Raw genomic sequence first — 72,089 nt, 5'->3', positions numbered from 1 at the left:
ACAGTATGAAACATTGTTTTTTTTTTTACTTACAACGACCATTCCAACCACAATGTGTTAAATACCACACATGTTAAAATACATAAACCAAATAGTATAATAGAATTTCGTCAGGTATACATATATTATATAGGTACCTGTATATTTAGAGAATAAGTAAGTCAATACAATCCAATAATTTTACATACTATAAGGGGAAAAGTAGTTTAAAACTTGGGTTCTCCTACAACAATTTCGCTAAAACCAGTAACGCTGTCTTTTTGCTAAGCAGGCCAGAGTGGCGGTTGTGGGGATTTACGGTGTTCGTATTCTCCGTTTTTAACGTCGTATAGCTGATTGAATATTAACTTACTACTACTTAAAACTACCATTTTAAAATACGTATTTGGTGGACTACTAGTTCACCAAAAATTTAGTATTCATCACTCTTGCGCCGATCGTTTTTTCTGTCTTTAAATGCAGATTTCACTATTGTGAATACATCATCACTGATAGGTATTTTTATCTCAACGTACGTATGGATATTCAGCTGTCCTTACCTTATCGCTGAGCAGCAGTTGCATATCATTCATCAGTGGCTCTGGGTGAGGCCGATTCAGAAGAGGATTCTCATCAGGAAATCCCTCAGGAGGATCTTTTCTGGTCTGTTGAATGTTTGATTTTCTTGTCAAATCCTTACCCTTCATCGAAATATCATCACTTGTACTGCCTGAGCTACGACCCTAAAACAAATACATTTTGGTTTCAATAATATATTATTAATCAAAATAAATTTGGTGTCATAATAATATATTCTATACGGAGACTGCAATGTCAATATTTTCTATAAATTACGATTGTTAACGTATCGTCTCACTAGGTGGATTTTAAAACCGGAAGGGTGAATAAAAAAATGTATGATTTATTTATTTATAGTGCGAGCTTGACATAGTTAAGTGCCCCACGTTTGTCATGTACATAATATCGAGAGGAATGGGATCAAGAATCAAAATCGACCCAACTTATTACGTTTTGAAATAAACTATGTGTACCCGAATGTGTACTTACCCCACCATCGTATTTTCCATAGTACTCGTACCTACTGGCAGATAGATACATTATTTGACTCAACGAAACAAGGAACAGACACTGTACTGTGGTTGGAAAGCAGCTGCTATTATAATTAGGATTTTATCCGTGACTGTCCGACTGGCTTCCTCTTATATTGTATCAGTAGCCTGAAGTTTAGAAGGGATCTTTATTTAGCTACATATTTTTCCCGACTTATACGTGGCGTAACTGGAAACTCTGCTAATGTGCAGAACTAACCTGCCATTAGTAATGCCAATTGAGATGAAAGTTCAAATCGCTTTGGATATTGATGTATTCCACTTATGTAAGAGTGAGTTAGGTGGATGTTGTTTTATAAGTTTTTAAGATAGGGTATATCAACCTAGTTCACTCGGTGTGCTTTCATGTACTTGCTTTTGTTTTTTATTATTTTATTATTCACTCACATTTGCTTATACTTCAATATTGTTAACACTTATTTCTTATGCCATGGCGTGAATGCTTTGAATTTTTAATTTCTGATGTTCATTATAATATGTAAAATAAATAAATTTAAATGTGAATAAAAACGTTTAAAATTTTCCAATATGCCTCGATGCAACGGCAATGTGGATGAAAACCACTTCGTGCCATAATCTCCAAAGTTCAGTGAAACTGAATAATTCAATAATTATTTACAAGAGTACAATGATATTATATGCAAGCTATAATTATATCTCTGTACATGTCGGATACTCAAAAGTCAAGATTCAGATTCAGATGGGGGTTTTTTGAAAAGCATGGGATTCGCGAAAGAGTTCGAAAGGCCAATGCTTAATTAACCTGCAAATTCTCATGTACTAAAATCGTTTGCAGGACACCATGAACGTAAGTGAAGACAAAGAGTATCCAAGAGCGAAAAAACGGGGCTAATAAAATCTACCAGGTGCCATTATTCACTTAGACATTTACTCCGCCTGACCTAGGTACTACTTATAGATTCTCGACGCTTCTACCGTAGACTCCCGCACTTTTCCAGGTGCATTCATCATACTCAGAGACCACACTTTCAGTCTAGTGATAAACACCTGGCCTGCAGGTATAACTAATGGTGTTCACCTACGTGTTATTGCGAACGGTCGCATCTACAAGTAGCTATCGAATGTGCATAGCATAACAGTCGGTAATGTCCATTTGTATCATCCATGTTGTGGTGTCTTTTAGAGATACCGCATCAGAATATTAAAGCAAGCATCGGATGTCCCAGATATTTGCACCACTTTATGAGTGCCACGGGTTTTCAATTCCAATGTAAAACACACGTTAGAGTGAATTTAAACATAATCACACCTGCACAAGTCTAAAACTCTATAGGGTTATAGGTGGAATGTCTTCTAGACATTTGCCATAATTTTGTATAAATCATTACCAACCAAACAAAATAAAAAAGGTATTAATCAAAAGGTGAATTAACCACCTTCCTTCCATTTATGAGCACAAAGTCCTCGATGGTTTCCGCCGCTATAAGCTTCCCTTGGAGGCGGTACAGAACCCCCAGGTTCCTGAGGATTGCCATGATGGTGGAATCCACTTCCGCCTCGTGCCGTCCGCCGTACTCGCTGCCCTTCTGCCGGTGCCTGTTTTCTTTCCGCTCCTCCGCCACTTGCCATATCGGCTTGTTGTCACCTGTCACATCAATGTTATAATATTATAATACTGTATCAAATATGGGTACATGTTACAGCCATCTATTTCTGATACAACAGTTCACAGTGAACTGTGATATGATCAAATGTATAATAATATGTTCGCATTTCCGGGGACGAACAATTATTATAATTTGAAAGATGACTCATCAAATTCAACTTGATTTATGTTATTTACCTGAAAGCGTTCCATGACCTTCGAAAAACTATATCAGTAATAAAAAATCATTAACCGATTGGCTCAATATGATTTCATAATATATAGATCCGATCCTCTTTTTGCACGGTTTAAAAAAAGTAACGATTATTTTTTTATTTACACTGATTTTTTTGCTTTAACACGGTTTAAAAAAACTAAAAAGAATAAAAATACGTATGTATGCACATATCTATCAAAATATTGCGTTGCAATTGACCGCACGCCACTGGTGCATACATATTATGTTGTCATCGGATGCCGCCCCAGACATACGTACGTACATACATGGCGCCACTAGTCAGTCACTTCGGGTTCGATACGAGGGACGCGCCGCGTGCTTCGGCGTTAGCGTCATTAAATATTTCCAGCGATGAGACTGATCTTTCGCCATCGAAAAACAACAGTGAACTGGCACGTTTATTTTCAAAAGTAGCGACACTGAATGAATATATTTCTCTATGCTAAATTTAATTTAAATCGAAAACAATGTATTTTTATGTATAAATAATAAATAAATTCGATTTATTTTTGAGTTCAAGAATTTCGTATTGATGGTTGATTTTAAGTAGTGGAACCTATCAACCATTTTTGTATGGGCACCTTATATATCTTATGTAGTCGGTTCACGGTAGTCTTTGGAACGTATCCCCCGCAAAAAGAGGATCGGGTGTATACACTGCCAATTTTATAAAATTAAATCAATCTAAAATACGTTTTGGTTTACTATATTTTGGTTGGATAAGTAAAAAACCGAAAAAATTCCAACGTTACAAGAGGGCAAAATGAAATAATAATTTTATTGGTTTCGTATACTCAATTAAAAGTCAAAATATATTTGTTTGTATGTTTGCTTGATTTCCATTCCCCACTTCATATGAGCCCGTTAAAGTCATAGTGGTGTAAGTCACATTTTTTAAATTTTTGACCTAAGTGCTGAATTAATATCTGCTTATGTCAAACTGTTTAAAGTAAACCTGAAGCAAGTCATAATATCACAATACTATCAATAGATGGCAGTACAAGTTTGACTGATCAACGAAATAGCCGTTTGGTTGACAGGACAGGACAGTGGTGTAAGTCAGACTTGCACCACTGTGTTTGTTATCGTTTCCAGTCAATCACATCTTACGCGTGTTTGTAGCAGTGTTATCACTATTATTTACGCTGTTGTTAAAGTTATTTTTTCTGCATTACATCTATTTGTAATATGGATTTGGAGAGAAATGAGCCAGATGCTTTGGAAAATATAGAATTTACCGATGAATGGGATCCTACTGAAGGGGACTCGGATTTCGGGTCGATTGAAATCTACACAAAATGAAAACCATTTACGTACTTGATGATAAGATTGGTATGATGCCATAACTAAATGCAGAAAAAAAGTCATTCCAACTCGCCAAAATGACTAAAGAAGACTTTAAATCAGTTGCTAGCCTGAATCAATGCATCACTAAAAGGGAAAAAAATGATTATAATTATCCAGTCAACTGGTTTAAAATCCAATGTATAAGGTTTATAAAAGGCCGGCCATACACAATGTTTTACAAAGAAGCTCTGAATGAAGATTTTCCATTTTATATGCTAGATTTAATGCCGGCGAGGACAGGAAGACGATGCTCTCTTGGACATGTCACTCAAGGAAATTTGTACCACCAGCCAAGAAGTGTAACCCAGGAGGAAAAAAAAGACATGTTAGATCAGTGTTTCCCAACCTTATTTGTGCCATGCCCCACTTCAATGCATCAAAAATCTCCATGCCCCCTATCAAAATTTAACAAGTATTGATGATTTGCGCATTGCCGCCCAAAACATTCAAATTGCCCCCCGTTGGGAATGTTGGGAAACACTGTGTTAGATCTTATTCAATTCATATCATCGATCCATCATACATTCTTTCAATCACTACAAGCATCTGGAGTCGTAGAGGAAGATGTTGGTCCATTGGAAATCGTAGCTTCAGAAGATACATGAAGAGGACAGTCATTTTTTTTTTTAATTTACTTCATGAATATTTTTCGAGTCAGTTTTTCAATATTATATGTTGGTTTTTACTTTATTCATCTTTATTAAAGGTTTTAAACAAACCAAATGCATTTTTTAAAATTTCAATTACCTAACTAAAAAAACAAAATGGTGTAAGTTTTTTCGGAATGCGACAAATGGTACTTTTGTAGAAAAAATACACAAAATTTCAGTTTCTCTAACTTCGGACATGCCTCTAGATAATATTTACATCCTTAAAATAACGAGTTTAATGCTCCGTAATTTAATTCAGCGTTTCTAATAAAACTCTTTGTTTCTCAAAATGACAACAACCTTTCTTGCCTGTTCCGATTTTGAATTTTCATGACAAATCAAGATAAATTTTGCATATTTTGGATACACTGTCATAAGCGGTGAAGTGAATCGGTTATCGACCCGGGATTTTTTTCCAAAACGGTACTCGCTCCGGTCTTCTCATTATACATAAACGTCATCAATAGGCGCGTACTGACTGAGCAAGCAGCCTCGGGCATTTGCCTCGAGGCAGCTCGAAAAAAAACGAACGTCATGCGAGGCAGCGGCGCGCAGCACCTTTGAGCATCAATAAACCGAGAACGATTGGATCGGGTCGCGGCAATGCTCGGGCGAGGCAGCGCGTACGTTTGCTTCGGGCGAGTCGCGTACTGACTGTTAGCTGCCTCGCCATCACGCGAGGCTGCTCGCTCAGTCAGTACGCACATAATCACGTAAATGTAAAAAATTACGTCGTTGTTGTTTGCAGCGGCGCGTTTGTTTGACGCAAATGATTTAACCGATTCGTCAGAACACTCGAACGTCGGCGCTGACGTCGCAAGCTGTAACAACAATGGAAGTTTATATAGGTATTATGTAGACTGCGAAAATTATAACTTGAAGTGTCATGGGCTCCGTCGTGGCGCAGCGATATAATATTATGAAAGAATTGTCAGTATAAGGAAATTTTTTCCCCTATTTTGGTTCAGAATGTTCTACCTGACCAGAGTTGCCAGACGTCCCTATTTGAGCGGGATTGTCCCGAGCTCAACAGACAAATCCCGACTTGGATGCGGATGATTCCGCGCAAGCGCACACGCCACGTATTCGCACTGCGCCTCTGAGTACTGTCATAATAGGTAGATAAACTTACTGTCATTTTGAAAATTGAAAACAAACCGGTTAAATAGATGTTCTGCGGTCCACATCATATTTTATAGTACATACTGATTGTAATAAACAAAGTGTTGTTTTGTGGTTCTTGGTTTTTTCTTGTTTCTGAGATTTTTGTGTTCGCTATTTTACTTGACGCCATTTTGGAATGAATCGAGTATTTCACTTTCGGTGACACGTGTAAACAAAAATTGAATGCCTGTATCCAATTCCCTGCGGAAGATCATCCGCAGTGACTCATGTGAATGAGCCTTAACCTACTATTTCATCATTTTTTCTTATTTAAACACAAAACAAAAATCACCATTTCCAATAATTATTATCGATCTACTAATTCATTGTCATGTAATTAAGTAAATATGTCAGAATGAAATTTATTTGACAGAAAATAAAAGAACACTAAATTGAATCCAGAAATCAACAAACATATTTTGACTTGTATTTATTCAGATTCCTTGTTGCAACACAAATTTCAACTCCCGAGTGAAACGTCGCTACTTCAATAATACATTATTTTGTATTTTTTCTCATTCTCATAGAATCCCGGGAGTGGGATCACTGTCTTATACACTGGATATCTATTCATTGACCCATTCCATTGAGACATTGAATGAATGGATTTCGGTATTTTTCTATACAGCTGTGATGTATTCATAAGTCATAGATCGGACATTCTAAGCTTTCGAATAGGATTATTACTACGTACTTTTAATTATTATATAATTAAGATTACTTCTTCGTTTTGCCACTTTTTGGTAAGTGTCGCCTTTCGTTGATACGCAACATACGTACCTACTTCATAATATAATTAACCAAACATAAGATTCGGATTGTGCAATTGAGTGAAAACGAGTATTTATGTTATGATACTATTTTGAAAAAAAATCCGGGATTTTGAGGACCCTTTCGCTTGGCCTTGGTACGTCCTGAGCCAGACAATATTATCTCCAAGTCATATTTGTTTTACTTTCTGTTTGAGTAGAATCTTCTCAGTGTGTATCAGTGGCGAAGACTCCATACTAGGCGATTATTTACATTACATACTAGGCGACTTAAGATTTTTTTTTATTTTCATGTTGACGTATTTATATAATCACAAATAATAATATTATATTCAATATGCCCAAAGACATCTATCGTAAAATTGTCATAATTTTACGATCTTTTCTCATATTTCAATAAGCACCATCTATGGCATCTCTCGAAAGTTTAAAAAAATAGAACACACCGTATTTCACTTCACATATTGTATAGGATTATTTTCGCGTGAAACGACGGGTTTTTCAATATGAAGTTTTTTTCTCATTATTTTAAAATGTCTGGCGTCCCGCATACAAATGTACAAGCTGGTTTGATAGCGCTTACGTCGCGAGAGCGCATTTATTCAAAATAATTAATAAGAAGATAATTTAAAAAAATATTTCTATGGGATTAAATCACATAAATATGTATTGATTGTTGTTAAAAATATAAAATAATTTATCTCGTGATTTTTGTTTTTTTAATAGTTCACTCGTTAGACAATTAAGATATCTGATATTGTACCTACCTAAGTCTGTGTTTTAAATATAGAAGTATTTTAAAATGTCCAGTTTTACGGGTTAAATTATAAATTGTTATTGAACATAATACAATACAGCAACGGATATTTTCATATATGATAGGTAATATATTTTGAGCGTAAATGTTACGTTTATAAATGTTTAGGAAAATACATAAGTAATTCAAGCTAATTGCTTATTTTTATGAACTAATTATAACAAACCAATTAAGCTTTTGAAATTTCTTCGTTTTAGCGTACCTATTCATCAGTAGTAATATTGGGTTATCTTCTTATTTCCCGCAAATATATCTGATATGTATGGTTACTCCCACAGCCTACCTCTTTCAAAAAGTCACCCTTCGACACTGGTGTGTATAAAGTTAATCCATTTGTCTGTCCGAAATATTATGTTAAATATATTTTTTTTCGGTGGTCATTATTTGGTTTTTTCGTTTTGTTGTAAGATGAATTTTCTGAATTTCTCAAATATCCCAACGTACTACTTTCTTTGAAGCAAAAGTTGCACATAATACAATGACACATAATTTTGGTGTAAGAAATATCGGTATTACCTCAAACAATAGAATGGTTCATTCGCTCCGCGGGCGTGTCTTCAATGTAATAATGTAATATAGAATTTAACTGTATAAAATTATTTAAAAATGGGTCCCATGGACACGGACCCACTGCATTCCGTGGTCATAATCAATATAGTTCCGCCACTGACTACTTTCAGGCCCTTGCTCCCATATCATAATAATAAATGTATTTGATTTGTTTTCCTTACCGTCGATTGTACCGCAGTCCTGTTCGTGAGCTCTGGTCAAGACTTGTTTGTATAGGATTTCCGCAGCCTTGAATTTGCCCTATTGAATGAACAAATTGCATAGATATAATTAAAATTGAACACAGATTTTTATCGTTATTTTAAATTATTACTTGCAGGAATTGATTTTGAGTTGTTAAATTTAATACAAACTTGTACCTAAAGCTTATAAATTTAACAGCTTATTAAAAAAAAGTGTTGAATATAAGGGTACCGGCTAACGTTCCCTGTAATGTGTGCGCGTGTACGCGCGCACACCTACCAAAATGTGTCCGCACCCATGTTTTCACCCCCCGCACAGTCCTCACACAAAATATTGTAAAAGAAAGTTTCCTTTGCCTGCTTTTAGTTTTGCTCGAATGCACGAAACCATCACATGCACAATTCTTCGACTCATTTCTCGAAATGCGAACGTCAAGTACGACTAACGCGAGCACGCAAGTGAAATTTTACGTCGAGCGGGATCACTATATTCGTCCTATTCTATCGCGTACCAAAATATACGAAAAGAAGACACGTATTTTAGTGCTTATCCTATGTGCCAGGTCCTGTGCATTTCTTTGTCTTTGATAGGTTTCAACTTGCAAGAAACATTGTCATATTAGTCCTTATTGTAAAAACATCATATTACCTCAAAAATTATCGTTGTTAGTGTTATTATTATATTATAAAATCACTGAAATTAATAAATACCTTGAAAATATAAGTTTTAATGAAAAATTGTATGTGTGTGTTTGTGGAGGGGGTGTAAATTTACCGCACCGGGTGACCGCCCGTCATTGACGGGTGACACACCAACGCTAGTTACGCCACTGCTCAGACGCGTTGATGATCCACACGCACAACAGAAAAATTAGAGGGAACGTTGGCACTGAGATGAATCGAAGGATGGCATTTCAATTTTTTTCTCGGAAAGTCGGTTATCCGATGGAAAACCAGTGTTTCGCCGAGAAGGTCTCCGGTATTGATATTAACTTTTCATTTAGGAAATTAGGGGGTCAATTAAAACTATTGTTATTTTAAATTATTAGGCGTATATGTCCATACTTGATGACTGCCTGTCACACTCACGATCTCAGCATAAAAAGTTACGGAAGTGATTAATATGGGCCACGACCACTTCCAAGCCTAACATCATGACTTTTAGTGTAAACCACTGTCTCAGGTAGACGAATCATAAAAAAACTGCGTGCCTCAGTTTCATACCCACCTCCACGTACCACCCAGTCTATCTATTCCTCATGCATGCACCGCAAGAAATATCCAAAGAAATGCAAAATGCATATTAAAGATAATGTTAAATGACCATTTAATGACAATTAACGTAGACGACACAACCTCAGATGTGTTCGCCAGAGAACTTTGTTGACTTTTGTTTCACCTCAAATAACGTTAATTAAACATTCGAGTGTCTCTTTTAGATTCAAAATACCATAGTTGTTCGCGATAAAGTATTTCAGTGTTCCGCGGACCTGTTGAGAATTACTGGTAGGTACCTATATGCTACGTTGCTAAGTATGTGCAAGGGATTTAATCTACATACGTGTTGGATTAACTAAAATCATGAATAATATAAAGAAGTTAATATTACGCTTAAAAGATCACGCAAATTGTAAGTAGAGTTCTAAATAAAACGCTATACGTGATAGTCCTTTCGATACTACCTTCCACAGACAGTGGCCAAAATGTCGACCGTAACACTTTATGACATTTACCTGAAACTCTCACACAGACATGAAAAGTGGATTTTAAGATTGTGGGAAAATCACAAAATACTGGAACACAGATAGTGTCATCATATTATATAACCGCAAATATTGAGAACTAATTATTCGAGTTACTGAGATTAAAAGTTTTCTTAATATCTCCATTTAATTTTACGACAATCTCAGATCAATGAAAATTTGTTTGTACCTGTCTAAAACAAGAATGGCCCAAATTTGTTTTAGTGTCGGTGACTTTTGGATCGTCTGGTCCCAATTTCACTTCGTAAATCTCTAGGGCTCGTCGAAAGTAGCTTTCCGACTCTTCATATTTACCCTGAAAGATGTTTAAAATATTTGTATTATATCAGGTAATAATTGTAGATTTTTTTGAATACCTACTTTAAATGAGAAAGAATGGACATTGAGACAATAATATATTAAACCATTTTAAAATACACATATCATGGCAGATATAGAATAATAAAAAAAATATATTATTTAAAGAATAATAAATTTCACCAAAATTGATAAAGTAACATTCTGACACAACGAACATAATTTGAAGAGAAATCAAATAGTATTATCTTCTTCGGCCACATCAGTCCCGTATCTGGAGCAGGGGTGCCGGACGAAATCCCAAAGGCGGAAATCCCGAATGGCCGAAATCCCGAAAGCCTACATCCCGAAAGCCGAAATCCCGAATACCAAAATCCTGAACGATGAAATCCCGAATGGCCAGAATCCCGAAGGCCGAAATCCCGAAAAATAAAAAAATACAAACACCAATAATTGCGCAATTTTTACAAGGAGACAAAAGCCCATTTTTTATGGAAAATGGGCTTTGCAGATTGCGCATTTTTTTGCAGGAGAGACAATTTTGTAGAACAAATGGATTTTGTCTCTCTCAAAAAATTGCGCAATTATTTGTGTTTGTTATTTTTATTCTTATTTTTCGTTTTTTATATTTCCAGAAAAAAATGGGCTTTTGTCTCTCTTGTAAAAATTGCGCAATTCAAGATTGCGCAATTATTAATGTTTATATTTTCTTATTTTTCGGGATTCCGGCCATTCGGGATTTCAGCGTTCGAGATTTCGGTATTCGGGATTTCGGCTTTCGGGATTTAGGCTTTCGGGATTTCGGCCATTCGGGATTTTTCGGCCATTCGGGATTTCGACCCAAACCCCTGGAGCAGATGGACACTACACGGCTCCTCCAAAAATCCCTGTCGTTCGCCAGTTTTCTTGCGTCATACGCAATATTATTATATAGCAGGCGCGCACACAGGAAACTCGAAATCTGAATCATTTATAGTTCTACCAATATTTCTAAGTTGCAAAGTCACGAGTATCGCCTTTTTCAGCTTAAGCACCAAGATTATTCTGACCTATCACTAAACTCCAATCAAAAAGTGATAATTAATGTGCTGTATCGTATTCAGACAGTTAATTATCCCAGGATATGAACCATCAAGAATGATGTTTTTAACACCGATCCTCATGACTGTGTTAAGGCTCAGACACACGAAACTGCAATTTACGTGCGTCAACGCTCTTACTTGATTCCAAATGCATTCCATTAAAATCTTCAATAAGATATTAGAGATTCTACATAACTAAAGAAAACACGGAATCGACTACGAAAAGTTATATTAGTCGAATTCTTCCCTTCATTTTATACTCTGCCACTTAATATTAATTATTTGATAAGTAACCAACAATTTTCTAATAATGTAAGTATATTAAAGGAGTATACCTTATCGATTAATTGCCAACACTTCGGATACGTCTTGATATACCGTATTACCACACTTTGACGTTGTCAAAATATAATGGGATTAAAAATTAAAAAAAACAATAGGCAGATACTCTATCTACAACGTCACCATGAAAATTTTATAAACTTGAACAGTATTAAAAACCGATATCTCATCTTTATCGTTGCTAGAAAAATGTTCCTCTTTTGTAAAACTTTCGTTATTTCGATATTAAATATGACGCAATATAATATAACCTACAATTTCATGGTCCGCCGACCAGTTCTTCAGAAGAATCTCTGGTGTATGCTACGTTGATACATAGGTAAATGTATGCACTTTCCATTTATTTTCATACTTTTCAGGACTTTGCATTTTAGGGTATTTAATCTGCATACGTGTTGGATTAACTAAAACCATGAATGAAATAAAGAAGTTGATATACTTCGAGGAACACACAAATTTTTATTTAGAGGTCTAAATAAAACGCGATACATGTGATAGTCTTTTCGATTTCACTTTTGACGACAATATATTACAAAATAGCCAAAACGTCGACCGTAACAATTTAGGACATTTAGGTGAAACTCTCACACACTCACACAGACATGAAAAGTGGATATTAAGTTTAAGTATAGGAAAATCACAATAATACTGGAAAGACAGTGCATTCATTTCATACAGTCAATATGACCGCAAATACTGAGACATAATTCGAGCAATCGAGATCAAAGAATATCCATATTTTATTTTACGACAATTTTAAGATCAATGTAGGTACCTACAATTATTAAATTTTTGTTTGTACCTGTTCACAGAAAGTTATGGCCAAACCATATACGATGTCGGCGACTTTTGGATCGTCTGGTCCCAATTTGACTTCGTATATCTCAAGCGCTTTCCGATAATGGCGTTCTGCCACTTCATATTTACGCTGAAAAATGTTTATAATATTTTTATTATATTAATTGGAGAATTTTTTGAATGGTACATTAAACAAGAAAGAATGGACCTTGAGACAATAATATATTAAACCATTATAAAATACAGATATATCATGGCAGATATAGAATAATAATTCTGACACAATGAACATAATTTGAAAAGACATCAAATATATTATCTTCTTCGGCCATGTCAGTCCCTTAGCTGGAGCATATGAACGCCACGACCACACGGCACCTCCAAGAATCCCTGTCGCTCGCCAGTCTTCTTGCGACATACAATAATATTATTATTATTATTATGTACCAGGCGCGCACACAGAAAACTCGACGCAATCTCAGATGTCGCCGCCTCCTAAATATGGATGCCTAGCTTAGGGACTAACACTTCTAAGTATGGTTCTGCATGGCACAAACAATAACTTTGTGCTTATTGACTTTTGTTTCACTTCAAATAATGTTTATTATTTCGAGTGCCTCTTTTAGACAACTAGAATTCACACCCAATTGAACGAGTTACACCAACCGATTATTATTTTGTCCATTAAGAAGGTAACCAATAAAAGGTAAACGAAAAACTACGAATTTTAAATTACACCTAATTCTTCGTCAGCTCTCAATTATTATAGTTTGTGGTCAATTTTCCGTAAATCATTAATAGGTCTACCAATATTTCTTTAAGTAGCAAAGTTACGAGTGCTGCCTTTTTTAGCTTTAGCACCAGGACTATTCTGACCTATCGCTAAACTCCAATCAAAAAGTGATAATTAATGTCATGTATCCATTGATAACATCATTGGCTGTATCGTATTCAGACAGTTAATTATCCCAGGATGTTAACCATTAGGAGTGATATTTTTAACACTGCCTCTCATGACTGTGCACACGACACTGCAATTTGCGTGCGTGTCGATGCATGTCTTACTTGATTTCAAATGCATCCCATTAAAATCTTCAATAAGATATTGGAGATTCAATTAAAGATTCTACATAACAAACGATAACATGGAATCGACTCCGAAAAGTTATACATGTTAGTCGAATTCCTCCCTACATTTTATACCAACTCTTTTAATTTTGTTAAATGTGCCCTCCGAAGCAATGCATACGAACCTTACTCTTAATATTAATTAATAGGTAAGCAACTAACAATTTTCTAATAATGTATATTAAAGGAGTAGATACCTTATCGATTAATTGCGTACACTTCGGATATGTCATGATTAGGGCCCGGATTTATATGCTAGTGCGTGTTTTGTTAGGATGTATGCACAGCTATGGGAGTTGCACAGAAATCCGTTTCGAAAGATGCAGAATCCAAAAATAAAATTTTATTGTGCATATAAATGCATATTTGAGACGTTAGAGCATATTTAAATTAGTGCATATTTCATAAATAAATGCATATTTTAGGGCTTTTGCATTTATAATTTTATCGAAACATAACTAAATCGGGTAGATACACTTGCATTTTTAATGGCATCCCCGAGCATTTCATTAATTTATCAGAAAAAAGTGAAGTCAACCCGGGCACTTTTATTTAAATTTTGCGCTATCACCTCTGTGGACGTTGAGAGATCATTTTCCGCATATTAACAAAATACTGACAGATATGCGGAAAATTTAATGCCAGAGAATATTAAAAAATATATTTTTATTTGAATATTTATTTTTTTATTTATATGAAAACTTATTTTTTCGGACAAAAAAACAGCAAATAGTATTTAGGAATAATTAAGTGTGTCGTTTTTATTTATTTTTTTAAGTTGTGTTTAGTTTCCATAGTTTACATTTACATTTTGCATTTCTTGTTCAATTATTTGTAGGTAGGTACCTACTTGTAAGCAAACTATTTTGAAAATTGTAATTGATTAACTTTATATTCATTATTTGTGTTTTTTGTTATTGCATTATACCTATTGCTTAAGATTATTAATATGTTATTCGATTGTTTATCGGTAATATTGGGTGAAGTGGGTATTTACAATATTTTTCCATAAAAATGTAATTTTTTAACTGCATATTTCTTTGGTTTTAGTGCATATTTCAATGATTTTAAGTGCATATGTGCATGCATATAATCATGTTTTTTGTTGCATATAAATCCGCTCCCTAGTCATGATATATCGTATTAAAACACTTCCACATTGTAAAAATAATTATAATGGGATTAAAAAATTTAAAAAAAAATATGCTTATAATAAAAATATGCTTATAATATAATATAAAATATGCCTATAATAAAACTTCACCATGAAAATGTATTAGTAATATCAACTTTAGAGACTGATATCTCATTTTTATTCCTTCATTCCATGTTTCTACAAAAATGTGCTTCCCTGGTAAAATTTTCGTTATTGCAATATTAACTATGACACAATTATATAACCTAAACTTTCAAACTACTATAGGTTTTCACATTTAAGGATTTCAGGTTTCAGCGGACCACTTGAAAATCTCGAGTGTATGCTACGTTGATAGTATTATGTACGCGCTTTCCATTTCGAGCGCTGCATTCAGGACTCCGAAGTTTAGGGGATTTAATCTGCATACGTGTTGGATTAACTAAAACCATGAATTAAAAAAATAAGTTGATATACTTCGAGGATCACAAAAATTACAAGTAGAGCCCTAAATAAAACGCGATACATATGACACGTGATAGTCTTTTTGATTTTACCTTTGACGACAATATATTATTACAAAATGCCTAAACATCGACCTTAACCATTTAGGACGTTTAGTTGGAATTCTCACACAGACATGAAAAGTGGATATTAAGTTTGTGTGAAAATCACAACAATACTGAAAAGACAGTGTCATTCATAAATATGACCATAAATAATGAGACCTAATTCGAGCAAACATGTTCAAGAAAGTTCCTTATATCCATATTTTATTTTAGAAAATCTAATATCAATATACAATTATTCGTACCTGTTCAGGGTAAGTTACGGCCAAGCCCTGTTTGATGTCGCCGACTTTTGGATCGTCTGGTTCCAATTTCACTTCGTAAATCTCCAGAGCTCGTCGAAAGTGGCGTTCCGCCTTCTCATATTTATCCTGAAAGATGTTTAAAATATTAGTAAATATAATATTAATTGTAGAATTTTTGGAATATCTATATTAAATGAGAAAGAATGAACACTGAGAAAATAATATATAAAAGCACTATAAAATACATTGTTTCGTGGCAAATATTGAATAATAAACTAATATTTTTATTATTTAACGAATAATTCATTTTGAGAATGTAGAATTCGAAAAAAAGTTTGAAAAGACATCAAATATATCTTCATCGGCCACGTCCGTCCCTTAGCTGGAGCATACGAACACCACATGACACCTCCAAAAATCCCTGTCGCTCGCCAGTCTTCTTGCGACATACATATTATTATTATGTATCGGATTACCACACTTCCTCATTGTCAAAATATAATGGGATTAAAAATTCAAAAAAACATTAAGCACTCTCTATATCTTCAAAGTAACCATGAAAATTTTATAAACTTCAATAGTAATAATAACTGATATCTCATTTTTATCCCATCATTCTATGTTGCTACAAAAATGCTCCTCCCTCGTAAAACTCTCGTTATTTCAATATTTATCATTACGCAATATCTAACCCAAAATTTATCAAAATACAAGTTGATATATACGCGTTCTCCATTTCGAGAGCTGCACACAGGACTTTGCATTTTACGGTATTTAATCTGCATACGTGTTGGATTAGCTAAAACCATGAATAAAATAAAGAAGTTGATATACCTACTTCGAGGATCACACAAATTGCAAGTAGAGCCCTAAATAAAACGCGATACATGTGACTTGTGATAGTCTTTTCGATTTTCCCTTCGACGACAATATATTGAACAATGGCCAAAACGTCGACCGTTAACGCAATCACTCCTGACCTTTTAATTACCACATTTAAATAACATGTTAATTATATCTAATGGCCAACTGCTCCAAACGCGCCAGTCGCGGTGTTAACACTAAATGTGTTAAGGACCTTTAGGTGAAACTCTCACACGTACACGAGAATTGGATATTAATTTTGTAGCGAAAACAAAGAAATATTGGAAAGACAGTGCCATTCATATGACCGAAAATACTGAATACTCACCTACTTCTATCAATTGAGATCATAAAAGATTTCTTAATACGTCTGTTTAATTTTACAACAGTCTAAGATCAATGTACAATATTGTTTGTACCTGTTCACGGTAAGTTATGGCCAAACCGTTTTTGATGTCAGCGAGTTTTGGATCGTCTGGTTTCAATTTCACTTTGTAGATCTCCAGCGCTCGTTCAAAGTTGCATTCAGCCTCTTCATATTTACCCTGAAACATGTTTCAAATATTTCTATTACTTATATTAATTATAGAATTTTTTCAATACATACCTACAGTAAATGCGAAAGAATGCACTTTGGGACAATAATATATTAAACAATTAAACCATCATAAAATACATATATCATGGCAAATACAGAATAATACACTGATTTTTTTTTTATTATTTCGACGGTCCTTACGTAAACTCGGACATCTACAAAAACGTAATTTTACATTACAACATTACATTTGAAGTAAAAATAGTTTGTTTTCTACTGAACTTCTGTCGTTTTATTACTAGGCATCTTAAATTCAGGGAGTAATACTATTCACAGTTTATTTACTCATTATTACATTCTTTCTAAACTATATACTTTTTGTAGAACTGTAGTTGTCCGACTTTCAAACATTCGTTAATGAGACAACTACCACATGTCTCACTTTACGTGGGAAAGAAGTAATATCAATTATTAGCAACTTTACTTATCACCATTAAAATACTCATAATTTTAACTATTTGGAAGAATATTATCTTCCTATTAACTAACATTTTTTTTAACTAAACCAACTATCATGCGGCTTCTTTGGCTACTCATGTTGAACATTATTGTTGAATTTCAGCGAATAAAACAATAATCACGCTATTTCCCAAACGAAAACAGTCAAAATAATACACGAGCATTTCTAACGTACTTTGTTAACAGCCGCCTGCACGGAGTATATAAAGACAACTGGCCACCTGCACGACGTACATAAAGACAACTGGCATTTATCTGTTTATGTGACTGAAAGTGATTGTCTGGTGTCCGATGTAAATACGGATATATTAATATATCCGTGTTTACGCGGTTCATTTAATAAAATTAGAGTATATGTCCGTTTTTACGTACATTTTTTTCCGAAATTAAGTGAGATTTTTTTTCTCTTAATTTCATATCAAGGGGGAAGTTATTGTAAGTGTTTTGGCGGAAAAAAGTAAAAAATGCTTTTTTGGTAGATGTCCGAGTTTACGTAGGGAACGTCGATTTAAAGAATTATTTACCAAAATTGATAATATAACATTCTGACACAATGAACATAGTTTAAAAAGACATCAAATATATTATCTTCTTCGGCCATGTACGTCTCTTAGCTGGAGCATTCACATGTGACTGCAAATACTGAGATCTAATTCGAGCAATTGAGATCAAAAAAGTTTCCTAATATCGTTATTTTATTTTATGATAATCTAAGATCAATGTACAATATTATTCGTACCTGTTCATGGCAAGTTTTGGCTAAACCGTATTTGATGTCGGCGACTTTTGGATCGTCTGGTTCCAATTTGACTTCGTATATCTCAAGCGCTTGTCGAAAGTAGAGTTCTGCCTCTTCACATTTACCCTGAAAGATGATTAAAATATTTGTATTATATTAGTAGAAATTTTTGAATACCAACATTAAATGAGAAAGAATGGACTTTGAGACAATAATATATTAAACCATTATAAAAATATATATATATCGTGGCAAATACAGAATAATAAACTGTTTTTTATTATTATTCAAAGAATCTTCTTCTTCTTCGATGGCACTACAGCTCAAGTCGAGCCGTGGCCTCCTCCACCGCCGTAATGGTCCTCCACACGTCTTTTCCAGTTCCTGATTTTTAGCAGCTGGTTGGCATCTTTTGTAATGATATCACCCCATCATGTGCGTGGCTTTCCCACTGGCCTTTTCCCCCCTGGGTTTCCTTCGAGGATCTTCTTCGGTATCCGTGACTCAGGCATGCGCTAGACATGGCCTGCCCAATTTAGCCTTTGGAGTTTTATGAAGGTGGAGAGTTTTGAATCTTGGTATAAGCGGTATAGTTCCGTGTTGTACCTAATTCTCCACTCCCCACCATCATTCATGGGTCCGTATATCCACCTCACGATCTTTCTCTCAAAGCAGTCCACCATTTCAGCTGCTTTCATATTTAGCGTCCATGACTCGCACCCGTATGCAACGACTGTGCGTATGACGGTTTTATAGAGCCGGGTTTTAGTTTTTCTGTGGACATTTATGTACTTATTTGAATATGGGCAGCAATGAGAAGTATGATTTATTACAGCGGTTATTCGGGCTTTTATTTCTTCCAGTTCCTCGTTGTCTTTTGTAATATTGGAACCCAGGTATGTGAATTTAAAGAATTATTCACCAAAATTGAAAAGGTAAAATTCTATATAAATATAAAATTATATAAATATATTATAATATATAGATTATGTATATAAAAATATAAACATCTATAAAAATATATTATCTTCTTCGGCCATGTCCGTTTCTTAGCTGGAGCAACACCACACGGCACCTCCAAGAATCCCTGACGCTTGCCAGTGTTCTCTCGACATACATATTATTATTATGGAGGTATCTGGTGCGAACACAGAACACTTGACGCTATCTCAGATGTCGCCGCCTCCTAAATATGGATGCCTATCTTAGGGACTACCACTTCTAAGTATGGTTCTGCATGGCACTCTATGACATTACAAACAATAACTTTGTATTGACTTTTGTTTCACTTCAAATAATGTTTATTAATTCGAGAGTCTCTTTTAGAGTTTTAAATAATTGGTCTTCACACCTAATTGAACGAGTTACACCATCCGATTATTATTTTGTCCATTAAGTAGGTACTGAATAAAAGGGAAACGGAAAACTATGGATTTAAAATGATACCTAATTCTTCGTCAGCGCTCAATTATAGTCGGTGGTCAATTTTTCTAAGTAGCAAAGTCACGAGTGTTGCCTCTTTTAACTTATGCAGCAGGACTATTCTGACCTATCACTAAACTCCAATCAACAAATGATACTTAAATATGCTGTATCGTATTCAGACAGTTAATTATCCCAGGATGTGAACCGTTTTACTAGGCTCCCCATGACCGTGTTTGGGCTCAGACACGTGACACTGCAATTTTCGTGCGTCCACGCAGGTCTTACTTGATTCCAAATGCATCTCATTACAATCTTCAATAAGATATGCAAAATTCAATTGAAGATTCTACATAACAAAAGATAACACGGAATCTCCTGCGAAAAGTTGTATTAATCGAATTAATACCTTAATTTTATATGAATATAATATTATTATATATAAAAAGTCGATGATTGTATTGAGTTACAATCAGACTTAGATAGACTGTATCTATAGATACTGTCAATTGAATCACCTTTATTAAAATTTAAATGTCAACAATTAGTACTCGTCAATAAAATTCTCCAGAAGTAACAACCCTATCAACACAGAATACAAACTAGTAGTCGAACCCTTGAAACGCAGCTCAAAAATACGTGACCTGGGTGTCATAATGGATAATAAGATTAATTTTAACGCACATATCAACGAAACTATCAATAAAGCATTAAAATTACTAGGTTTTATTCTTCGGATCTTTAAACCATTCAGATCACCTGACGTTCTGATGGTTCTTTATTTCTCATATTATGTTCGATCCATAGTTGAGTTTGCTTCTGTCGTGTGAAATCCACAGTACGTTACATACATAAACCGTCTCGAAGCGGTACAAACCCGATTTTGTAAGCACGTCAATTTTAAAGCTTACTCTTATGATTTATAAAATGACAGAAACGACAGAGCTAATTCTATTTCGACCACTGCATCTTTTATTGTACCTTCTTTGGAAGGTCGACGTTCTCTATCTGATCAATATTTTCTTTTCGAAATTATCCCATCCATTGACCATCAAGATTTACGCGAAACCAAGCTTTGTACAATGTCAGTCGTAGTGATTCTAATTATGCACAAAACTCTTTAATTCGGCGCTCTTGTTTAAATTACAATATGTATTTCTCCACCGTTGATCCTTTCAATGATTCAGCTGTTTCGTTTAAACGCGCTATCTCCAAAATTTTGTATAATGGACATTAATCGAATTTTAAATATTTGTTCTTTTATTTTCCTTTCTTATTATTCTCTTTTTCTGTTCTATCTTAGATCACTCATATTAAGTATAAATTTCAATAATTCTTAATACGCAAACTATAAATATAATACAAATATACTAATATAATCTTTTTAAAATGTTACTTTTTTGTCTATAATTATTCAATTTTCTTCCTCATTTTTCTTTGTACTTATGTTCTTCTTACTTTCTATCTTGTTGGGCTTAACTATTTTATAAATTATATAATATGGAAACTTTGCTGGTTGCAATAACTTTCACTATTCTATTTTTAAACATAATTTTGTAATCAAAATGTTTGTTTGAAAACTGTTTGTTTCCATAGTAAATTAAATAAAAATAAAAAAAACATAAGTAACTAAGAATTTTCTAATAATATCGAAATCGATTTGTTGCTCACACTTCGGATACATGATAATATAGGCATATCATATTACTTCACTACTACGTTGTCAAACTGGGATTAACAAATAAAAAGCAATAAGGACACACTGTATCTATAACGTCACCATGAAAATTTTATAAACTTCAATAGCTAATAATAACTGATATCTTATTTTTATTCCTTCATTCTACGTTGTACAAAAATGTTCTTCCTCGTAAAACTTTCATTATTTTAGTATTAACTATGACACAATATCTAAGCTAAAATTTCACAACACTGTATTTTTTCACTTTAAGGATTTCAGGGTTCCACGGACCAGTTGAGAATCTTTGGTATATACTACGTTGATATGTACATATATTAAGTTTGTAGGAAAATCACAACAATACTGGAAAGACAATGTCATTCATATATGACCGCAAATAGTGAGACCTAATTCGAGCAAGTGCGATCAAAAAAGTTTCCGAATATCTTTATTTTATATTACGACAATCTAAGATCAATGTGCAATAATTATTATTGTTCGTACCTGTTCATGGTATATTAAAGCCAAACCATGTTTTATGTCGGCGATTTTTGGATGGTCTGGTCCCAATTTCACTTCGTAAATCTCTAGCGCTTGTCGAAACTGGAGTTCCGCCTCTTCATATCTACCCTGAAAGATGTTTTAAATATTTGTATTATATCAATCAGTATTCAACACAGCAAAGAATGTCACTTAAACCCACTTTGTACAAATTATTTATTCATTTCCAAAACGTCAGAATCGGCGTAACTTTAAATGGATGTTATTTTCTTATGTTAGTTTGTAGAATATAGAAAGAATCACCAAAATCCCGAAAAATAAAATAATATACTTAAAAAAAAATAATTCTCAACAACTTACCTACCCAAATGCAAAAAATACTACTTTGTTTAAAATAAAATCCAAAATAAAAATATATTTTGAAAATTAATATCTCAATTTCTTATAAAATTATTAAAAATTACATATGACAATAAAAATTCTTTAGGTACAGTAACCATAGTATTGCCATTATTTACCATATTATGCATTCATGTGTCAATTTTACAAAACACGAAAAAAATATAATTGTCTTCTATCTTATTTAATCACAACAATACTGGAAAGACAGTGTCATTCATATATGACCGCAAATACTGATACCTAATTAGAGCAATCGCGATCAGAAAAGTTTATATATATTATTTATTATAATATTATTTTACGACAATCTAAGATCAATATACAATAATACCTATTATTGTTCGTACCTGTTCACTGTATGTTATGGCCAAAACGTGTTTGACGTGGGCGACTTTTGGATCGTCTGGTTCCAATTTCATTTCGTATATCTCCAGCGCTTGTCGATATTGGAGTTCCGCCTCTTCATATTTACCCTGAAAGATGTTTTAAATATTTGTATTATATTAATTGTAGAATTTTTTGAATACATTAAATGAGAAAGAATGGACTTTGAGACAATAATATATTATTGTTGTTTTTATTTAATAAAACGCAATATTTTTGTAGTACTTATTCCACTTTTAATCAATAGATTAGGACCGGTTTCGTCCGCCTCAGAGGGACATTTTCAACTGGTAGACGAAACCGGTCCTAATCTATTGATTAAAAGTGGAATAAGTACTACAAAAAAATTGCGTTTTATTAAATAAAAACAACAATACATTGCAGCTCCACCATGAATTGACAGTTAACAAAATAAAATAAAATAATATATTAACCATAATTAAATAGTATATTAAAATATAGAATAAGAAACTGATTTTTTTTTTTATTATTAAACGAATAATTCACCAAATGACACAATGAACATAGTTTAAAAAGACATCAAATATAACTTCATCAGCAATGTTCGTCCCTTAGCTGGATCATATGGACACCACACAGCACCTCCAACAATCCCTGTCGCTCGCCAGTCTTCTTGTGACATAGATATGACAATAATTATATGAACATTGGGCTTCTTTTGTTGAAAAAATTGAGATTTTTAAGAAAGCCATTAATTTTAAAAGTTTTTTATACTTTCCAAATTTTAAAAAGATTTTAGCTTTGTTTGTGAACTGACAATTATTTGGAGGCTGCGATCAAAGGGGTCTTTGGCATATTCACATTTCATAAAATTGTAAATTTATCATAAACTTAAAATAAAAAATATTTCTCTTTTTAATGTTTTCAGATACATATTTATTAATTAATACAGTTGCAATTGTAAATTATCAAAAACATATCTCAAATTGCAAGCTTGGTGCATCCCCCTTAATCTGAATAGGTACGTGTTGGATTAACTAAAACCATGAATAAAATAAAGAAGTTGAAATACTTTTCTAAAATTCAACTCTAAAAAAACTTGATACATGCAATAGTTTTTTTTTTATTTTACCATCGATGACAATATAATTGTATAACAGTCGCCAAAACGTCGACGGTAGCAGTTAAGGACGTTTAGGTGAAACTCTTAACACAGACATGAGAAGTGGATATAAAGTTTTGGGGAAAATCAGAACAATACTGGAAAGACAGTGTCATGGCCCCCACATCCTGAAGCGGACCCCCTGGCTACGATCTTAGACGGCCCCCGCTACCTATCGCTAAGGATAAAGGCACTGTGATTCTCTACAGTAGCGTTTTCCAAATGATTTACGCGGTAGAATTAATTTGTATATTTAGTGTTTTTTTGTATCTTTTAATACATTCATTTGAATTGTGAAGTTGTCGAGTATCGATACACAATTAAAAATTGTATCGTACAAGCACATAATTTAAAAAAATAATATTATTGGAGGAAAATAGCGCCGCAGGCGACTTTTTTTACTATGAGAGCAAATTTGTGATGTATGTTTATCTCCCTTATCTGGTCGAGTCACCATGCCGGGCCCCTTTTGAGTCCGGGCCCCCAGGCTAGAGCCCTGTCAGCCCCCCCCCCCCCCCCCCTTGTGGGGGCCATGGACAGCGTCATTCATATTATATGACTGCAAATACTGAGACCTAATTCGAGCAATTGAGGTCAAAAAAGGTTTCTTAATAATATCCATATTTTATTTTACGACAATCTACGATAATTAATTTGTTGTACCTGTCTAAAGCAAGATGAGGCCAAAAAGTATTTGGTGTCGGCGTCCGCCGCTTCATATTTAGCCTGAAAGTTGTTTAAAACATTTTTATTATATTAATTAAGTACACAAATAGTACATCAAATGAGAAAGAATGGACTTTGACACAATACTATAATTATTAAACTATAATTAAATACATATATCATGGCAAATGTAGAATAATGTTTTTGTTTATTATAATTCATCTAATAATTCACCAAAATTGAGAATGTAACATTCTGACACAATTAACATAATAATTTGAAGAGACATCACTCTTAACTGGAGCATATGGACACCACACGTCACATCCAAGAATACCTGTCGCTCGTCAATCTTTTTGCGTCATACGTGTATCAAGCGCGAACACGGAAAAATTATTGGGGGGTTCATTTGAAAAATGTATCTATAATGTCTTTAAGTGGTCTGAGGCCTTGCTAGCTTTGGAGGATTGCTGAGAGGAGTGCGGCCAAGCCGATGAAAGGCTGACAGGTTTAATAGTCAAATCATCCGGGTTATGATGAGGTCGTGACGAAGCAAAAGAACAACTAATATGCCATTTACCCAATGACAATATGGACGAAGCATCTGGAAAAAATATGACACTCACTTTTTTGTCGGATCTGCCGAATGGCATAATCTGTTCTAACGCCATTGCAATAAAGGTGATATTGCTATAAATTCCCGGTGCTTTTTGCTGGGTCTGCCGAATGGTTTGGTTCGAACGGGTTCGCTCAAACGAACATTGATACTAGAAACACTGTTCTAATTACAATAAAGGTGATATTGCTATAAATTCCCGATGCGTGATATTGCATAATGGATATAGCGTGACGTCTACCTATGCACGTGCGAATGTCGCTATGAGTGAATTTACTTGCTAGCTACTGTACTGAGTGCGTCGTCCATTAATAATGTCATTGCATTTACCTGATAATATGTATCATAATATGCATTAAAGTTTGTCTAGTAAGCGACACGGGTATTGAACATTAATCATATTTGAAGACATTCATGGACTTTTTATTTCTTGAACTTGCACAACTTGAACATTTTTTAATAAACCATTTCTGTTATTCAAATGAATAAATCACATTTTTTTAGAATGTAATATTCCATATATTGAACATACATAACTTGAAAACACCTCAAATATTGTTAGCAAGTTCAAATAGGCGCTATAACTCAAAATATTTGGCCATAGCCGGGCGTCGGTTAGTAATTAAGGTTATTGATACTCCTTGATTTAATACACAAAAATCGATAGTCATTAATAACGCGATTTGATAAGCATTTCATGTATGACCTACGAGTTTAAATTGTCGTCATTAGATACGAGGCTCATAGCATAATTGGTTAATGCACGGATTGGCACCACACTAATGCTTATACGGGTTCAAATTCCGTCGAGTTTCGTATTTTATTCAAATATAGTTTTTTTCTAGTGGGTATCTATCTGAGTTGTTTTCAAGTTATGTATGTTCTATATTGTATATGGTGTATGTGGTATTGATATAAAACATATTTTATATGTATGTGTGCGGACGTATAATATGTGTACTTATATATATTTGTATTTTTGGGTATGTGGGTGATTTTTTGTATACTTTAATCCATTAGATTAAATTTACAATGGAGATTGAACAAAATGGTGCTCTACCATTTCTTGACGCGAAAGTTATTAGAAAGTTGGATGGTTCTCTAACCAAAACATAGATTCTACCGAAAACCAACCCATACTAGTCGTTGCTTACATGCATGTAGCAATTATACCACTCACCATTACAAGGGTGACACACTTTAATATGACGTATGTTTTGTTGTCAAAACAAAACAACGAAGCGGAAACGATGGACAGCAATTTCCTCAATCCAGATCAATAGGTTTTATTATGATTTGTTAATTGCGATAATGTTTCTTGTAATGTATGATTTGCATTTGTATAAATAGCAAGGAAAATCCATAGATCCTCACTCCACTCCACTCCAGTCCAGTCTCTCGGTTATATTATATTATTTTAGATTTTTTTCTAAAATAAAGAATAAACAACCTAATATTCTTAAAATCTTGTGTACCTATATTTAATATTGAATAAATAATCAATAATTTTATTTATTGCATTACATACGCTAAATGCATATTCAAATGTTTTGGAATAATGATTTAATTAATAATGTAAACGTCAGTAAATTTTTTTAAATAAGTTATACCTACGTAGGAGGTGTCAAATTCTGAAGAGTCCATAATGATGTCATAACATTATTACAATTGTCACGCATCAAAATCATTAGTCAGTATTTTTTACATCTATATTTCTATATGGGTACCTACATATTATTATAGATAGGATAGATACCTGTTTTTGGCCCATTGTAAGATTGTTAAGCTGTTTTGCTATATCAGTAGGTATATTCCTTTCCGAAGAATGTTTCGCGAATTGACAGAGCTTTCTAAAATAAAGGTTCCGCTTCTTAATATTTCCCTGTAAAAAAAACATAAATTACATCTAGAGACAACTGAGTTTTTTACAATAGCACAGCCTGATATGGAGAGGTGTATGCTGGACATATTGCGTAATGATAAAATACAAAACAATTAAATGAGGGAACATACAAGGGTGCGCGATGTACCTAATAATAAAGATAGCTAAAAACCTTAAATGGAAATGGGCAGGATACATAATTTAAAATATACGTATGCACAGTATTCCAATAGCTTGAAGGATGTGCGTATCTATTATATGTGTATATCATAGTCCGTAATACAAAATATCTTAAAATGTACATTCAGTGATAAAAATAGTGCCCAAAAGAAGACCAAAATCTTTCACAGTGAATGGAGTTACAAAATCCGCTCTGGGCGATTTTTCAAAAAAAAATGTTATGAATGTACGCAGGAGCTCTTTCGTAAGATCTATCTTCTGTTCTAGGTAAGAGTTTTAAATTCCTCTCTGTTTCTTCAAAAAATCAAAATAGATATCGAGGTGACGGACTAAACAAGCTCTGAAAATAAATTAGTTTTGGTAAAACCCTCTCTGCGTAACCGGCCAATCAGACGCCGCGATTTAAATAATGGCTCTTCACGAATGCTTTAATCTCCGTACAAACCGTCAAAACTTTAAGTGAGGAAAGTCATAATTTTGCTCCGACTATTTTACTAATCTTTATTTTTAACTAGCTGACCCGGCGAACTTCGTACCGCCTCAGAATCAATAATCTTGTGTTAACTTATTAGCTGAATTAAATTCAGTTTTTTTCAGTTCAAAATGAATACTCATGAAGTTCAATAAATGTGTAAAAATCAAATCAAAATGAAAAGTATTTTAATTAAATTGAACTGTACACACTGTACACCTACGATGACCACGTGGATTAAGCGCCGGTCTATAGAATCGGTCTATAGCCGTTGTATACGGATTTAATTTTTTTGTGATTTTCTTACTTTTTGAATGCGCGAGGTTCATCTTTCAAATTCATCGATATCGGTCAAAATCCGTTCCGTACAAAATATATGAGAAAATGAATTTTCTTCATAATTTATTTTTTCCGTTATTTATTCGATGTTTTAATTGTTATTCTGCTATTCGGGGTGGAGACAAATCCAACAAATCAAAGATCATAAAAATCGGTCCAGCCGTTCTTGAGTTATAAATGGTGTAACTAACCCGACTTACATATTATATAGATAATAAGATGGGGTCTTTCGACATATTCACATTTTATAACATTTTTTTACAATTTTAAATTTATCTTTGACTTAAAATAAAAAATATTTTTCTTTTTAACGTTTTCAAATATATTTACTAATTAATATAGGTAGGTAGTTGAAATTGTAAATTATCAAAATAATGTCTCAAATTGCAAGCTTCATGTTTTTCCGCTAGGTGCCTCTGGTAGGTAAAGACTTCGCCTTAAGAGGCGGTCTTGGCCTCTATTTCAATGTTTAGGAAATATTTTTATTGTATGATTTTATTTTACGTACCTTTGGTTATTATCGACTGCCACCGAACATATAACTATCTTTACTGATAATAATTTTGAATGTATGTCAGTAAAATGGGAATAAATTTTAATCGTGAATCAAGATAATAGTATTTGATAATATTTTTCACGTAAGGGCTCAGACACACGCGGTGAACCGAGGCAAACACGACAACGAACGTGTTTGCGTTGCGTTCAATTATCAATACATCTGGACGGACCAAACACTGTTTTCATAAATATGTTTTTAAAAAAAAGCATTTTTGTATATTTCCCATAATACATCGATACATCAAATTCTCTAGTGTACCTATCTGTAAAATTCTCTTACAGATTTTTATAGTCCCCTAAAGCTTGTAGACGTAGTGGACCTCCAACATAGGGGGTTGAAATTTGGCAAGAATGTAAATCTAAACCTCCTTATTGACAAAAAACCAGTTACATATTTCGACGGTTACGACATTTTCCCTGGCTCGGTTTATAATTAGCCGATACCTATTAACAATTAATACATCAAATTAAAGCTAAAAAAATATAAAAAAGTTAGTTTGCACAAAATACTTCTTCTTATATAGCGTGCCATCCCCTAACGCAGAGGGGGGAAAACTGCGACCCGCGGGCCGCATGTGGCCCGCCGGGTATTTTTTTGCGGCCCGCCATCATTAATTGTACTTCTGACTACGAATAACTTTTTTATAATTTTTAAAAAAAAAATATTGACATAGATTAAAATTTGTTTAGCAATAGTACGCGATCCATTTTCAATAGATATTGATAGTGTACCGACAGAGCTACAACTTGAGATTATTGATCTGCAGTGTGACACTGATTTAAGAGAATTGCACCGTCCTGAAGAAATCTCCAAATTTTACAATGCCCTTAATTCAGACAAATTCGACCAATTAAAGATTATGCAAGAAAAATGTTCGTTATTTTTGGATCAACCTATATATGTGAACAAACATTTTCGATCATGAACCTCAATAAAAATTCTTCACGATCAAATATCTCCGATGCCCATTTACAAGCAGTTTTGAGAATATCAAATACAAAATTAACACCTGAATTTAAAAAATGTTAAAAAAATGTACAACAGTTTCATTCTTCTCATTATTTTTTTTGTATTATTTATTTTTCGTGATAATAAATAGTGTATATCTAAAAATGTACGGAGGAGAGCGATTCTGGTCCATAAAACACTGGCGTCTAAAGAAGAAAGAAAGAAAGACGGAAGAGCTAGGCAAAATAATTATAAAGCAATTGAACAGAATAGGAGTGAGGACCTGATCGACGGATCCTCTTCTAGAAGAGAAGAGGCGATATGACAGCGAGACGCAGTCACAGCCTCGGTAACATCACAGAACAAAACAAAAAAACAAAAAAATCTAAAAATGGTCTTTTACTTGCGGCCCGCCGCTCATTTTGAATTCTTGAGTTTGGCCATCCATCCAAAAAGTTCCCCCCTCCCCCGCCCCTGCCCTAACGCATATCGGCCAGAATCAGGGCGATCTTTGATCTGCTACCCCGCACTCGCACTGGAGCTGCACTCGTAACAATCACGGAGGTTATTACGCCGATGTACCTGATATAGATAGTTGTATGGTTTTGATACTACACAAAACTACTCGGTCCTTTTAATCTAGTCGCTAGGGGGTACCTGTTTTTTCTGCTGACTACAAATCTGCGGGGTACCACGCCACTCTGACACCCTTCGACAGACGACGCCATTTTGGTAAAATGTCCGTTTTTGCGTAATATTTTTTGTATGCCGCCGTTAGCGAAATTAATATTGCATCTTCAATAAATTTGACAGGAAACAGGCGTATTTTTTTACCGCCTTTACCATAATTTTAACTTACACTTGAAGTAGGTATCTTATTTTTCAACTACCGAATTCAATAAGAGTGTGATTGCACACATGTATATACATATCGAAGTTGTTATCAATTAAAAGTACACAATATTACACAAAGTATGTGGGGAGTCACCGCAATCAATTTTAGCGAACTCTGAATACTATGAACGTGTTTCGATGCGTAGGACTGAAAATTTATATGATAATGTTTGTACACTTGTAATGTATCGTATAGTATTATTTAAAAAATATTGTTATTGTTGAAACTTTTCTGCGATCCACTCAATATGCCAACCAAACCGAGTTTTAGGTCGCGAGCATTAACAATACCTGTGGGTCTATTCCAACACAAGGCGGCTATCGGCGGTTATCGACATTAGTTTATCATATTATGTACCTATGTATTGAGGTAGTTAATTATTACAACAAGTTAACCGTCTTAACTGTTAAAAAGTGCAATGTTTTAAGAGCCCCTCTCTTTTTATTGCGAGATAGACAGTTTTGACAACTTTTTGTAATAAGTATAATACCTCAACAAATAAATATGATAAATTACCGTCGCTACTGACCGCCTTGCCTTATGTATAAAATAGACCCACTGATATAATAGATATTACGTTTATCTGTATGTTATCTTGAATTGAAGACATCGTATTGCGTCTGACTTTTGTTAATCTTTTCAATCGTGTATTATTTTTGACATATTATTATGCATAAAATCGATAATAACAGTGCACTCATATACAATTAATACTCTTCATATCAGACATTCCCATCCGTTAAATATTTTAAGTATATTTCGTAATACAATGAAGATAGGAAAGGAAAAAAATGTTTAGTATACTTACATTAATATTTAATATCCTTACAACAAATGTTTGTTCAATATTCAACGAAATAAACTGAAATGTTCAACGGATTGCAAAGCATATCTATAATATGTACTACATCTCGCTAAAGACCATCCAGGTGCATGGTCAACTGCGCATCCTGAAATTACGTCATCAGACTTGCAGTCTCATGCCGATCGTCTGCCCCGATCATGAAATGTTATTTTGGAACGTTCCCTAGAGCCGTGGCCAAAATATAATAATTCGGCCGGTGACAGTTGGTACGACGGTTACCGTTCATTCTCAGTAGGTAGGTACCTAATTGTCGACCCAACTGTCACCAACATAAAACAGATTAATAAATATAATTCCAATGAATGTATAATTCCGATAAGCTATATTCCAATACGCTACATTTTGACGCACGGTTTTGAATTTGTGAGTGTCCTACGAAAATAAACCACGCATTATGGACGAGCAATAGTGTAATAGTGCAATACACCAATATTAAATGAGCGTCAATTCATTAACCGAGAGCAGTAACTGCTCTGCACTGCTAACAACTGTTGTCAGTTTTCGACGTATGACGTATTCTTGACATGGTTTATGTTTCTTCCGCTCTCTAGATAGGTTGTCTGCTTCTCCACACCCGTTAGTTATTTCAGTTCCCATTATTTCTAAGTTGCGGTCACCGATCATCAACTGAGTCGTATGAAGTTCTAAAATCTTAGGAAATACCTTTAATACAACTTTTGAACAGTTTGTAGTTATACAATGTTCATTAACCACTTGTTCACCGAACTGATGCATCCAGCGCTCAAAATGAAAAATAATGACGAACCAGAGTCTTCGATAATATTTCGAAAATATGAATATTATATATATATATATATATATATTATAAAACAGGTGGGTTAGATTTTTGTTTTATGGCCTACCTAGCTCAGATGGTCAAATATTTTTTTCCAGTAGACGGAGCGATAATCTCGGGGGTTTCATGAACCGAAGCTGGCTGCTGCAACCGAAGCTGCTTTCGAGCGCTGAATGTAGGTATCTTGGTCTGCTGGCCTAGGCCTAGCATTAGACTATTTTGTTGGTTATATCTACTGTATGGGGAGGTATATGAAAAAATACTAAGAAAATCGATACTCATCGTCAGTTTCAATAAGTTATCCAATGTGTAACTGTGTATTATTGACAAATAAAAAGACAATTGACATGACAATTTCTTTATTATTTATTAACAAAAACACCAATTTCCTACATAAAATGAACGTGTAAATATTTTTTTTTTCATTTTTTCAATGTAAGTAATGAATTATTAATTTCCTTCCTAAAAATGCTACCGTAACCATTTACATAGTGTTTTGTTTGAAGTTCATAGATATTATGAAAGTTAATAAAAAGCGAGCTTTATCACAATATATCAGGAACATCAATTCCAGTGAATTAAAGTATTACTATATTAGTACAAGTAATATGAATGCTGTTAGTTACATCGTTTTATTTGGGAAAAATATTTTAATTATAAGTTACAAAAAAATATGAACAATTTATTTATTGCAAGTTTGTCTATTAAAAAAACGGAATTTTATGTAATGTGTTTACAAATTTACTTCTGATCCACGTAGAGGAAGATGGGTTAGTTGTAACAATTGATTTAAAATGGTCAAGCCAAGCCAATTCGATAAAATAATTGCATTATTATTGAAGTCCAGTTTGTTACGCCTGCCCCCATCTAATATCTATTAATATTATCTATATCAAGTTGGAGTTGACGACAATCGTCCAAGGTGTCAACTTTCATGAGTCATAAGCAAACAACAAAAACAGCATTTCTAATTAGTAATTAGTCTAGACACCGGACATCTGGAGTCCTTTTTTTTTGGGACGGACTCGAATATTACAACATTTTTTAATTAAAAAATGCGTTAATAATTTATGGAACCTATGTTTTTCAGAAAAATAAGTTGTACGATGTAGTAGGTACAATGAAATATGAAATAAATGATATTGATAATATGTGCAAGAGACTTTATCGATACTTAATTATATAGAAACGCTGCTATTAGTAGATATACTATACTATTTAGAAAAATTAATGAAGCGCTTACGTAAAGAGTGGAAGAATTAGTTGTTAATAGTAATATCTATAATATTTAATAATATTCCACTTTTTATATACCTATTATTGAAATCAAAGTTTAAAATTTCTACTAAACTACTTTTATTTTCACTATCAAATAACAAATCACACTTGCTCCCATAATGAGAAGGACCTGACAGCTAGTGTATTATTAAAATCGTACCAAATCTGAATGATTTCGTATATTATGTTCATACTACGAAAATATATAATATGAAAACATATTATTATATTATATGGATTTATGGATAGGTAAAATGGGGAATATCGGACCTACGTGGTTAATGAAACCCTTTAGAAAAAGTTTCGTACGAAAGATACTTCAAATCGTACTTTTGTGTTTCAAGCAAGTGGTTGGACATATTGAGATATTCAATTTTAATATATAGGTACTGATGTTGTAATGTTTTTTTTGACATTTTTACAGGCCATTTTCAAACACTTTATATTCATCATGCAAAATATGTAAGGACATGCGTTTTCTGTTAATTGCTACTCCCTAATACTATAAATTATATATCATAGTATTATTTCAATGAAATATATAAACCCGATATAATTATTTATTTCGGAAGTTATCAAAATGATACAATCATAATTAGTCGACATTGATACATTGTGTATATATATTACCTAATACCATTGATAATAAATTATTTTATCAAGAAAATATTAGATATAAATAGGTATAACACAGTTGCAGTGCATACCATTTGCCTTAACAAGTTGACCTTGGTTCTAATAGTTCATTGCTTTATCCAATCTGGGAGTTCACACATGAAACTATAATTTGATGTTATAGTAATATGGTAGAAAAAACAAAAAAAACTTAACCTGCGCGTTTGTTAACTGATCTACGTATTTTCTTAAAATCCGAGATCACTTCAGTTTTGACGATTATGGATTATAGCTTAAAATTGTTTATTTGTTTTTAATTAGTGAGTAGGTATATTTCGTGATATTTCACATTAGCTGGTTCCATTGTTTACGGGAAATGACGTTTTAACGGGCTTACCTATTGAATGTATTAATAGTATGTAATATATTCATTACGGGTTTTCACAAACACTTCAGATAATCAAAATTTGTTTTTTACTTGATCCTTTACTAATAGGTAAGAAGGTTTTAACAATCTTTTATTATGTCAATGTGCATTTACGATCGGTGAGTGCGCATAGTGCACGAAGAAGCCAGAAGGCATAACCCGGTCGTAAATAATGACTAATAGAATACCTAGTACAAAACATAAATCAATTGGAATTTATTGATTAATATTTTTGCCACTCGTACCCGTTAGATATAGGGACCATTATACCACTTTCCTCTAGAAGGTATATAAGGTACTTTTAAACACTTTGTACATTTTGCATTTTTGTTTATTGTTATTAAATCTTAGTTGATATTATTCTTTTGACTTATTAACTTAAAAATAACAACAATGGATGAAATATAATATTCCTAAATATTATAATATGTCACATATATAATATTGTGTAAGTATATAATATATAATTATCAAGCCTCGATAGCGAAGGCTGCGTGACTAGCAAATGCACTTACGACCTATGTAAACCTGCCGTTCATATTGTTTTAAAAGCACTATAGATGGTTGCACTATTATATCTAAAATGTAAACATAAATTTATATACAATATTGGTATGTACTACAGCTGATGATGATACATACTATCGTATGGAAAATAATTCATTTTTAAGTTGTGGACTTCTTGTACGTATCATGCGACAAAAGCAATAAAATCGTCTTCAAGTTTTTGTCATTGGTCGGGAACCTTTTTTGATACATACACCTACGGTAGGTGAATTTTAAACACAGCAAATTTTTCACAGTTTTGAAGTTACGCTATTTCTTAATGTATATAAATCAGTCATTTAATAAATAAGGACAAATATCACCAACAAGTTAGTTCAAGTAAACAATCGACTCCCACGTCCTCTATACTTAATTGACTTTTTATGCAATAATATGTACCTACCTATATTTTGTACTGTTATTCAATTGAAAATGTCCATTAGGATAAAATCGGTTGAATATCAACATTATGGAATAAATGTGGAAAAAGTACGAAAGTACATATTATAAAGTGTTTTAATGAAATATGTATCTAGGTACCAGTCGTTTTATGTGATGAATAGTTCTTTACACTTTATAATATGTAAGTATTTAAATCAAATACATAATATAATCATATATCAGATAATTACTTTTTAATAACAACATTTAAATATAATGCTAATTATGTCGAATGGCCACCTAATCGGCGCGCCTTTAGCGTACAATGTATTAAATGGGACGGCGGGACTTTTTTTAACGTTACACACCTACAAACTTACCTGTAGAATGGCCAAAAATGGAACTACGAATTACCATAGGACGCCATTTTGAAAATTTCATTCGAATGTCAAATTTTGTCCAGTTACTAGTCTTGATTGGGTAGTTTTCGACAATGGCTCCATTTTTTTTGTAGTACTTATTCCACTTTTAATCAATAAATTAGGACCGGTTTCGTCCGCCTCAGAGGGACATTTTCAACTGAATCTTCCCTTGTTCGGTTGAAAATGTCCCTCTGATGCGAACGAAACCGGTCCTAATTTATTGATTAAAAGTGGAATAAGTACTACAAAAAAATGCGTTTTTTAAATTAAACAACAATAAATATTAACGTAATACAATCACTAAGTGAAAATCTGAAGTATTAAATGGGACGGCGGGACTTTTTTTTAACGTTACACACCTACAAACTTACCTGTAGAATGGCCAAAAATGGAACTACGAACTACCATAGGACGCCATTTTGAAAATTTCATTCGAATGTCAGATTTTGTCCAGTTACGAGTCTTGATTGGGTAGTTTTCGACAATGGCTCCATTTTTTTTGTAGTACTTATTCCACTTTTAATCAATAAATTAGGACCGGTTTCGTCCGCCTCAGAGGGACATTTTCAACTGAATCTTCCCTTGTTCAGTTGAAAATGTCCCTCTGATGCGAACGAAACCGGTCCTAATTTATTGATTAAAAGTGGAATAAGTACTACAAAAAAATGCGTTTTATTAAATTAAACAACAATAAATATTAACGTAATACAATGACTAAGTGAAAATCTGAAGCAATATTATATTGCAAAACCTTTAGAAGAATGCAATTACGGCTTACGCAATACATAATATTATAATAGTAGGTTCAAACGAATATTTTCAAGGATGTCTCGCATCTACAGATGTACGCCACTGGTATTTTGAAGATGAAATTTCTTACGATCGATTTGATGAAATTCTTCAATGTCAATAGTTTATAATCAAATAGACCAGTTTGGGCAGAGCATCCTCAAAATACTTAAATATCTAAAGAAATAAACAAGTAGGTATGTGACTTTTTTATCGATATGTAGGTACGGTATTGTTGCTTGATAATACTAATAGGTATCAATATGATACATTTAGAACATAAAACGGGTCAGCGGACAAAATCTTCCAATATTTGTATTTATATTAGTGGTAGGGTACGCAAAAGCTATTCGATATTTAATTATGAAAAAACATATTCTACACGCATTTTATAAAAATGGTTTACCATTACTTACCTGCAATAAAACAAACCATCAATTTTGTAATGCGACCTTTTTAATTGCATTTTGCGAATTTGAATTCGTTTGTCGTTGCCGCAAGTCGCGTTATAATATTGGCAAGACGATTATCTTAATTACATTAATTACCATCGCACCTGAGCTGCCAGAAAAAACAACTGACAAATTGTAGAAATCCATACTAAGAATCATTTGGGCAAAAGTCTCCTTAGGATATTGGATTCGTCCACCAATTTAATGTGTTTTTTTATGGGTTGACGGTTAAAAACTTCAACAGGCCGGCCTTTAGACTAATTACCAATGCTATCTCCAATGTACTATTACCAATGCAATGGCGTTTGAGACATGAGATAGCTATGCAATCTAATCTAATATAAATACTAATGTTTGCTTAGCACACCCATGTCATAATAAATATTTGATCATGATAATATTAAATAAATTAGATATGTTTTGTCAAGTATATATCTATTTACATAATTTAATCGAATTATTATAACTAAAACGTTTGTCATGATTTGAAAAAAGGAAAATCAATCGAATGTTAACATTACATTTTCTTCGTATGAAAGCATCTTAACGATAATATTTTTTATATTTAATTACCTGCTACAGGCAGTGACGTCCCGTGGGGGTAGGCAGATTGAGCGTCGCTTGGGGGCGGCAGTTACCCAAAGGGCGGCAAATCGAGGAGAATCATTGGGTATTCATAGAAATAGCTACATAAGCTCACTGGTTGGAAACAAAATGTATTAATTAGGTAGGTACTTACTACAAAAGTTTTAACAGGACTTTATTTTTTTATCAGATTCACGATGTCTAGTTTACTTCCGTTGTCCTTGGTGAACAGCAATGACACGTGCATACCTAATTTCAAATTTATTTACCAGTCACTCGTGAGTTTTGGAAGTTGTCAAGTGTATTTTTTAATGTACCTATCTGAAACCTTAGACTCGCAATATTGTCTATTGAACCAGACATGGCACTCAAATTAGATTCAGTGGTATATATATCTTGTTAGTAATGTATCCATATAACACATTTCTTAGATATTGGAGTCATGAAAGGATGATAAAAAGTACTGTATAAAAAAATGTGGCGGCATTTTTGCACTGCCTAGGGGCGGCATTTTGTCTAGGGACGTCACTGGCTACAGGTACCTATTTAGGTAAGGAACGCTTGATATTATTAAGTATGTAACATTGCAATACTTTTCATGGCTAACGGTATGACGGCGTTGCTTTACTTCTGGAAAACGCCAATGAAATTCCTAAAAAATCTCGAAAATCCATAGATATCAAGCGGCTGAAAAATCTTAAATTACGATTTCCCGAAAGTTATTATTTGACATACAGTACACTGGTTCTCTGAGTTAGTAATAGTTATAAGATCGGTGTAGGTATAGACGCCATGAAAATTATATGTCGAAAGCAACATTTATGACAGTTCACCTATGTCAGGAGTGGCGAACCTATGGCATGCGTTTGAAGAGAAAAAAATACATATAATAATAAATGACAGATCGTATTATATAATAAAAGAATTATATATTCTATTATCGAAGAATAAGCATAACGTTTAATGTAAATATATAATTGTATAGGTCGGTCCTTGGCTTTATGCATCACATATAATAGTATCGCACTAACCTCATTAGGCGGCGGGGGATGCTTCGCCGCGAACCTCTAATTTTGATCGATTTACAATGCCTGAGACCACTGTAGCGAGAGAATGCCTCGTCTGAACGGAGCAATTCTGGTGTCAATTTGTGCGTAAAATAATTAGTACTTACAGTAACTAAAAATTTCATTTCTACCCACAAAAATGGATGCACTAATTAAGAAACAAAAATGTGGTAGCGCTAGTTGTAGTAATTTTGGCAGACAGTTTTAAAATTGGTGGACCGAAATATATGGCGTAATTGAAAAATGTGATAAAGCTGTATGTGTGCTATGTTCTTTGAATGGTAATGAAATATCTCTTGCTGATGAAACTTTTGGGAATCTGAAATTGGGATTCATAAGAAATTAACTCCATGATTTACTTATTTCGTTAAATTATCCAATATAATATAAATATTAGCTTAGTTTCTAGATAAGACCTACTACAGACTGTACTATAGACATAATATCAAGAATTGTTATCAAATATGTAGATATGAAAATTAAAAAATGTTTGAATATTTAAATATCCTTAAATTGCCATCATATAACATGTATTATTATTTAAGTTGCTTATCAGATAATTTTCACACACCTCACTCTTACCATACAGCAAATTTGATAATAATTGATTTAGATTATAAATATGATAAAAATATATTATTAAGTGTTGAGTTTTAAATAAGGTAGGTACATATTCCCAAAACCTTTGATAAGAATATTAAATTTAATCGTAGATTTTAATTTGAATCTATCAATCTATTATAATATTAAAATTCATATTTATATAACCAAAATCAATAAAATAACTTTCTCTTTTCAAATACAACGAAAAAAACCAAACCGCAGACAACTGGTATGTACGTACATTATCTAAAAAAATCTTTTCTAATACTACCAACATTCTAAGTGAGGTCTAAAGTCATGGCCCCCACATCCTAAAGCGGGCCCCCAGGCTAGGATCTTTGGCGGGCCCCCCTGCTTATCACTAAGGATAAAGGCAGTGTGACGCTCTACAGTAGCGTTTTCCACATGGTGTTTTGTAGTATATTTTAGTACATCCATTTTAATTATGGAGGTGTCGAGTATCGATACACAATTAAAAATTGTGTCGTATAACCACAACTTTTTTTACTATTAGAGCACTATGATGTGTGTTCATCCCACTTATCTGGTCGAGCCTCGCCACACCGGGCGCCTTCTGAGCCAGGGCCTCCAGGCTAGAGCCCTGTTAGCCCCCCCCCCCTTGTGGGGGCCATGTCTAAAGTATATTAATTTGTACAATATTTACCATATTAAAAAATGTCTACACACAAATAATGTCGAATGTTTTCACACAAAAAAACATTGTTTTCTCTGTATTGATATTGCAGAGGTATGTTAAAAATATGTATTCATGCCATGCATTCAACCCTTTCAGTAAATATATTTCATCTTGATTCACCCATATCAAATTAATTGAATCGATGTTTACATGATAGAACATCAAATAAATAGTGAATTAAAATATACGTTGATTTTACAGTTTTTCGATCTATAGAATATATATAAATTGTGTTTCTAATGCCGGGTCCACAAATGTCCCACTGAGGCGGACGAAACCGGTCCTAATATATTAATTAAAAGTGGAATAAGTACTATAAAAAAATTGCGTTTTATTAAATAAAAACAACAATACTGTCAACAGTGTCAACATGTCACCGGCAACCTCGTTAAATTTTACGATAAGTATGATAATCATCGTAAAATTTAACGAAGTTGCCCGCGACATGTTGCCAGTGCGGACCCTGCATAATATCACACTCGTCTACGATACGATTCAATTCAGAATATTTCGTAGGCAAGTCCAACACTCAGTAGATTTGTATTTAGAATTTCTTCATGATATTTACTTCTACTACGTATAATTTCGCATAATACTTATTTATTAGCTCTATTATATATTATACTAGCTGAAGTACCCGGCTTCGCACAGGGTCGCTTCGTGGTTATATTTATCTTAGATATTTGAAAAATAATAAGAGGTACCTAATTATTTTTTTAATATTAAAATATCTGTGTAATACAATATGGCAATATGAAAATAATTCTAATAGGAGTAAAGGTCAAAGGTAAGAACACTAAATTAAAATCGAATCCAAAATAGGAAAACGTTATTAATATGTAGTAAAAAAAAAATCAAAATTGGATGGAACAAACAAACAACAAACTTTGTATTTTATACAATAATAATTTAGAAACCTTCGCAGGTGTGCGCACAACAACTGACAAAAGTTTCATCGCAATCGGATGAATGGTATAAGAACGCATACAAATAGAAGAAGATAGAATAGAAGAAAAAGAAAATAGTTGTATCAATTCAGGAACCTTTACGGCGTGAGCACAACACTTGATCAAAATTTCATTGCAATCGGATGAATGGTATAGGAACGCATACGAATAGAAGAAGATAGAATAGAAGAAGAAGATGGTTGTATTAATTCAGAAACCTTCGCGGGTGTTGGCACAATTACTGACGAAAATTTTATTGCAATCGGATGAATGGAATAGAAACGCATACGAATAGAAGAAGAAGAAGATAGTTGTACTTATTCAAAAACCATTGCGGGTGTTACCACAATAACTGACGGAGGTTTCATCGCAATCGGATGAATGTTATAGGGACCATACGAATAAAAGAAGATAGAATGAAGAAGAAGAAGATGGTTGTACTAATTCAGAAACCTTCGCGGGTGTTGGCACAATTACTGACGAAAATTTTATTGCAATCGGATGAATGGAATAGGAACGCATACGAATAGAAGAATATAGAATAGAAGAAGAAGAAGAAGAAGAATATGGTTGTACTAATTCAAAAACCATTGCGGGTGTTACCACAACAACTGACGAAGGTTTCATTGCAATCGGATGAATGGTATAGGGACCATACGAATAAAAGAAGATAGAATGAATAAGAAGAAGAATAAGAAGAAGAAGAAGATGGTTGTACTATTTCAGAAACCTTTGCGGGTGTTAACACAACTGACGAAGGTTTCATCAAAATCGGATGAATGGTATAGGAACCATACGAATAAAAGAAGATAGAATGAAGAATAAGAAGAATATGATGATTTTTCTAATTCAGAAACCTTCATGGGTGTGCATACAACCACTTACCAAAATTTCATCGTAATTGGATGAATGGTATAGGAACGCATACGGGACAGACACACAGACAGACAGACAGACATTCATTTTTATATATTAGTATAGCCTATACTCTACCCGCAAGTGCAAGCAATAAGTTTACAAAGTTTTATCGCAATCGGATGAACGGTATGGCTGCGCATTAAATACGAACAAACAAACAAACAAACACAAACAAACAAACAAATATTAATTTTTATATATTAGATTAGTGCTCTTTTTCTACTAAATGGGCCTGCATTGATTTATTCACTCAATTTTAACCAAATATACAAGTTTAGCAATAAAGTTATCGTTCCTAACAAGTTTGTCTATTCAATATGATTTGAACATTTTATATCGTTTTTACATGAGATAGCTAGCGCACGTCACAATAGTATAGAAGTGAGGTACTTATATTAAAATTAGTCTTCATATCTTCAGACAGGTTTGCAAACAACCGAATTTTTATATTACTATTTTTTATGTAGTTTATAACTAGCGGCAGTTTTATGAACTATGCACTTGCAAATTTCAAACCTGAGGCTACACTTGTGTTAAACTTTTCGCGCCTCGCGCCTCGCTCAGCGACAGTCCGGGGGTCCCCAGTTTGGAAATCGCTGAGTTAGGTATACCTGGATACATTTAATAACATTAGTATCAACTATCATCAGCTAGTCTTTGAATCTCTTGAAAAGACAAACTTTACTTTGGAATGAATCTCAATTCTACAAAAGACTTCTTGGCTCGTCTGATACGCACATTCGTCACCGTATATGCATGCTCTGTTGTGGCTATTTTTCGGATATTTGTTTAGCATGGATACATGCTTTTGTCTTGACCTCCCGGGCGGATTCGTCACGAAAATCGCACAGGCGTAACGAAAAATAGGTCACAAAAGTTGGCAGACTCCAGACGGCAGCGAGCGGCGCATCGGAGATGACGTGTATACCCGCGCCCAGCAATTTATTCAGATAAGTATTAACAAATTTCAAGGTGTTCTATAATTTTTCTTTAATACTTAAGCTGCCGTTTGTAATTTTTTTTTTTTTGTAGTCTTGATAATGTACATGAGCAGTTTTTATTAGGTATGTAAGGTAAGCTCTCTTCATCAAGATGGTTTTCCGATATTACTTCTGAGAATAATGTACTCTTACAATTATTAATAATTTAAAAAATATATTTATACCTTCAACACCGTTTTAGACCATTTTTTATGATAAATGTAGAGTTGTCACTTCATAGCTTTGCACTCCGTAATATATTTTATTAAATATATTACTTACCTATGTATATGAATATCATTTGATCTAATTTAATGCGAGGTAATCAGTCGAAGAGGCGTATCAGTGCAGTAAAAAAGTGAAAAAAGTACAAAGTTATAAAGCGTCAGTAAGTACGAGTATATAATTTGAGTTTTTTTTTCTTCAATTTTATTACCTACAGTTAAGTACCAAATTCACCGTACCAATATTATGGAACATAAAGGTATCAAAAATCTCAGCTCTACGAGTGTAAACATATAATAGATTATCACATGGTATAAATCACACATACGAGTTAATAATAAACAATTGAAGGAGACACAGGTAACTGTTAGGTAATAATAAATGCAAGTTTAATTTTCTACGTGGGCGAAAATCTACAATAATGCTATGATGAGTGAGATAACACTGATCGCCCAAACGATATATATCATTAAAACGTAATAACACAAGGTTATCACTTGTATGTAAGTATGTTTAAACCCAGAGAAACTGTCAAATAGTTTTTTTCATGTGAATCAAAAATAAAAAATAAATTGTAATTTTAAGGTTAATTATGAAAAGTTTACCCATTTTATTAATTATAATATCATGGTCTTCTTCATTTGCGATGGAGCCTAGACATTATGAAAGAAAAACAGTAAAAGACCGCAATTATTATCTCATACAAATTTAGCAAGGTGTTCGAGTAATTTGGAAATTTTTGAAAAGTTTATTATACGAGTATTTAGATCCGCGTTTTGACAGAATTCTTTCTAAAAATCAATTGCATTCTTCTCACTAATACAATTTTTACCACCTATGTACATAATATGTTGTTAAACACATAATACGTTGATAAAATATTAAAATAATAAAAAAAATTGTTACCTACACTATGATTTCGTTTATTCATATTAATACGGTACATTTCCTTTTTTAAGGCATTTTTATTTGGTGTGCCGCGGAACAAAACCCATTCACCAGTGTGCCATGAAGTAAAAAAGTTTGGCAGACACTGGTTTAATTTAACACTGCCACTGCTAATGATATGGTGTATTTATCTTTTTCTGGAAATAAAATGATAAAAACCTTATCTATATATATTATTATAATACATACAGAGTATTTAGGCTTATTGCATAAGTGAGAAACTTAGTAACAGGGAAGTGTCAAACAACATGGCATGAAAAGGTGTAGGTATGTTAGAAATTACACGTAAAAATCTATAAAGAATTAACAGAGATTATGGGAGATGAGTCAGACATATATCATGGATAAAACGACCGTTGGAAAAATGCGATAATCCTGTAGTACACGAAGAATATAATACGACCAAAAGGCCGCCGCGGGGTACGCTGGATTGATGAAATCTTTAGAGAGCTTGAGGAGACCTTAATCGAGCAGCGAATTGTGACGGCCTGATGATTATGATGCTACAGATAATGTTATCATTATCAAGGGTTAAAGCTTTTTTCCGTAATAGCAGTACTATAGTGTTGCCATAATATTTAAAATGATTAAACTGAATAAAATGCTTTATTGGTGCTTTCCAATCTAAAAGGCTGGATAATTAATTTCCTTCGGAAAGACGTCTTCAATTAAAACGCCCTGTGGCGAATACTTGTATTTTATCCTCAAAAAAAGCCTCCTCCGCATAGACATGTCGGACGGCTTACAAGTCCAAGCTCAAAGAGCTTGCCAGCGAACCCACCGTGTCCAGTCACAAATTGACTGGTGTGATGGTCAGGAGTCAGATATTTGGTTATCTCCAATTGCCATTTGATATTTGGAAAAAACATATATGTATGCCGGCCCTTGGTTGATTCATCCCACCGTCGCTGCATAGAGGGTAAGTTAAAAATTATGCAACGAGGCTGTTGCTTCCCGGCGATCTCAGCTCGCAGGGCAGCCTCCGAGGTCTCCATGGCCTTAACGAGGGCCTTGGCTTCTTCTTCAGATCGGTGGTGAGCAATGATGCCCCCGTTTCGTACAATACGGATCCCGGTAATTTGGACCCCGGTCCCCGACTTGCCTGGGGTCAAATGCCTTTTTCAGGATTTCCTTAGTAGCCTCCGATTTCTTTTTCCCAGAGCCGGTTGGGAAGAATAGGACGCCTGGTCTGGGGGCAAGAGGCATTGCGGTTCAGATTTAATTATTGAAATAAATTTGTTATATAAAAATACCTAAACATGATATAATAAATATTTTTCTACTAAAAATAATTTTTAGTTGTTGAGTATCTCTGAATTTGTAATGACCCATACATATTTTGCACTTATGAATGTGAAACAATGGTTTGCTGGTTAACAAAAAAATAATCGAAAACAAGGTACCTATACTTTCAAGACAAATTAATATTGTATGCAACCAAATTGCCTTTCACAAGGCAATAGTTCATATTATTATTAAACTGGCGCTAGGGGCCGTTCAGGTCCATGGCCGACTGCACAACGTTTCTCCAGGCATCTCTGTCCAGCGCTCTCTCTTCCCAGTTGACTATCCCCAGCCTTTCCGCATCCCTTTGAATGTTGTTCCAATAGTTCATAGAACAGATATTTTTGCAAATACTAATTACTAAAACGTACATATACCTAGTCTAATTATAAATTACACTGTTTGAGCTCATTTTGAATAAGTAACTTTATGTTTGAATTTTGCTTGTATAGAGGCATTTAACTAATAATATGTGGTAGTATCGTAGTAGTAATCGGTTTATTTTTTCGTTTAATTAAAACATTTGTGAAGTTTGAGTGAAAAAACGACTATCAATAACAATATATAAAAAAAAACAAGTCACACAAGTAGGCTTTGTAATATTATAATTATTATCTCCTATATATTATTATCCTAAGAGATTTTGGAAAATTCACTAACAGCTCATTTAAGCGACATTTTATTGTTATTTTTACATCTTCACTTCGAAATGTGCGCTACCGATTCATATACTGATTGAATTGAACACATTTCAGAAATTTTCCATGATTTTACATGTACGTGACGTTTATATCCGATATTTTCTTACACACCGTATACAATCGCCAAATTTACTGTTTACGCCTCACAGGTCTTCGTCGCTTAAGACCTTCTAATCCTTTATTTGACAAACGGATTCTATTATTTTTATTCAAATATCGTAATGTAGGCATTGGCGCACTTTTTCCGGTGAAAAAACCACAATCTTGGTACAATTTACTACGTATAATATCTTTTGACAGCGGGGTACGCCACTGACGGCCATTTCATAGATAAAGTGATATTTCAAATTTGATTTTTTTTAAATACTTTGTGGCTGTTCACTCAATCTTTTTTTATTGAATAATTACCTAGGCTACTAATTTCCATAGATCAGATAGTCAAATTAAACTAACAAAGTTGCCATTGCAAACAATAAAATAAATTAATACGAATTGTTATAGTCATCAAAATGTGTGCTATTGTATAATATCTACCTATTTTTATCGTCCCTATCATCATCAATCTTGACCTATCTATTGCTGGATGAAGGCCTCCTCAGCCTTATTCTACTCCTTACTTACACATGAATTGTTATATTTATCAAAATCAGTGATATTATATTATTATCTACCTATCTATATATAATGCCATTATTATCACGAGCCTCAATAAATCCACTGCTGGATGAAGGCCTCTCTACGTTGATTGTATTCTTGACAGTATTGAATTTCTAATGCTATTTATCTACATATTCATATCGTCATCATAATCATCATCATCATCAACCAGGATCAATCCACTGCTGGATGAAGAGTTCCGCAACCTGATTCTACTACTATTGGTTTAACGAATTTGTGATATTATACATATTTCTATCCATCTTATCATCATCGACTTGAACTAATCCACTGCTGGATAATGGCCTCCCTAGCCCGAATCTACTCCTTTCTGTCATATGAATTGCTGTATTTATCAAAATCAGTGATACTATATTTATCTACAAATTCATATTGTTATCATCATCATCATCAACCAGGATCAATCCTCTGCTTAATAAAGACCTCCATAGACTGATTCTACTCCTTTTTGTCATATGAATTTCTGTATTTATCAAAATCGGTTATATTATATTTATCTACATATTCATATCGTCATCGTCATCATCATCATCATCATCGACCTGAACCAATCCACTGCTTAATAAAGACCTCGCTAGCCTGATTCTACTCCTTTCTGTCATATGAATTTCTGTATTTATCAAAATCGGTGATATTATATTTATTTACATATTCATATCGTCATCATCATCATCATCGACCTGAACCAATCCACTGCTTAATAAAGACCTCCTTAGCCTGATTCTACTCCTTTCTGTGATATGAATTTCTGTATTTATCAAATTCGGTGATATTACATTTATCTACATATTCATATCGTCATCATCATCAACCAGAATCAATCCACTGCTGGATGGAGGGTTCCGCAACCTGATTCTACTACTATATTATACCTATTTCTATCTACCTTATCATCATTGACCTGAACTCATCTACTGCTGGATAAAGGCCTCCCATGCCTGATTCTACTCCTTTCTGTCATTTGAATTGCTGTATTTATCAAAATCGGTGATATTATATTATATATATTTATATTTCCATTATCATTATGAGCCCGAATCAATTCCCCGGTGGATGAAGGCCTCTCTTAAGTTGTTTGAATTTCTGTCGGTCATATGAATTGCTATATTTATCAAAATTGCTGATATTATATTTACCCATTCATAATATCGTCATTATCATCATCAACCGAGATTAATCCACTGCCTGATGAAGGTTATCCCAACCTAATTCTACTCTTCTTGGTCATATAAACTGCAATATTTTTTTAAATTTGTTATTTTATATCATCATCATCATCATCATCAGCCTGAATCTATCCACTGCTGGATGAAGGCCTCTTCAAGTTGCTTCCACTTCTCTCGGTCCTGTGCATTGCGTTGCCACGTACTTCCGCAGAACTTTATCATTTCATCGATCCAGCGGCCTTTAGGTCTACCTTGTGGACGTTTTTTACTTCTTGGATACCACTGGATGACTAGATTTGTCCAACGATTGTCTCTTCTTCGAGCTATGTGTCCAGCCCATCTCCATTTAAGGCTTTTAATAAACTCTATTACATCGCAAACCCTTGTCTGCTTCCTTATCCACTCATTCCTCTTTTTGTCCTTTCGCGTTATGCCCAGCATGCACCTCTCCATACCACGTTGTGCTACTCTAAGTTTCTGGATCTCTCTTTTACTTAGGGTCCATGTTTCACACGCATATGTCATCACGGGAAGCACACACTGGTTGAACACTTTGCGCTTTAGGCACAGTGGAAGGTCACTTTTGAAGACATTATTCAGGCGGCCAAAAGCACTCCAGCCTAGCTTTACTCTGCGAACAATTTCATCAAATATACATCCATCTATAGATACTTGTTGTCTCAGATAGATGTAGCTTTTCACCTGTTCGAGCTGAGTGCCATTGATGAGGATCTCTTTTTGGCCTACAAAGCAGTTGAACATGACTTTCGTCTTTGTTACATTTATTTTCAAACCTACTTTGTTGCTTACTTCAGCGAGTTCCTGCATTCTGCTTTGGAGGTCTTCTGAGTCTTGCGAGAAAATTACTATGTCATCGGCAAAGCGCAGATGACTCAGGTATTCTCCATTTATGGGGATCCCTTTGTCATTCCAGTCAAGTTGCCTGAATAAGTCTTCAAGGGTAGCTGTAAATAGTTTAGGTGAGATTGTATCACCTTGTAGGACTCCTTTGCTGATAGGAAATCTGCGCGATGGTTTATGGAGATTTACAGATGCTGTTGCGCTACTGTATATATTATTGAAAATATTTATATAGCGTCCAGGGATTCCTTGTTTTCTGAGTGCGTCGAGTATTGAACATTTCTTTATCGAATCAAACGCCTTCTCATAGTCTATAAAACCCATGCATAGTGGCAGTTTGTATTCCTGGTACCGCTCTATGATTTCTCTGACGACTTGGATATGGTCCATAGTGCTGTATCCTCCTCTAAATCCGGCTTGTTCTCTCGGTTGGTTTTCGTCTAGTACATTTTGCAGACGGTTTGAGAGAATTTTTGTGAACGTCTTGTAGAGAATAGGGAGTAGACTTATTGGATGATAATTTGCTAGGTCTTCTCTGTCACCTTTTTTGTGAAGAATGACAATGCTGGCATTTTTCCATACCTCTGGGACATCCTCTTTGCATATGCAGGCTGTGAACAATTGTGCAAGTACTTCATTTGCATCCTTTCCTGCTTTTTTGAGGATATCTATCGTTAAACCGTCTTCCCCGGGGGCTTTCCCACTTTTCATGTAATATAAAGCATGGGTTACTTCTCAGGATGTAATTTCGGGAGTATGGTCTTCTGAATTTCCATTTCTCTGAAGATCTAAGTCTATAGTCGTATTGTCAGTGTCATCACTGTAGAGATCGCTGTAGAACTCTTCAACTCGGCTTAACAAGTGTTCCCAATTTCTGACGATAGAACCATCTTTTGCTTTTAGTGCTGTGATTTGACGTTTTCCTATCGACAAGCATTGCTTGTTTTTGTTTAAACTTCTGCCTGCTTTCACAATTGCTTGTATGAGGTTTACATTGAATTTACGAAGGTCTTCTCTGATCTTCCTTCGGAGGGTTTTGCAAAGTGATGAAAACTCCATATCGCTTTGTGCCTGTCTATCGCTCTTGGTTTTCCTTCTCTGCTCCATAAGATTCAATGTTGCCTTCGAAAGCTTGGTGGAAGGTGTAACTTCTGAGCTTTTTACGCCTGTTTTTTCTGCACATTGTAGAATAATATTCGTTATATCCTCCGCGTTGGATAGGGAAACGGTTTCGTTCTCATCTAAGAAAGCCGATAGTGCATTTTTGAGTTCATTTTGGAATTCAGTATTGTTCTGCAGGTATACGCGAGCATTTGACTTCTTCTGCAGTTTGGATCTTTCTGATTTGACGTTCAATCTTATCTTACATCTCACCATCCGGTGATCACTGCCGGTGTTAAACTGATTGATCACCTTACAGTTTAAAAATGTATATTTTCTGTCAGTGAGGATGTAATCGATTTCGCTGGTCCTTCCTGTCGGGCTTCTCCACGTCCATTTACGTGTAGGTTTATGTTGAAAAAAGGAATTCATGATGTGAAGATTGTTGGTTTCAGCAAACTCCACAAGCATGTCCCCTCTACCATCCCTTGAGCCATGTCCGAAATGTCCGACCGCTACGTCATCTCTTTGGTATGATCCAATACGTGCATTGAAATCTCCCATTATGATGTTGAAGTGGCATTTACTTTTATTTTTCAAGGATGTTATTTCCTCGTAAAACTCTTCCACTTTTTCATCTGGATAGCTCTGTGTCGGAGCATATACTTGCAAAATCTGAATCCGGTACCTAGCATTGATTTTAAGTATCACGCTTGCGACCCTGTCAGAAATGCAGTTGAACTCGACTATGCGGTCCCTCCAGGCTTTGTTGACAACAAATCCAACACCGCTCGTGCGTCCTTCATCGGTTCCTTTGGAGTACAGCACATGTCCGCTTTGTAAAGTAATAATACTCTCACCTTTACGCCTTACTTCGCTGAGTCCGACAACATCCCAGTGGATATTCCGGAGCTCTTCTTGAAACTCTATAAGTTTGGCATCGCTGGACAATGTTCTTGCGTTATATGTAGCAATGGTCATCTGTTGGCAGCCTTTTCCGGGTCTCCGGGGATTGTTAGCACCCTCTGCCTTCCTTCGCTGATCGCTGCCGTGATCAGTATCAGGTTGGCCTCCGGAGAATGAGGGCCGGGTTCTAGAAGTTTTTGTTTTCATATGAAGGTTTTGGACATAACACACCACGCTGTCCAGACGGGTTGGTGTGTGGTTTTTCTGTCTGGGTGATCCTTCCCGTAGCCAAAGGTCTCTCGTTTTAAGGCGCCAGAGTTTCGCCTTGCACCCTTCTCTATTAGCTACAGATATTATGTTGCGTTATACAGCACATTATCTGCATTGCCCGGGGGACGCCACGCGGAGGCTAGAGATAGGATTTGCTGACTTTCTTGGACAGTGGCGTCTCAACATTTTTTAGAAGTATACCTATTGGCATCAGTATACATCATTGAGGCCATAGTCAGCCTTTGCCCACCTATTTTATATACCTACCCATTTATATCGTCACTATCGTCATCAACCTGTATCAATCCACTGCTGGATGAAGGCCTCCTTAAGCTGATTCCACATCTGTAGGTCTTATAAATTCCTATTCTTATCAGATATAATATGTATTGCTTCATTATTTATCAACATTTGTGTCGATATGAATGTCCCGCACCGGGAAACTATATTGTTTAAGGTAAATTTTTAAATCAAAATATGATTTTTAAAATATTATTCTATGACTCCAAGCATTTATTTTTTATAGACAATGAAACAAAATAATGTTAAAATTTATTTTTTATGCTGCTAACCTTTTTCTATTATGTACATGGGACCCGTAAGAGATTAATATTCGCGTTATATTGGATCGCTATTTATGATAATCACAATTGAGATGTATAATTATTTATCATATTTAAATGCACATACCTACACATATATTGTATTAAAATTAAAATAACAGTGGTAGCAATCGGCGATTGCCAGCTGTTCTGCTAAACCAAGCAGCCTGAAATGGTGTCAGACGATATTGAGAAGGCCAGACTCCAGAATAGAACATGCACATGACTCCAAATTTGTATTGGCAATGACGACATGCAGATCGTAAAACTGACAAATCAGCTAAATTTTCAACTGTCTGACGTGAATGAAAATCTATCCCGAAGAGAAAACTATGGCGCCGTCTATACACACTTTACAATTATTATATTAAAATCCAACACCAAGTCACTATGACGAAAAGCTGTCTGCAAGACCTAGCGAGACAGACTGGCGAGAGCCAGCTGGCTCAGCTAGTGTTATTAAAACTTTAAAACCAAAAGTGGGCTACTCTCCTTAAAATTTTGTTAAGTTTAAATACGATCTTTTTTTTAAATATAGGTACCTACTTAAACGATATTTTCTATAAATACGGAAGAGCGGCATTTTTAGTCTATTTAAGGGCGGCATATGTCCTAGGAACGTCACTGATTGTGTTATTACTAAATCAAGATATTAAATCAAATCAATCAAAATAAATACGTTATAAGAAGACAGTGACGTCCCGTGCGGGTAGATGGTACAGATGGTACATGGTGCAGAAAATAAAGACAAAAAAGAAAATAATATTTTATGATAAATAGTATTTTCGCCTGCGGCGCTGATAAACGTTGCCTATCCATATCTTCAGTCGATGTGCATGTTTAATGGCTATTGCATTTGTCCTTCCATGGTAGGTACTTATAGATATAACAAAAATTCGGGCAGTCATAATTTTTTTGAAAATTTTCGAGCGATCTGACTTTTTTTTGTTTTTTTACATAATATTATTATTATATTAAGTGAGTTAATCGATTTTCAAAATTGTATGCAAAACCTGACTGCGTGTTTATAATTTTTTTTAGCGAAATCTTTTCTCACATAGCTAGTGCACACTTACGCATACTTTTTTTATCTTTTTGCTCATATAGTAGGTATGTAAGATATTTGATATGAATTATTTAATAACCGTCAAAGTAGTACCACCCAACAAACTTTTTATAAGATCATATTATATTTGTCCATTATTGACTTGTTTGACGTTTGTGCATGTGCTTTTTTTGTTTTCATGTTTATATCATAGGATATACTATATTTTTTAAATTTAGTGACCTATATTTGAAAAATTATGGTTATGTATGATTATTTCAACTTTTTACATGATTTTTTTTATTTTACCTCTTATGTTAATTGAAAATTTTGATTTTGAGCGGCCATCGAGTTAGTGTTAACACCAAACATTTATTTTTTTATTCAGATTTTTTAATTGCACACCTTTAGAGTAATTTTATTACACATTTTTTCATTTATTTCCATTTAAATTACGCGAGACATTCATATATTTTTTTGTTTCATTAGGTACCCCGTCAAAATATTTCAGAACAAAGCAAACTCATCCATACTGAAGGTCCAGTCAAGAGTCTCATAAAACAGCCTACATCGCTGCAATGGTCTCTACTTACCTATTTTCCATAATTGTGTACCAATCTTCGATAATCAACATCTTCGTACTTCAATTTGACAAAGGTGCCCTGTCAAAATGTCCCCCGCAATAGTCAAAGCTGTCTCGAAAAACAGTTCTCACCATTGCAACGTCACCCATATTAATTCTCTGATTAATTGGTGGCTTCCACTGTATTGTTTGATCTTCTCTGTGAATTAATTTATGATGAGCAAGTTGATATTCAATGCTAGTTAAACTTTAAAAATCTCAATTTTACTGTGTTTACAACAAGATACTTCTTCTGTTCGTACGAGAGCGTAAAAAATAATTAAACATTTTTATTGCGGATTGAGCTTACATCAAATGGCAATATATTGTATATTAATATGTTTTAATAAGTCCACCGCAACCTTTTCTCACCCACGGCACAGCAAAAGTCTTCCCAGAATTCCATGGCACACAACAAGTAAAAATATATATAAAAAAGTTTATAGGTAAGTAATAGTAAAAAGTAACCAAAATTACACTAATTAATGTTTTTTTATTTGATATATAAATATACATATATACATTAAACATGCGAGTAAGAACTAAATGCACATAATATAATATTATGTATTTTCTTGTTTAATCAATATAACATAATTATTATTATTGTACAATAATCTCCTATATATTATTATCCTAAGAGATTTTGGAAAACGCACCGACTTTTTTATTTAAATACCGTTTTGTTGATTATTAAGGGAATTCACTTAAATTTTTGGAGTCCCGAATTTACTTCCATTTGAATCCGGTACAATCTGATAAAACTCGACACAATCACAGATAATATCGTTTTTAAATAGCGTTTTATATCCGTCACCATACATTTTCGCATCTTGCTGTCCGTCTACCTCAAATTGATTATATTGTAGCTTAATACTTTCTATATAGCCGATATTTCACAAATCTGAATTAATATTCCACAAAACTATTCAAATCTGTAAGCGGCACATTGGCGTGCTACAAGAATTAAATGCATATTTCCTCACTAATTATTACGAAAATATAAGCTAAAACCACGTCACTGCTATTCATCTGTCAAACTAATAGACTAATGATTGTCATTTGTTTTCTTTCGCGAGCTACCTAAAACAAGTTCATTTGACGTGTCAGAATTCAAATTTAGAATTTGCAGGAATAATCGAAAAAATGTGACATTTCTATTAGCACCCATAAATAATCAATTTCAATCAAGACATTTATTGTAAGATGAAGATAATTTTAATAATTCTATCAATAAATTGAATAATTTCAGACTTAATAAATAAGAAACTACATTATATAGGCACATATTACGCTCTTCTCTATATTATAGTAAGTCGACGGTGATCTGACAATAGTATCTATCTGCAGTTTTGGCGAATTTTAGGTTATTGGTGTATTTTGTAGAAAATGGTGACGGATCGAATGGAAATATTGTTCTACGAAAAAAATCCTAAAATGCTCAAATTTGACGTGGAAAATGGTGTCTATCTGCATTGAAATGTCTAAAAACTAAAAAGTAATATTATCTATATGCTTGATTTATTTTATCATGACATTACAATTTCCATACATCTTTAAATGACTGTTTTAGTACTAATATTAAATCATTTCACTTGAAAAATAAAAATAACACTGATACCGACAAAAGGTTTTTTGAACCCCCTGAAAAATTGGCTATAAATGTCTGATAGATACTATTGTCAGATCAACCTCGAAGTATCACATACTTCCATATATAATAGATAGGTAGTTATCGTGATTCAGTAATAATTGTATTATTTTTACATTTAGGTAGGTAAATGAAATTGATGTGACGTTTAATACAAGTAGGTAATTAAAAATTAATGATGTTTATATATTTTATGATAATAATTATTGCATATAAAATTACAGTAACCTTTCTTCTTCTTTATATCATTAGTAACTATTAATACCTACTCAATAAAAATAACATTCTAATATTGCTTTTTATTATGCATGTTGTTTGCTTTTTTATCATTCATCACTTATAAGTGAAATATAATATACTTATAGTGAAATATAGTCAATTATGAAATTTTTATTACACAATTAGGTACAATAATATGTAAGTAGATACCTGCTATTTTTTCCACTTTTGTACATGATAAAAATCATACTTTTTTATTTCCCCACCCAGATAATTTGTTAAATAATATATTTAGCATGTTGGAATTTATTCATTAGTATATTAAGTACTTTGAAGAATTTAAAAATAAAATACTATTTTTGTTCCTAAGCAAAGCATATGGACACACCGCTTCAGAGTGGTAATTACGAGTATCTTAATAGACATTATGAGAAATAGTTTTTACATTTTTTCAATCTAACAGGATCTTCGCCCATTGAATAAATAAAACGTATTATAACGCAATAATCTAAATGTATGAAAAATTAGACTATCCTGTAGTGGCGATGGGTGGAGGTAGGGTGGAGGTAGGGTGGAGGTAGGGTGGAGGTAGGGTGGAGGTAGGGTGGAGGTAGGGTGGAGGTAGGGTGGAGGTAGGGTGGAGGTAGGGTGGATCCACCACAGATAGTACAGACTAAACTTTGTCAGTTATACGTATTTGTTTACATTGAACTAAGACTACAATTTACAAATGGTGTTGATTAGTTTTTAAAATTCAAATTAACCCTAGGAAAACCAAGCCGTAATACGTATCTGTCCATAAAATATTTAAAATGATGCTATTAAATCATACATCATTTTGGATATTTAATAGATAGAATAATATTTTAACTACTATTGTTTGGTTTAGGCAGGGTTTAATGAATTATAAAAAACTAACCAACAACTACATTAATATATATATTAATGTATAACGATGGAATTTGAATTTAAATTCTAATGGATTTAATATATAACATATTTTGTGATACGTTGTCTTGACTTTCAAATTATTAAGTTATTTAGAATAATAATATTATGCACTATACTGCTCACGCTTTTCAATTATCTTTGATAGTACCGATCAGTGTTACATTTTTCAAACTGTTTGAAATTGGATCCACTGAAGAAAATTTATTTATTATAAATATTGAGGTCAATTATTCTCTTTCCCCAATTATGAAATGTGGTGATAAAACTAACTATTTTCACTCCAGGTTAGGTTTGGTTTGGTCTAAAAAGAAAGTTGTAAAATCGCATGTCCACCTCTGCGGCACATTTACTACAGATTTTTTATTTTTACAATAAATGGATGTTAACCACTCGGTTAACCTAATAGGTCCATATTGGTACAGTTCGGTTATGAGAAATACAGCGGAAAACACATTTTTAAAATAGCTTAAATATTTTATGGATAGAAGAATATTAATTTTTATCTATTATGGTCTGGTTAAGGCAAGACTTAATGAATTTAAAAAAACTAATTAACACTATCCGCAAATTGTAGTCTCAGTTCAATGAAAACGAATACGTTTGACTTGAAAGTTTAGTGTTTACTATTATTTATGTCGGATCTTAACAGCCTACCTCCAATCTTCGCCTTTGCCCGATGGTATGCGTACTCGCCTGTTTTGAGCTTCATTATTAATTGTTTCGAACTCATGCTGAAGACGCTGCATTATGTTTAATTTGCTTCATTGAAAGACAATTGAAACGACATCTGACACGCATTATGCATGACGGGGTTCATGACATGTATTTTTCTACGACTCCACATGACGATATTGTTTTCAATTTATTTATTTATTTTCGATTTATTTATTTTTTTAACATATTGTGGACATTACAAATTATAAGTTTAAGACGTTCACAACATGACATTTAGAAACAAAGATATATAAATATAACAGTATTACATAAAAAAAAAGAGATAGATCAGTAGATAAATTAGATAGGTACAAGGAAGTACACCGGATGAGTTAAGCAGACCCTATTTTAAGAATTTATAAAACAACGTCCACCTAAACTTATTCTCACGTAGGTGGAATATATCAACACCCGAAGCAATTTCGTTGAACATAGTTAACCTTTTGGCTGCCGTAAAAAAGGCCCAACAGGCCAAATATAATTTGCAAAAAAAAAATCAAAAAACTACGACATATCTAAAATCTCAGTTGTAACACTTGACAAAAATCAAAGTAAATCGATGTTAAAATCATTAACTAATGTTTTACGAACATTCCGATAGATGTCAGTATGTGTCCTATTTTGAAATTATTTGTTTTGATCGAATTATTCGAGATATCTTGTATCTGGCGTAGCGACTCAGACTATTTGACGAGATATCTCATATCTGGCAGTGATCCGGTTAAAATCATAGATAGTGATTTATGAGTTTGTGAGTAAGGGATAGTTGAGCGGATACGATACCGGTACCTAGTATGGATACTTTTTCTTTCAATATAACGACCCTAGTAATGTTTCGACTATGCGGGGACATAAACACACTTGCCCAATACTCTTATGTCTTACACTCTTACACAAAAATACTTTGATAACATGAATGTCACCATTCTTCAAGTTGAAGTTTTCACATTTCTATATGTATATGTTAAGTGGATGTGTCCACATAGAATAAAATTGTAGAGCCAATTAAAAAAAATACTGACACGTTAAAAAAAAAGTAAAAAATATATTATTTATCATTATCAGCAATTCTTTTCCTCGTCAGTGACAATGAGAGGCGTTTTCTCGCTCCGCCAACGCCTTCGCTTTTAACGGGCGATGAAAAATAACCGACGCCCTTTGAGATTTTGTTTGGCGATCTCAAATACACACCGCTTGGACTACTCGACGCTGACGCTGACGCTTTCGGACTTGCACTCTTTCTTTTCTTGGGCGTCGTCTTTTTAGGAGACGCAAGCTCTACCAGACTATCGGGTCCACCTTTCACAGGCGTGCTCGGACTCGCTTTCGGAATCGGTTTCCGTTTAACAATGCCACAATCGATTATCGAAGACCCGGAGACATCATCAGACTGAATTTTGAGATTCGAGACGGCGGCTTCATTTATTTGCTTCTTTGTTCTTCTTTTTCTGGGAGATTTTTTAGCGGCAACTTTCTTCATATGACCATTATTTGTGAAAGCATTTTTGTGCACAAAGCATACCTCGGTTGGGATTCCCGACTTTAATAAATATTTCATCCATTGTATCTGCTTCAATGACAATCGATCGCCGTCTCCTTTGACTTCCACAAATTTTATCTAAAAGTAAACAAGTTACAATGAAATATCCATTAATGTAGTGTCGGTATCGAAGAATTTTGAATAATAGATGTGAAGGTTCATACTAAAATGACTTTCGAAAGTTTCTCAATAACAAGGAATTTGGACACTAAATAAAAGGAGTCTCATAATATTATGAATTCCGTATTAGGAATTTTGAAGGCTGTTCAATTTTCAAATCGAACATTAATTGTACATGCGGTTGGATCGGTAACAAGTTCATTATTTTCTTCTTCTATTGGCAGTTCTGAAAACGAAATGGAGGGTCAGATTCTGGTTTGAAGTCTGTTGCTTTGTTTATATGACCTATGTACGCAATTCTCAGTGTTTTACGTGATTATCTATGTTAAAAATAATGGTCAATGTATTTCTTTTGACTGCATACATAAAATTATTGTCGAGGAAGTATCTTTCCATAGTTATTTATATCTAAATTCGATATTCAAATGTCGGCATTGATACAGGAATACATACTAATATGTGAGATGCGTGAAATGTATTAAAATTTAATTATACATTATACTATGAATTGAAATATAGGTTTGTTCTGATAATATTTACACATAAAATCATGTGTGTAGTTGGGTGAATCTGAAATTACATTGGAATGTCATAGTAGAAGTGTAGATCGGAAATAATTGTTTTCCTTCAATTTCATACACTCGGTTCCATATCCATAGAAGAAGATACTTTTCAATATCTTTGGATTCAAGTGATTTTTGTATGCATCTTTAAAATATATCTCCAAAGAGTTTTGCAGTTCTTTGTACGGAACAATAATTGGGAAACGGTTATCATCAGCTGAAACACCGAGAGTCGACGTGGAAGAGAAAGGTCACCAACACGACGGTCCAACTGAGTGAATGATGCTTCGGGATGCAGACGGCGGAAAGCAGGAATCGAGACATAACTGGGGCTTTAGATTGAATAAACATCAGTAGATCGCGAGTGGAGAACTACAAGGTTCTAAGTGTTTATCCTTGGCGAGACAATAATAACAATGAGGCAGCTTAGAATACTATTTCATTGTTGGGTTTGTTTTCTCAGGGATGCACACTTAGAACCTTGCAGTATTAGGCTCGCGAGATAATCATTCAATCATCATGTGGAAAAGATATTTTTGTTATATAAGTAGATACCTACCTTTTTGGTCTTCGGGTTCCACACTGTGAGATCGGGAAATCCAGAATGGTAGTAGTAATATTGACCAGCCAATCGCTTGCAAATTGACAGTAAACCTTCCCTGCCGAGGCAAGCAACTATTTCGGCTATCTGCTCCCATTCAATGCTGTCATGAAATAAGGATACTTCACCTAATAGAAACAATCAAACAGTCCATTTCAATTTGTGACACTCAGTATGCGGGTACACAGGGCGCTTAACGTCAGCGGACAGCAGAGCCAGTCCAAAAAACAAAAAAAAATTCTTTCTTAACTTTCTTCTTTAAGCACTACGGTGCATGGTTGCAGCATCAGTCCCGTGCGGCTCCGTCTCGGGACGGAATGAGCACTTAAAATCACTTCTTTCAGACACGTTTAAAGCGTCATGGAAAGCGATTGTGCATATATGACGGGTGGTGGTGGGAACTTTAACGTAGTATGAGAATTCATAATACCTACATATAACAAGTTAGTTTGTGCCGGATCCGAAGTAATTGAGCCAATTTGGCATTCGCCCACTTTAAATACCACTGTTCCATATAATATCATCACAATAATCACGGTTAAAATTACACTATAATAGGACATAATGACATAACATGTGTTACCAGTTCTCCTCAAATTGAATGTCTCCCTCATGAAGACGATAATATCATCCATGTGCTCCCAGCCGTACTCAATAAAGACGAGCCGATTCTCGATGAGATCTTTCCTGTTTTTGAAAAAGTCATCGGTGTACAGGTCCAGGGGAGCCTCCTGGTATGGTGACAGGAAGATCCCTTTTCCCGCCTCCAAAGGACTGTAGATTATATCCCAGAAGAGTAAGCCGAATATTGAAGTGATTATTCGACCCTCCCAGTGCTCCCCTACAAATTACACAAATTAAGTAAGTAATGTATTTTGAGGTTATAGATAAATTTGTTTTCCTGCAGGAGAAGACTTTAACAGAGAGATTTACTAACGCATTAACACGTCAATCTTATACAACCCTAATTGGGATCCTATCTTATCAAGTGTTACTGTAGTCCTCAGTAAAAAAAATATGTTTTAACCAAATCTGACTCCGAAAATCCGACCGGGCAGTAAACTAGACCGATGCCGCCGAGATTAGATTACGTTTATGACACTAGTTAAGTGTCTAAGTACCTAATTGGTGTTTTCGCCGACAACATTGAAAAAGTATCCACGCAGATGCTTGCATGTAAAAAATCCAAGCTTTGTAAGTCACTTCATTACAACAAACAACTTTTTTTGTAGTTTATGAATGCCATGCTTGTTTAGGGGATTTTTACGATGGTTTTCATTTTTTTAATGTTCTATGCTTATATAGAACGTGGCGCGAAATATGTTATATAACGATACAACGAGTAATGCTTGTAACAAGCAAATTCAGTCGGTCCCATCTTCCTCGAAATAACTAAGTTCGACTGTATTATTTTTGTATCCTGGTACCTACCTACATATTTATTCCACGCAAAAACTAGTCAAATAAAAATCAATCTAGTAAAAAATGAAAACTAGATGAAATTTTAAAGGACAAAGAGAAGATAGATTCTATTGTATACATCTTTCCTGCAAAGTCTACAGATTATTTCTTATTATCTCCCAAAAATACTCCAAATTCTTCATTATCAATCTTGACATAGCAAATTTTCCCACGATCGTTAGTAACAATTAAATCCCATTCCGATACTCACCATTGCAGTATTCCGTATTATTGAGGTAATGAATGATGGCATATTGTTCAACTCCGGAGAAAGTTTTCTCTCCCGATATGACATCTCGAAAGTAATACTGCGCCTTCCGTCCCGGTGCACTGCTGTAATAATTAAACCATACCATTAAATCGAAACCGAATGCCAACCATCTTGAACAGATAGGTACCAGGAGTGCGGTAAAATAACTTTAAAAGCACAGTACACTCTCAATAATCACAAAAATCATAAAAATCAAGCTCTATACTTAGCCGGTAAGTTATATGTCAAATTCAGTAGTACACCGCGTACAAGTATACAACGCAGATGTGACAGGTTAATTTTAGAACCTTCTCCTTCGTAAAACGTACGTTCATCGCAAAGAAAGTGTAATGTACCAGGGAGTAAAGTGCCCAAGGACCGCATCACAATTATGACATGCTCCAATGCAACCGGGATACACAACATGAAGCTTTTGGTCATAGGGAAAGCCAGGAATTCTAAGCCATTCAAGAATATCTGCCTCACTGAACAACTTCTTGTGTCAAGTGATTTCCTTTTTAATATTTAGTTAATAAATATGTATAATTTAGTAAATACTTGATTTTGATTATAAATAAAACCGTAATTTGCTACTACAAATTTCTCAAAAAAACTTTTTTTACCTGGTTTAATTTTTACGATATTTTGTATGTATGCACTATAATCCGCCACTTTCACTAACTGGACACTTGTCTGGTTTTTGGGGTGGCGGATTACTGAGAGAGTACTGTAATAAAATGATAACAGAGCTGAATATACAATATGTGCTATACAAGAAGAAGCGACGTTGGACTACGTGGCACCATGGAGATGGACAAAGAAAAAAATGAATAATTGCAAAATTATAATCAGCTGATATCTTTATAGAGTCCATCGAGTGACTTACTCAGAAGTCGATCTGGCAGATATGTGGACAGAAGGAGGGAGGTCAACCGCTTCCTCTTTGACCATGTTCAAAAGATTCAAACGAGTTTCTGGATTAAGCGAAACGTTCTTGAGTGAGATGATTCTTTTGGCTCTGTCTTTCAGCGGCGCCTTTGAATCTTCCGACATTTCAGATTCATTAAGACCTTGCAGCAACACATTCGCAGCCTAAAAAAAATAACTGTAAATCAATAAAATATTTTTCCCAGCACTACAACCCTGTGGACTTCGTCTAGCATCTACCTCCATACAGGTCTGTCAAAAGTCACTTCCCTTCAGTTTTGGACATCTTGTTTGCCTTATGACTTCCCAAATACCAATTTCTTTATCATGCGTGACTCGTCCATACTGTGTATACGGCCGTCATCTAAGTCGGCCCAATTTTATAGACTGTTTGATTGTTCACTATATGTAATATCTCTGTCTCCGTCTCCGCCCTCCACTGTGGGTCATTGATGGATCCAAAGATACCGCACAGCAAGCTCCACTCAAATGGCCCCAACAGTCTTCATGTTTTTGATCATACACCAGGTTCTGGATATGTCTATGATTACTACTTCTACTACTAGTACTTCACCCTGTCACGCCCCAGCGTTGGACCATAGGGCGAGCACAAGTTCACGCCACTTCCCTCGGTCCATCGCCGACTGTCGCGCCTCCTGCCATGTCAGACCTGCAGCACGTAGGTCACTTTTGTAGCACCGCTGCAGGATGAGGGAAGGCCGTCCTCGGCGACAAAACCCTTCAGGCTGTGTCGAAGTGTCGCACTCTCTGGCGGCATTCAAAACACATGTTCCAGCCACGTGAAGCGTCTCTTTCTGATTACCTCAATCACGGGTGCCGCGTCCACTCATGAACTCGAGTGTTTGTAACGCGGTCGTACCAGTGTACCTCTAGGATTCGGCGGAGACATCGGAGACATCATCAAAAGCCGAGACTGTCTGACTAGTGAAAATTAAATGTAATATTTGTGTCATCGGAGGTAGGTAATCCAAACTTTATCAAGGTAAAGTGACCAGCTCTTACATTAAATCGGGGCAATGATAATTTTGCATTTTACCTGTTGAAACTGGCGTAGTTTACTTTGCAAGATGAGGGCCTGCTCATTATACCACAGAGCTCGCTTGTGCTGTCTGTAAATCTTCTGATTTAGCAAAATATTGATCATCTGTAATGCTTCCTCGTAGAAATATAATTCTTTCTGTGCTTTGAAGGAACCTATCCCCGCTTCAATGGATTTTATGTAACAATAACCGGGAGTGAACCGGAGCAACCAAGAAGGAGGGGTCCTGAAAGAAAAATCATCAGTATTGTAATTTAAAACTTTACGTTAATTACTAAAAACATGTCAAATAATTAACCAACATCAGGATAAGCCAAAGTGCATGCCTTAAGTTAGTTCAGAATACTGGCATACAGTAGCACAGTAGTATTTGTTGTTTTATTAAATTAATGATTTTTACAAAACAATTATTAGTTTTAACTGTGTTTTGAAAAAATGACAAATACCAAATGATTTCCCTTTTTGATAGAAAATAATTGTTTTTCTTTAAGAATGCTTAGTTTAGGGAGTAAAGGCTCGTCTTCTAACTTTTAACTTATAACAACTGAGAAGTTTAACTAATAATAACAAGACAAATAAAACAATAAGACAAATGACTCGATTCCAGTCCAAATACACAACAGTAGGCAACGAAATGCTAATTAATATTTCATTCAAATACTTACCATGTAATCAAATGTATGTTTTCTTTGAGATGTTTATAAAGTTGGCAGCACTTTCTACAGAGCTCAATAACCTGCGGGTGGTCACACTGAGGCGTACTTGTCAACTTCAAAATCTCTTCATAGAGCGTGAAAGCCGTGAAATATCTGTTAACAGTTCATTAAGAGCGTACATAAGTGAAACGGCAAATAATTTTCAACACTATGTGGAACGAAATTTTGGCCGCGTTGCCATTCTGAGAGGGTCAGTCGACCTCTTCGCACGTCAATTTCTTTTGTGATGGAGTCGGATGAATATAATCTTAAATCGTGTAAAGATGACTAAAAAACGTTCCGCATGTACTTGAAAAAGAAAACATGTCAATGAATATACTATTATTATTACGAATATAATAATAAACATAACATAAAAAGGACGCATGTTGAACTTTTATGACAAATTATATTTCGTTCGGCTTGCGTCATTTGCACCCGCAACCCGCAATCCGCGCATCGCCTAGTCACGATCTTTTTAGACCATGCCTCAGCTGAGGTATAGCCTTAAGGTCATTCATCAGTGAAACGGCAAATAATTTTCAACCATAGGCGCGACGAAATTTTGCACTCGCTCCCATTCGGAGAGAGAATGTAGAGCTGGAAACACGTCATTTTGCTTCATGATGGCGACGGCCGTAATAATTCTTAAAACGTGTAAAGATGACTTAAAACGTTACCCATTTACTTTAAAAAGAAAACATGTCAATGAATATATTATTATCGTTACTGATAAAACAATAAACAGAACATTAAATGGACACATGTTGGATTTATAAGACAAATTATATTTGGTTTGACATGCCTCATTTGCACCCGCGACCCGCAATCCACGCATTGCCTAGCGACGATCTTTTTAGACCGTGTCTCAACTGAGGTATGGCCTTAACAATAAAATTATGTTTCTGATTCAAATTATCTATACTATAATTATACTATAAATATAATCTATACTAATATTAAATAAATTTTTGCTTTTATTCGAGGGTATATGGAGAAATATTATGGCCTCCGCAGCCTTGCGGAGAATTTGGCAATTTGTTATAACAAAGAATGGATATTAGTCGATAACTTAAAACATCTGCTCGGTCTTGTGAAAATTTCATGTGGATTTGACAGACACGGGATTCAAACCCTCGATCCGTGATTTTATAGGTGGACACTTTTCTACTACTGCACTGCAGGTGTAAATATTGTATAACAAAAAATTAAATTTAACAATTAAGTATTAAATATCGTCTAAATCTTATATTAGTAAGTAATTATATTATTTTTTAACTATAGTTTAATAAATAAATGAGTCGGCTAATAATTTAAAGACAACGATTATTGACTGCTTTGATTTGTAAATATTACCGAGGAAAGGCGGTTCCGCGAGCATCAGTTCGAGCTGATACAAACAACACTAGACTCCTTAGAGCGGCTTCTTGCGTGTACTTGAGTGGAAAATTGCGAGCGAAAGAACACTTCACTTACTCGACAAAATGTGACCTCGTGGGAAATGCGCAGCTCGGAGAATCGGGTTTCAAATTCACGACGGGATAGCATTGCTTGCCAATTTTTATGTTTATCAAGAAGAGGTTTAACTTTTTTTCTCTCAGCACGGCCGGGTTGACGCCCAGATACATCAGTTTAAATAATTTATCAAAAACTAATTTGGCTTCATCTTTTATTTTTACACAGTCGCCGAACAATGAAGACAATCTGAAATATTTAAAGTCACAGATGATTTATGAGGTTTTAAGATAATAACAATATCATTCTCAGCAGTATTGAGCCCAGGGCCTTCTGCAATGTAGATTGTATTGAAACTAGAAAACCCGTTTGTCAAAAAAATCATTAGGTTACTCTTATGGTACTTACTTACCGGTGGAACTTCAAAAGGTTATAGTAAATAGTTTGGGCAGGAAAGAAGAAAGAATGGGATGGGCGGCGATACAAGAGATGCAATATAACCACATTAGCCAATCTACTGTAATGATAAAATTACCTGAAAGTTAAATAAAAAATTTTTAATACAATGGACAAATCTTATAAAATCACAAACGTCCGGCTGCCATATTCTTTTTTTCTTTACAAAAAATTCTGCCGATGCAGAGATTGTTAATATTTCTACAGTTCCAGAATCAAGTGTTCATTTGATTGTCTGTACTTGGGAGGAACAATATACATTGCAAAATAAACGAATGAGGATTCTTTGCAGAGAGAAAAAATATTGATGTCCATCTAAAAATGGTAAATCACCATTTCCATTCCTAAGAGGAGCATATGTGTACACTGCACAATGTACAGCATAATATTCGTCTTCTATTTTGGAGGACACTTTATTTTAAGTGATGGTTTCTTATAGCTTTATATTTCATTAAAAATCCACTTTTGTCTTTTTAGCACACAGATGGATTAAAAAACCTTTCAACATCTGATTTGGATGGGGACACTTTCAATCGACGGCTCGAGACCTAAAAAAGGCCCCACAAATGAGTCTGAAAAGAAAAATTATCATTAGCATCTCAGAGTAGCTATTTAAAAAAGCTAAAAACACAAATGACTATAAAAGGAAAATTAAAGGAAAAGAAGGATTTATGATTGGCAGCTGGAAATAAGTAAGAAATAATGTCTCTAGTCTGATCCAGAAGGAAAAATTTTCAATTGTCTGCTCAGGGAAAAGCCCAATAATATCCACCATTGCAAATAAATAGTGTTGACATTTACTTACTTATTTATAACATTCTTCTCGATAGATGCGGACTGGCCCCGTTGTCCAAAGTATTGGAGTATGGTAGATTTGGGTGAGCAGAATGATTTCAAACCGGCTATCAGTGAAGCTCGATCAGAATTCAATGGGCTGATTTTAAAATGCTTACAGACATCGTATAGATCGCCTCGTGTCAGCACTTCCATCCAATTGTCTAAATTCATGTCAGCTCCTACTCGAGAAAGAATTTAGATTATCAAAATTGCTGTATAATTTAAATAAATTTTTCGAATGCGGCAGATGCATACATAAATACAAAAACTGAAATGAAATTTGGCCGTTTCAGATTGATTTCCCTGGTAACGCATATAAGAATAATTAGATGCTAGGACCTTAAGCGCGAATCAAATTGAGGTGCATCTCGCCTACTATCACGCTGTCGCAGCGACAAATTTAGTCAGGTTTCGTCATTTTGCAGAATATTATGAACGATCACCATCTCCATAAATTCACTGAAGAATGACACCGATGAAGAGTGCCAACTATAATGTATTAGTAATTTGAATTATTATTAATTATTCATGCTAATTTCAATTAATCTTAACAGTTTCTACGTATGCATGCATTAAAATTACTTGCGACTAGAGTTGGGTTTAGGGAATTTCCCGACGGGAATTTTTGAGAAATTTTCCATCCCGAATCTCGAGAATTAAATTTTTTCACATTTCGGGAAATCCCGGATCTCAATAATCTTTTCTCGAAATTCGGGATTTCTTTATTATCAAATATTAATTGAAAAAACGATTTTTTAAAATTGAATTTGAGTTCGAGTGTGTCACACAGTGTATGTGGACAGAAAACACAAAACGTTCAAAGACTGATCGGGGCATTTAACACAATTAAGCCAACGTCGATTCAAAATGAGCGCAATTTTTCAATATTAGGGAATTTTGTGTCTAAAATGCGTACGCGATTGTCAGACGCAGCCATTGACAGTCTATGTTTTTTGAAATTCTATTTTAATAAGTAATGTTTTGAATGATTTTTGTTTTCCTACTTCTATTTTGTTTGTCTTCTTACTTGAATAAAAAAAATCATATTTTTTTGGAATTTGTCTACTTATACAGCGATTTTAACGGCCCACGTGCTCGTCGTAGGTCAAAATTGAGTTTTTATCGTATTTTCAAACCATGATGCTGGACACTCCTTAAACGTTGTAGATAATCTATTTATATTATTTTGAAGCCTTATTATCCTTTATAGTTATTTTAAACATTTAATGACTGCATAAAGTATTTTTGTTACAAAAAATAGTATTCTTTTAAACCTCTCGCACTAATGTTTTAGAATATAGTCATATTTCGGTACATAACTGTGCAGTGGTGTTAAGATTTTTTACATTTATTAATTTTTAAACGCATTTATAAAACCATTAGTATAATTTATTACGAGATAATTTTTGTAAAATATTCACGATAAAAAATTATATTGATAATCTCTGTGATCCCAAATTTGACAAGAATTAGGCATTTTATTATTTAAAAAATCGGCAAGATTAACACATTTGAAAATGATTCTAAAGATACTTATTATAAGCTATGTCTTTGACCATTCAAGTGTGATAAACATCTTATGAATAATGATTGCTTTATAATAATTATTGACCTAAGAATAAGGTAGTGTTTTTTTGAAATACGCCATTTCTTTTGTCATTCCCCAGTGGTTAAGCTACAACATACGGCCGTAGCCATAACTTGACAAACTATAATTGAAGTAGGGAGTAAAATGATATTAACTCGCGTGTTTGAACATGTGCCGTTTAAAAAAAAAATAAAAAAAAAATCGGTTAGATACATGTTCAAACACACGCGTTAACATAATTTTACTCCCTACTTTAATTATAGATTGTCAATTTATGGCTACGGCCGTATGTTGTAGCTTAACCACTGGGGAATGCCAAAAGAAATGGCGTATTTCAAAAAAACACTACCTTATTCTTAGGTCAATAATTATTATAAAGCAATCATTATTCATAAGATGTTTATCACACTTGAATGGTCAAAGACATAGCTTATAATAAATATCTTTAGAATTATCTTCAAATGTGTTAATCTTGCCGATTTTTTGAATAATAAAATGCTTAATTCTTGTCAAATTTGGGATCACAGAGATTATCAATATAATTTTTTATCGTGAATATTTTACAAAAATTATCTCGTAATAAATTATACTAATGGTTTTATAAATGCGTTTAAAAATTAATAAATGTAAAAAATCTTAACACCACTGCACAGTTATGTACCGAAATATGACTATATTCTACAACATTAGAGCGAGAGGTTTAAAAGAATACTATTTTATGTAACAAAAATACTTTATGCAGTCATCAAATGTTTAAAATAACTATAAAGGATAATAAGGCTTCAAAATAATATAAATAGATTATCTACAACGTTTAAGGAGTGTCCAGGATAATGGTTTGAAAATACAATAAAAACCCAATTTTGACCTTCGACGAGCATGTCCCCCCTTAAGATTTTTACAGGTTTTTTTAAATCTTCTCGATATCCTGAGAATTCTCGAGAATTATTTTCGGGATTTTCTGAATCTCGAGAATTCAAAATGTCATCATTTCGAGAAATCCCGAATCTCGAGATTGAGATTTTCTCTGGAAATACCCAACTCTACTTGCGACATGATATCCATACGTAATATTTTGACCAGAACCTAACCTGCAGACCATAGATAATAGACAACATTCTTATAGAAAATACATAGTGCCAACCGCTAAAAACAAAAAAACATAATTTTGAGATGACAGTCGAAAAGTGTAGGCATGTAGAAGATGATAAAAACGTTCATTGAGTCATGCGGGTGTCGATGTAGTGCAGTTCAACGTGAGGTGACCTTGATTTCGACAGATTTTGCCAACTGACATTGTTAGTTTAAACGTTTAAAGGTTCAAAATGTGCTACGGGATGGGAGCATCAGTCTGATAACATTTTAAACACCAAGAAAAGCGACATTACACACTTTTTTCCCGTAGCAACAGCTTACTGTGACGTCACGTGATAGTCAGCGACATGCACCATAATATAATTCGCGCTTTAGATGCTTAGCAACCAATATTTTTGCTTCAATGTTTTCTTTGTAAAAATAAGAAAAGCTCTATTTATCTTTTATTCAAAATCTTTGCTTTTCAGATATTATTTTTTATTTACTTCTAAGAATTTGGATCGAGGGCCAGAAAGACATGGACGGCGAAAACTGATATGACCGAACTGCGCCACTTAACATAACCGGGGACTTGAGAATGCTCGCGTGAAGTAACTTGAAAACGTCGGCGCCAGGTCAGCAGGGATGGAAAACGTTTTTGGAGGAGGCCAAAGATAAAAGCCATTAATAAAAAATGATACAGGAAAAAATATTTAGTTTAATGTGAAATATGCCATTGTTTATTTGAAAGACGCGATCGCAATCGCTGGCTTAGAATGTTATTTTAATAGAATAACTTACCATTTAATAAGAATCCCTGCTTTTGTAATGCTCGAATATACCTGTGCGAGCTCTTATCTTCATAATCGAGTTTTAAATATTTGGAGGTGATGGCTGACGATTTGTACCATTTCCACATGATCCAGTACATCCGAGCGAACACTTTTTTTGACTCCACCATTTCCATTTCATGCAGACGCTCTATGAGTTTGATTTCTGACATTTCAAACAAATAGTGCAAAGATACATCTGACAAAAACGATTCAACCATTTGCAGGAAAAATATTGTAGAATCTGCATTCTCTTTTGTTTGATGGCTGCGGCTGCCATCTTGAAAATCCTCGTCAGTAGATTCAATAGACTTTACATCACAGATTATTATCGAGTCGAGTGCCGCATCACACTTGTCATTGTTCAATTTGACTGGATTTTCAGATTCTTCTTGACTGCTTGCAATGTCGTCGATATTCTTTTCACAATCTATCGATTCTTTTAACAGAATTGGAGGATCATGGGGAAGTTGTGTCGAGTCGCTGGTGTCATTTTTTGATGATTTTTCGCACACTTGGTCTTGTGTCATATCATTCTTACACATTGGTATCTCTTCATCAATTACAAAACAGTCGCTGTCATATTCTAAAATCTTCGGTTTCGGTGGTGTTTTTTTTTCATTCCTTTTTGTTGACAGTTTTCTGATTTTCTTTGTCGGTTGAGTCACTTTCGGGCACATGCTTATACCGCTTTTAGACTTAAAGTATGAAGTTATTTTTTTGAATTCCGTCATTATAATGACACATTCGTAATATTTACTTTTTAATATCTACGATTTTCATCTTATTAAAAACTTTCATATCAAACCAAATACTTACTTTCTGAACAAAATATTATATTATATACATTCAGCACATTGCTGATAATAATTATATAAAAAATAAACGCATTACATCTATGGCATGCACCTACATAACGTTAAAAGTTTTTATTTCTAATTTTGTTTTGATACAATTCAAACCGTCCCATCTGACAGCCGTTTAAAATTGCCAGTCGTATTAAATCATGATTGCCATAGATAATATACGTAGAATGATTGCCACTTGCCAGTCAAAAAGTAAACAGGCAAAGAGATTGCACTCCATCTCTTTGGTAAACAGGCTTTAGAATCAGTATACTATTTACATTTAAATATTTGAAAATTCCAAAGACGTTGAACTTTGTATAAATAATTATCTATGGGTTGGACTAATCTCTGAAAAATTCAAATTATATAACATTGTAGCTTTGTATAATAAGAACTTCGCGATAGGTATAGACCTGCAAACTTATTATTTTGTAGAATGGCCACGAACTACCATAGGACGCCATTTTGAAAATGTCATTCGAATGTCAGATTTTGTCCAGTTACGAGTCTTGATTGGGTAGTTTTCGACAGTGGCTCCCCCATCCCATTTTTCATATACCTAAGTTTGTAGGTCTGTACCTACATTTTAATGCTTACTAGCTGACCCGGCGAACTTCGAACGGCGAACAGAATCAAGAAATCTTCTGTTAACTTATTAGCTGAATTAAATTCAGTTTTTATAAAGTTAAAATCAAATCAAAATGAAAAGTATTTTCATTACATTGAAATGAATGTAATTCACGTGGCAGCAAGGTATTTGCTTTATTGAAGCGAATCCAAATGATTCGCGTAGCATTGTTGCACTACTTTCTGTTAAACTATTTGCTGGATGGGTTGCACTCGGGTCGATTCCCTTCATTGAAGCATCTTGTGATATACGACATTTTTCGTTTTGTTGTCAGGTGCGGGAACGAATAAAGCAGATGGTTT

At 34.1% G+C, this 72,089-nt stretch overlaps 2 protein-coding genes across 4 annotated transcripts; both read right to left on the bottom strand.

Annotated features, from left to right (window-relative positions):
- Nucleotides 1-44,040: 44,040 nt before the first annotated feature.
- LOC147074722 (uncharacterized) lies at nt 44,041-51,301 on the bottom strand. Of its 2 annotated transcripts, none has more exons than XM_085943840.1 (2): nt 48,285-51,301; nt 44,041-44,220 (listed from the first exon to the last, which is right to left on the bottom strand). In XM_085943840.1, the coding sequence occupies exon 1, from the start codon at nt 50,985-50,987 to the stop codon at nt 49,509-49,511; it is 1,479 nt and encodes a 492-aa protein (XP_085799966.1). In that variant the 5' UTR covers nt 50,988-51,301; the 3' UTR covers nt 44,041-44,220; nt 48,285-49,508. The 2 variants fall into 2 exon arrangements, with proteins under 2 accessions (XP_085799966.1, XP_085799965.1); XM_085943839.1 differs by having other exon boundaries at nt 47,883-51,295.
- A 5,734-nt stretch (nt 51,302-57,035) lies between these two features.
- Nucleotides 57,036-71,298, bottom strand: LOC147074721 (fanconi-associated nuclease 1-like). 2 transcript variants are annotated; one of them, XM_085943583.1, is made up of 10 exons: nt 70,283-71,298; nt 66,788-66,998; nt 65,548-65,775; nt 64,042-64,185; nt 63,374-63,602; nt 62,276-62,481; nt 61,351-61,472; nt 60,262-60,519; nt 59,637-59,806; nt 57,036-58,472 (listed from the first exon to the last, which is right to left on the bottom strand). In XM_085943583.1, exons 1-10 carry the CDS (start codon nt 71,043-71,045, stop codon nt 57,903-57,905), a joined length of 2,901 nt encoding a protein of 966 aa, XP_085799709.1. In that variant the 5' UTR covers nt 71,046-71,298; the 3' UTR covers nt 57,036-57,902. The 2 variants fall into 2 exon arrangements, with proteins under 2 accessions (XP_085799709.1, XP_085799710.1); XM_085943584.1 differs by lacking the exons at nt 66,788-66,998; nt 70,283-71,298 and adding an exon at nt 65,935-66,043.
- Nucleotides 71,299-72,089: the final 791 nt, after the last annotated feature.

The sequence above is a fragment of the Rhyacophila brunnea genome, unplaced genomic scaffold, assembly GCF_057557595.1.
Source record: "Rhyacophila brunnea isolate RB1 unplaced genomic scaffold, BYU_Rbru_1.0 scaffold_16, whole genome shotgun sequence".
In the NCBI taxonomy this organism is placed as follows: domain Eukaryota; kingdom Metazoa; phylum Arthropoda; class Insecta; order Trichoptera; family Rhyacophilidae; genus Rhyacophila; species Rhyacophila brunnea.
Note: the sequence above shows the minus strand (reverse complement) of the source record. Positions and strands in the feature narration are given on the sequence as shown.

What these genes read in the sequence shown, in the direction of transcription:
- LOC147074722 (XM_085943840.1), bottom strand. Translation starts at nt 50,987, where the DNA reads ATGAAAACAAAAACTTCTAGAACCCGGCCCTCATTCTCCGGAGGCCAA.
- LOC147074721 (XM_085943583.1), bottom strand. Translation starts at nt 71,045, where the DNA reads ATGACGGAATTCAAAAAAATAACTTCATACTTTAAGTCTAAAAGCGGT. An exon ending in TAATACGGAATACTGCAATG is followed by an intron (nt 60,520 to 61,350) that starts GTGAGTATCGGA and finishes TGTAATTTGTAG; the next exon opens with GGGAGCACTGGGAGGGTCGA. An exon ending in GGAACCCGAAGACCAAAAAG is followed by an intron (nt 58,473 to 59,636) that starts GTAGGTATCTAC and finishes GTTTACTTTTAG; the next exon opens with ATAAAATTTGTGGAAGTCAA.